Source organism: Phaenicophaeus curvirostris, chromosome 18 (assembly GCF_032191515.1).
Source record: "Phaenicophaeus curvirostris isolate KB17595 chromosome 18, BPBGC_Pcur_1.0, whole genome shotgun sequence".
NCBI lineage: Eukaryota > Metazoa > Chordata > Aves > Cuculiformes > Cuculidae > Phaenicophaeus > Phaenicophaeus curvirostris.
The window spans coordinates 6332816-6404904 of NC_091409.1; the positions used below are offsets into that span (position 1 = coordinate 6332816).

The 72089-nt window shown below is 44.0% G+C and overlaps 1 protein-coding gene across 1 annotated transcript; it reads left to right on the plus strand.

Moving 5' to 3' along the window:
* Positions 1–890: 890 nt before the first annotated feature.
* NTSR1 (neurotensin receptor 1) lies at positions 891–49286 on the plus strand. The gene is made up of 4 exons (XM_069871685.1): positions 891–1595; positions 35797–35998; positions 45723–45813; positions 48238–49286. The coding sequence occupies exons 1-4, from the start codon at positions 945–947 to the stop codon at positions 48485–48487; spliced, it is 1194 nt and encodes a 397-aa protein (XP_069727786.1). The 5' UTR covers positions 891–944; the 3' UTR covers positions 48488–49286.
* Positions 49287–72089: the final 22803 nt, after the last annotated feature.

The following is a 72089-nucleotide window of genomic DNA, read 5'->3' on the forward strand; positions in this document are numbered from 1 at the left end:
AGATTGGTGCGTATTTGGAGACTAGCGGGATGTGCAAGGGTGATGGACCCTCGGTGCCTCTCCCCTCCCCTGGAACGGGGGTCGGAGAGGGGGAAGGCAGGGCTCACCACCCCCTCACCCCCCAGCCCTCAGCCAAGCCTGTGTGTCTGACTTTGAGAGGGATGGAGAACTGGGGGGGTCCTAATGGGGAGAGGCTCTGCAACCCAACCCCAGGGGGCACCGATGGGGATGGGGAAGGGGTCGAGTCGGGAGGGGGGGGGGCGAAGGAAGGCGCGTGTGTGTGTGTGTGTGTGCAGGGAGGCTCCTGCCCTGCTCGGGAATCTGCAGGGAGGAGAGACTGGGAGCTGCGGGCTGCTCCCAGCAGAGGCTGCTCCGGTGGCGGGGGGTGGGTGTGCATGCGTGTGCATGGGTGTGCATGCGTGTACATGGGTGTGAGCCTGCAGAGAGGCTCCTGCCCTGCCCGGGACGCCGAGAAGCTGCGGAGAACAGAGAGTGGGAGCTGCGGGCTGCTCCAGTGGGGGCGGGGGGGGGGTGTGAGTGTGCATGGGTGTGCATGCGTGTGCAAGGGTGTGCAAGGGTGTGCACGGGTGTGAGGCTGCAGAGAAGCTCTCCAGCCCTGCCCGGGACGCCGAGAAGCAGCAGGGAGGAGAGAGTTGGCTCCAGGGGCTGCTCCCAGCTGAAGCTGCTGGTGATGGGAGGGTGTGTGCGAGCGCGTGTCCGTCTGTCTGTCTGTCTGAGCGCAGGGAGGCTCCTGCCCTGCCCGAGCACATCGGGACGCCGGGAATGAGCCGGGAGGGGAGGGCTGGGGCTGCCGGGGCGGTGGGAGGGGGTGTGGGGGTGGGTGTGTGTGTGTCTCACACGCTCTCGCACGGCAGCGCCTCCTCCCCGCCGCATTAAAACGAGCCGAGCCGGGCGGAGGGGCCAGCGGAGCCGCAGCCCCCGGGATGCACCCGAACAGCAGCGCCCCGGCCGGGCCGGGCAGCCCCTTCCACCCCAACGCCTCCAACCGCTCCGACCTCCTCCCCAAAGGGCCCGACGAGGAGGACCTGGACGTCAACACCGACATCTACTCCAAGGTGATGGTGACCGTCGTCTACCTGGCTCTGTTCGTGGTGGGCACGGTGGGTAATTCCATCACGGCGTACACGCTGGTGAGGAAGAAGTCGCTGCAGAACCTGCAGAGCACCGTGCACTACCACCTGGCCAGCCTCGCCTTCTCCGACCTGCTCATCTTCCTCCTCTGCATGCCCATCGAGCTCTACAACTTCATCTGGATCCACCACCCCTGGGCGTTCGGGGGCACCGTCTGCAAGGGCTACTACTTTCTCCGGGACGCCTGCACTTACGCCACGGCGCTCAACATCGCCAGCCTCAGCGTGGAGCGCTACATGGCCATCTGCCACCCCTTCAAAGCCAAGAGCATCATGTCCCGCAGCCGCACCAAGAAGTTCATCAGCTGCATCTGGGTCGCCTCCTTCCTCCTCGCCATCCCCATGATCTTCACCATGGGGGAGATCTACGCCAAGGACCAAGATCCCGACTCCCTCATCTGCACCGCCATCGTGGACACCTCCACGCTGAAGACGGTCATCCAGGTGAGGGTGGACGAGCTTGGTGGGGCCAGAGGGGGAAGGAGGGTATCCCAGGGGGATAAGATGCCCCTCTTTGGGGGTTGGGTCTCTGCTGTGCTTGCTGAGCCCCACAGAGCCAGGTTGAGACCCTGCACAGCTCCTGGAGCCCACGCTGTCCCGCAGACCCTGAGGGATGCTCGGGTCCTTCCCCAAACCTGCAGGTTCATCGCCAGAAAAACCTGCAAACCTGCACACCCTTTCTGTGCTTCTCCTTTCCCTCTGCTGGAAATTTCCTAGGGCAAATAAAACCATCTCTCCCCCTCTCCTGGTTTCTTGGGTTGATCCTGAGACCATTTCTTCTGTGCAGTGACAGATCCTCATTCCAGAAAGTTTGGGGAACGAGGCGTGGCACGGGTGTCTGATAAAGAACTGCATCTTCTAAGCCAGGGGCTGGGATTTTTTTGCTGTTCTGGGGAAATCCATAGCTGGTTTAACTAGCAGAACCCCTCCTGATTTCAGAAAGTCTTTGCTGGTCTCCACACGCTGCTTCATCTAACATGCCCATGCGTGGAAAGGGTTTCAGCATCAACACTTGCTGCGCTCCAGTGCTCTGAGGGGTTGAGCCATTTGTTTACTGGAGCATTAGGCTTGAAAAATGTAAGAGACACGAAAGGAGAGACAGAAAGAGCAAGACACCAATCTACACAGTCCCTTTGCTGCCAGGTTTTCATGCGGTAGCTTGTCAGTCTTTTACTTTGACCATGAATTTCAGGTGGGTTTAATCACCGTCTGATTAGAACTTAAAACTGCCTGTGTGCTAAAGCCTTTGAGATCTGCCCACAGTTAAGGGAGGGAACTTCAGTGGAAACAAATCAGAATCATTTCTCCCAGTAAAAGTGAGTGAGGGTATGTGCAGTTAGAAGCCCAGAACCTGTAGATGTTTAGACCTGTGTCTCCCAGTTTCCCCCTGAACCACTTGAGTAAAGGAAAATCCACCCTGCAGAGAAGCACTGGATGCTCTCTGCATTTTGTCTCGCTCTCTAACTTCCCTGCTGAGCTGTATTCCTGCTGTAGGTGCCTGTAGATTTTCTCAGTGGCAGCCCAGTGTACTTAACTCAAATCCTCTGCTCTCTAAGGAGACGTGAGCCATCTGATTTGAAAACAATGTGGCTGAAATTCATTCTTTCCAATTGTCTTCCTTCTAGGATTAAACCAATGCTCATTATTACCGTGGTAGGGCTAAAAAGAGGGGATTATTTCCCAACCATGTCTTTGGGGGTCACAGTTCAAACAGTTCTCAACATGTTTTACAGTCTTACTTTTATTCAGGCTGTACCTTACGCTGTTAACCAAGTAAGAAGTAGGCAGACTCGAATGCCCAGCATGGGAAGTTCACCTGGGAGCTGTTCCTCGTGGATTGTTTGTTTGGCTTTCTGGGTTGTTTTTTGTTTGTGTGTGTGTGTTTGTTTGTTTTTTAAATTCCACATGTGGATTAATTTAAAAGTAGCTGTTGGGGGAAAAGGAGCCAAGACTAAAACCCACTATGCTGTTCCTTCTCAGGGAATCTGGTCCCAAAAGTAGATTTGCTGAGGCAGGAAGGTTATTTGATGGCTTTGCTCCTTTCCTCTGAGCACGGGGAAGCGGCATGCGACTGTGATGCGGAGCCCTGGGCTGGGAAGGCTCCAGAGTGCAGGAGCAAAGCAGCTGCAAGTCAGGTTTGAAGTGCATTAATGGAAACGGTTGCACAGCGTGTGAGCAGGCGTTCTCACGTCTTAAACTGTGCAGAGGTTTAATAAAAAGGCAAATAATGGCAGAACTGTGAAAGAAAGGGAGAGGTAACGTGGAGAGTGATGCGCAAAAAAGGTCTTGCTGGTTGGAAAACTGGAGCCCTGGTCTTTTGCAGTGGATTCAGGCTGCTTTAGAGCAGGTCTTTGCATCTCTTGGCATTCATTTTCTGTCTTTAAATTAAGCAGGGCAATGATGCACTTGCTCGAGCTGGCAAATCACTTGTAATAAATCACTCAACATATTTCACTCTGCTTCCTGTTTGGCAAACGGTCTAAAGCAAATTGGGATTTTTTTTTGGAAGCTATTAGTTCTCGAAGAGGTTTTATTTGTTGACTGATTGAAAGCCAGTCCCAGAACAGAGCAATTGTAACCATTTATAGACTGACAGCCCAGTGTGAGCTACGATTCTACTTGGATCATTGCAGGAAAACATTCGTGCCTGAACTGGAACGAGCTCCCCAGGAGGAATATTTGAACATATTACTTTAAAATCTCTTTTTGCTAAAATCCCTCACTATATGCTTTGAATATTTACATTTTAATGGATATTCCCGAGTGAAAGTAGGCTGAAAAGTCAGGTTTCCTTATAAAATGGGAAAAAATCGACTATTCAAACAACACTTGGCATATGTGATTCTTGCTCATATTGCTTAACTTGTACCACCTAAGCACCACAACAACTGTAAGAAGTAATTACTGATCTTTTGGTAATTAGCTCAGCGCAGCACATAATGATAAGCCAGAAGAGCAGTAAGTGAGGTGTTCTGCAGGGTGTCACCATGTGCCACCACGATTGGTACGGCTGGGCTCTGCACATTGAGATGTAAGCTTTCAATTCTTTAGAACTGTACTATTTGTTTATCACGATCCTTGCAGCTGCATAAATCAGCCTCTGAATCGGTTTTATCATGTATTCTTCATTGCCAAGCTTGCCTGCTACTTCTGTCAGTCAGGGATGTCTGGTTTGAATATTGGCATCAAAGTGGGATCTGGTAGCAGGATAAGTCCATCATAATCACAGCTCTTAGGTCTAGTTAGCACTTTATCTGGCAGACACCCTATAAAACACACTGCAGCCAATTTTAGAGGTTTTTTCCACGTAAATTAAACTCCTCTTAAAGCCCTCCCTGTACAAGTAAATTCCTGTTTTCATGCCACTTCAGCTGGAGGAGGTTTTAAAAGCTACTCACTGTGGCAGCAATGGATAAGAGAGCTCAGAGGCAGAATGTTTCCTCTGTTCACTTGTGGGTTGGTACCAGTGGCTTTAGCTACTTAACAGCATTGCTGTTGGCTCTCAGTCCAATTCCCCCAAAACAGGATCCTGCCCAGTGTCCTGTCCCAGCAGGCACTGCCCTGCTTGTCTTTGGCTCCACACGCTCCTGTCTTTCAAAAAGATCTTGATTTTAATAGCCAGATGGCTGTACAAATAATTTTTCCTTCTTTTTCTTCTTACTTTCTAACCTTTATCTCTTTATTTTGGAGAGGTCCTTAGTGGACGTGGGGAAAGAGGGAAAGTTGAAAGAAATACTTATAGTCCTGGTGCAGCACATAAAGCCAAGCAACTCCTCACCCTAAACTCTCAGGATTATAATAAGGATTATATAAGCCTGGACTGGGCACACATGTGAGAGGATCCTGTGTGTGGGCAGCTCTCCCACCCCATAATTCACAGGAGAGAGAAGAATGTTTTGTCCCACTGTCATGGCACAGTCAGCTGCAAAATGTCCCCTAAGTTATGGCAAGCGCCTGGGTAGATCGTGTCTGACACATGCTAATGTTTTATTTGCACGGACAGCTGGTGTGAACCCATTTATTAAAACACATGGCAGCCGGCCCTGAGCCTCAGTAAACTGTCACAGCTCCATCAGCTCCAAGTTGCTCATTTGACAGGGCAGCTTCTTGGGAAGCACACTGGGAGCTTCACTGGACCTCCTCGCAGTTTTAGGTGGCCAATGGTTCTGCTGCACTTCTGCTCTGCATCAGGTTTCACTGACTCTCTACACACTCTTCCAGGGACATCTCTTCAATTTCCATTTGTCTGAAGAGCCTAGGAAGTTATTAATTCCATGCATGTAAGATTGCCCACCAGAGAAGTCAGTGTCTGGGTGCCACCAACCCCTCTGGCTGCACAACAAATCTTTGTGGCAGGACTGTGTCCCACAGAAGGTGTCCAGTCTGGTCGCAGCAGAGAAGGAGATGATGTTGAATTGTGTCTGGATCCATCCCTACAATGGCAGAGAGACACCCTCCCCAGTGGGGATGCTCAGCTCTGGTGGTATGAGCATCCCTGAAAAGCTTCTTTCTTTTTTCCATGGACTATGCAGAGAACACAGGGCTTTAATTCAGTGTATTCATGATGACAGCCCAGCCTGCCTAATCCCAGCTCGTTTACACTGTGGTTCATCTTGCAGCTAGATCTAAATTAAATAAGCTCTTGTGTTCGTTGCTTTATATAACTGCTTGGCCTGCTGTGTTTTGCCAGTTCTTACATAATTTCTTTTTTTTTATTCCCCCAATTGATTTTAATTCACTTGATTTCTTTTCCTCCCCCCCACTCCTGAAATGTCAGCTGGGAGGATAATAAAAGAACGTGGAAATGTGGCTGATCAATTTAGCTCTTGGGTTTTCCTCTCAATAGCAGTTTGTCAAGGGAGGAGAGACAAAGGTAATGTGGTGGTTCCTCTTACCAGAGAGAAAAAAAACCCCCAAACCTGCAGCTGCCTTCAATCTTCTTCCAGATCATTTAAAACAGCTATTTAATTGTTTTCTCCCTGCCTCCCCCCTCCTTCCCCTTAAAGGCTTTTACTATCGTCTCTGTGCAGCATCTGCTCAAGACTCGCAGATGGCACTTTTGCTTTCTGACGTTTCGAAACGCTTCTGTGTCCTGCCCGAGGCTCCCATGATGGGCAGCATCCCACCACGGGGTGCACAGGGGACAGAACGGGCTTTGGTGGGGGTCACTGTCACGTTTTCCCTACTATGAAATCACCCCTTGCCAAGGGGTGCAGGAGGTTGGGTGAGCAAAGGTATATGGAGAGGCTGGGGGGGGTCCAGAGCTGAAAAGGTGGGAAAGTGAAGGTTGTGGCCATCTAGCTCTAAAGCAGGTAACGTTAGACGCCCAACCCAACAGAAAGCTTTGATGCAGGATGGCATGTAGCTCAGCAGACCCCTATTTTTTTGTCAGGACACCAAGGAGCTAATTAATACAGTCATTGCAATGTCATATCCTATTAATTATAACAGAATCAAGAACTGTGCAGGTCTGCAGTGTTGAATTGAATAAATGTGGTCTCAGTACTTGGTAGGACTGTCATATCACCTTGTTCCCTTGGAGAACTTGTTTAATAACTGTCCGTAACTGTTTGAGTGTGTTCAATACCAAATTAATGTGCTTTTCCTTTCTACTCTATGATTTTGTCAAAACCAACTTATAAAAATGCAACTCACGCAGCCACTGGGAAAGTTTAGCTCATTTCTCGCATCGCTATTGATTCCTGCTGCAAAGGCCTTACATTTTATCCTCATGGGAACAATTTATACATTTTAATATACTCATTTCATTCAAAAGAGTAATTCACGGGAATGAGTTTCCCTCCTCAAAGCCCATGTTTCATTTTATTTCACTGTCAGTCATGGGCTTCTGACTTTGTCATGCTTACTTGTTTCTTGACTCCGAGTGTGTGAAGTGTGATAAAGCACTGTAGAAGAAAGGGAAAATACGATTTCAGACTAATAAGTAGGTGTTTGCCCTGAAGATAGAATGGTGGGGTGATGTGTATGCCCCAAACACTTAATAGACTGCAGTCACTAACCCAAGGGATAAGCTCTGTCCTTTGCTCAGTCTCCTTTGCACCGCTTTGGCAGCTTGCAGGTGCTTCCCAGCCAGCACAGGAGAGCTGCAGGATAGAAAATATTTTGAAAGGGCAAAAAAATACGCAGCGATTTGGTCAGAAAGTGTATCACAGTGCAGCAGCACAGAGGAGCACGGCATACAGCCAGGCTGGCAATCCTGCTCCAGCCTGGGGACCAAACTGTGCTGGGAAACAAATCCTGTAATACCTGCAGGACTGAGAGGGGAGCTGTGGCGGAGAGAGATGCAAGGGAAAAGCAGCAATAAAATAACCGATAGGTTCACTGCCCCTTTGGGATATGCTTTTCTTTCTCGACTGGAAGTTTGATTGAGTTTTCTTTGCTCCTGCCCTCAGCAGTCCAAGAGGAGGTACAGGTACAGCCTCGCGCCTGCACAGTCTTTGTGAAGAAAACCCATAAGTAGAGTGGGGAGAGGAAGAGCAAAGCAAAGGGATGGGGGGGGCGGCTGTTTTTGTAGCAGGTTGATTATAGAGTTTCTTGGGGCAGCAATGATGGAAGTTGCCACTACTATTTCCTCTAGCAAGTCAGGCAGATGACCAGATCTGCACAGTCCACTGTTAACAGCTCTCACGCTGGAGTCTACAGTCAACAGTGGGACAGGGTTTGACTTAAATATGGCCTATAATTTATTTATAACTGTGTATCCAGCACTCTCTGTCATATTTAATGCAAATAACATTCAAGTGAAATCCCCACTGAGAGGCACATTATGAAGATTAACAGCCTGGCTTTTCTATTACTCTGGTTTATACGGTGCTGATGTGTGCTTGGTGCTTTATAGACAAATGTTAAGAATATTTGAATTAAGAACTCTACCTCTAAGCCTGCCATTTTTCAAAAATCAGTGCTTGAAAGCCTGCTTGTGGCTCCATGGCCAAAGGAAGGGGCTGGAGACATAAAAACCTCTGGGAAATGCTGACATCCAGGTAGGCGAGAACCTTGAATGGTAACATCCGTTGGTTATGTGATAGGCTATCTGAGGGGTTTAGTTCTTCAGATTATATAGCCCACTTTACTTTTAAACAAGCTGTCAGTAAAATTAATCTCACCGACTTTAAGACGAACCAAACACATTGTCATGCCCTGCAATTGTCTGGACCTATTTTATTCCTTTGTATCTTCGTGTGATGAATTTGTCAGGTGTGATGCTGTGGGCTCACCACCTTATGGACTTTATTAATAGGTTTGTGTCCAATCTTCTGTCTGGGTCCTTCTTTGTCCCTCCCATCCTCTGGGAACTGGATGCCCTGCCCAGGTCATTGCTCAAGTTCACTTTTCATGGAGGAGAAAAGTGACCAACGTCACATTGTGAAATGTGGTCAAGCCCATTAGTGGTTGCCTGGACAGAAATCAGTCGTGTTTTGCGTTTCACCATGGATCAGGCTCACACTCCACTTCTGCAGAGAAGCTACTTCAGGCTTCACCACGCTGAATAATGCAAAAGGGCTTTTGAATGACGTTGGCTCTATGACTTGTATTGAGACTTACTTTGGTACCTGCTCTGCAGGTTGCCATTGAGGTACAGTTCCGAGATGCATAAAGGAAAGACACAAAACTCGGGATTTAACCTTCTCCTTGCCAATTGAAGGCAGGGGTGTTAGAGAAGAGCAGACTATTATGATTCTATGATTCAGACTGCCGTGCATCTTAACAGCCCTGGCCGTGTGTATTGGGACCCCAGGGCTCCAGCCACAGACACTCAGTCTTGCACAAGCAACATTAAAATGTGGTGCATTTCCCAGAGAGCTCGCAGTCTAAATAATCACCCCCTGTGGCTTTGTTCAGAGACCAGCTCTGCCTCTGGTGTACTTGTTGCTCACCAAAAGGTTTCCTCTTGTTGCAGAAGGGAAAAAAAAACCCTTTCCCTCTTCTTTTCTCTAAGAGGAGTCAGGTCTCTTGCTGGGCAGCTATTGCTTGAGGGCAGTGTTAGAGTATGAGGAGGGAATAACCAGCCCAGTTTAACTGGAGACAGGTCAGTGCAATGGAAGCATGGCCAGAAGCGCTGCCTGATCTGCTGTTGCTTTCCCAGAGCATCCTGGAGCCAAGCAAATATCATTTATGCTTTAGTGAGAAAAGGGATTCGTTTGAAGATAGAGCATCAGCAGCTACAACAGACATTTTTTCTGAGAGTCAAAGAAAATGGCAGAAATCCATTAGACCTTGTAGCTCACAACTAAACACGCTGTGCTCAGGAGCAGCAAAAAGCTCGGAGAATTTTCAGCACGAGCTCCGTTATAGATGCATTTTCCTTCATCACCAAGCCAGAGTACGAGAGTCTCACTGACAACAGGTCTCAGGACACTGCCTCCAGGAAAACAAAACTACTGTTAATCCAAAGAAATGGCAGTTTTTAAAGGGGCCAGGGCAGGGAGGTGGTAATAATAAAGCACTAAAAACCACAGCTCCCAGCCCCTAGCTGTCCACGCTCAGCTCCCAACCACAAACCCACCCCATCTGCCTGCACCCTCCCACTCCTTCCAAATCCCATCAGGTCCATCTCTGTTTCCCGCAGTCTTGCCCTGTTTCACCAAGGTTTCAGCTTGGTGCAATTCCTTAGCAACCTGCTCTTGAAATTCACCCTCTCTAGGGTGGCTCCCCACTGTGTTAGGGGAGGCTGGGGGCTAAAGCTGATGCTGGACGCAAGAAGAGTATTTCAGGTTGCAAGCATTGATAGGGTTTTAGGATAGAGTAGCTGAGCAGAGCCAGAGGGAGCTGCTCTGCTGCTTGATGAGGAGGCACAGTCATCTCCTTTACTAGTGATATTAATGCTAGGGGTCCTCTAGGAAAAGAGAAGAAAGATGAAGCATGGCAGGAGCCGTTTATTTCAAGAATGAGATGCCAGGTGCATCACTGCTTCCCAGCTCTCTCTCTTCCAGCAAATGAGGTCTCCCACCCCTGTCACTCCCTGCCTAGCCTGAGTTCCTCTAAGACAGGCTAGAGAGATGTGATCTGCAGGAAATGACTGTATCAGGGGGAGATCAACGGAGATGTTTCAGGAAAGGCTATTACATATATAGTGATGGTACAGCCAGAAATAAAGCTGCCTTGTGTCTTCATTCCTTTTAAACAAGTATGTCTGAGAAAGGGAAAATTGCAGGGCACTCTAGAGTTTCTCTTGTGTCGTGAGGCACTGTGCTAAATTTCATCCCTTAAATATTGCCCAGGCAAAAGTTGCTTTTAAGGGCCCTCAGGGACTGCCCTGCTCATTGCAAGGCTAAGTCTCCTTGCTTTTGCACGAAGGCAAGTTCAGATTATGATTCTGTTTCTGGTCTGAAGGTTTCTGGTTTCTTCCCCATGAAATAATGGAAAACTTTATTAAACTCATCAGCTCTTTAGGAAAAAAAATATAATTTACTCAGTTGCAATTAAAACAAAAAACTTAAAGCAATAAAAAGCCCACTGGCAGGCTATAAAAAGTAGAAACAAAGACAAGGGCAGAAACAGGGCAAGAAATGACAGTTTTATGTACCTCCTGCTGGGTGGTGATAGAAGAGGCCTTTGTGCCTGCAGAACAAAACTGATTTTCTGTTAAAGCAACTATTGATTCAAACTCTGCAAGTGCAGCTGTAGCTTTGCACAGAAGCCGTACGCCAGCAAACAGACCGACTTCCTCGCATCTGCTCGCCCCGCTCAGCCGCCGCCCCTGCCTCCCAGCTGAATTCGGCTCTTTTCGGAAGGGACAGGGACCGCTCTCCCTTGGTGCCGTAAATCAGAGCCGTGCCTTCCAATTCAGAACAAAACCCAACCCATTTCAGGTGATTTTTCAGGAGAAGGAGCTGGTTTGGATGATGTGCATGAGTTTTCCTGTTTCCCAGCTTTATGGGGCTGGATTGGCGTGGCCCTGATGGGTGGCGTTTGCTGGGGCTAAGTGGCAGGGTGCAATCCCTGATTTTCCACGTGGATTTGCAGTAACGCCTGTTCTGATCCACCCCCGTGACAGTGGAGAGCAGCTTGTTCTAAGGCCACGCGTATCCATCCAGCTGGAAAGATTATTTTGCCTTGTGGCCCGTGGGTGCTGTTGATACAAAATTGAAGCTGAAAATCTTCTGGGACTTAATTCCTTTTCAGCAATGGGCTTCTTTCCTCTCTGGGAGGCTGGCCCACACCCCAGTGCCTACTACACTAAAGGAAAAACTTCATAGTTAGCAGATTCCCCTCTATTTCTCTCCTCCCATCTCACGCAGCCGGTTCGCATGGAGCCGTTGCATCCACTGACCTTAGGAGCAGTGATGCTCTCCTGCCAAGAGCCAGCCAGTGTCTGGGGCATCTCAGGTCAGCTTCTCAGCAGCGGGGAAACCACTCAGGTGGAGAATGGGTCTTTCTGCCTGGCTGCTTTCACTTATAAACAGACACTGGTCCCAAACACGGGCTGGTGTTGCAGCAGGATGAAGCTGGTTTCCTTCCTCAGAGCTGATGTTTCCATCACTGACCCTCTATTGGCTTGCCAAGGCTGCTTTTATTGTGCATCTGTGTTACACCAATGTATTTATTGGCATAAATCATGGACCCGCGGTGTATCGACAGGGAGATTCCTGGGAATCCTCCAGGAACGGGATTGGCAATCAAAGTCCTCATCGCTGGTGGTGGAGGGCTGTGCCAAGTATCCTGGGAGGCTGATGGGGAGAAAATCCCCCACCTTTCCTGGGAATGAACCTGATGAAAATTATTACCAGCAAACGTCAAGGAAGAACCTATAAAAAATTACTTCCCAGCCTGGGACAGTGGTTCTTTTCAGAGAATTTTCATACCTTCATCCACTATTCCATTGAAGCTTTGCTGGAGATAAGTGATCTGATAGATAACAGGGCTTTTGTGTCCAGTTACAAAGAATGAATTACAAAGACTGCTGAGGAAAGCTGAGTTATTATCCAGGGAGACAAAAAAACCAGCTGAAAATAAGCACGTTTTCTTCATTTATAGTTCTAGCTGCAACTTGTCAGATATCTGGCTCCAGCCAAGCCGATTGGGCTGGAAATGGGGCAGATTAGCAATGAAATGTGCATTGGTCACCCCTAAAAACCCAGCTTGTTCCAAGACTTTACCCACAAAATGCTTCCTGCTTTGCTTTCTGCTCACAAAGTAGCACTCAACAAAAATGGGATGGGTTTTAGGAGCATGTGGTTAAGGCAGTAGCCCAGATACAAACGAAGTGAGGCTGCTGTGCTGCCAGCCTCTCGCAGCTGTGGGTGAAGTTTTGTGGTTGAATTACTTTAAGGTGAATGAGACAAGCTTGCCTGGAGCACCAGCATCAATCCCATAGCAAAACCGGAGCGATTAAATAAACAGAGATTTCCCTGCTATTAGTGCTGTTTAGATAACTCTGAAATGCTTATTATTCAAAATAAAGGAATTGCATAACCTTTTCCATTATTTTTGGCTCAAAGGAGTCAGTGAATTTCTTTTTGCAGAGAAGAACATTTGTGCTTTTTACCATGATTCAGGGAACTGTTTTGTACTTTCAAACCGGTGCACGGATGATTCACGGTGACACATTCTGTGTTGGCACCAGGCCCTGTCTCAGAAGTCTTGCTACGCCGCGTGGTCCTCTCCAAATCTGGAGCTTGCAGCTGCAGCAGTGCTGGGGGAACCAGCTACAAAGGGGTTGATTCCTGTACCTCACCAGAGTGCAAGTGAGCAGCAGAGCTGAAAAGAGCAGTATTTCCTTACCTTCTTTAGTTAAAGTATATCCTTATGTTTGTGAAAAGTTTCCTACGTCACTTTACTTCTATTTTATCCTTTCTTTTTTCTCCGTTTTTCTGTTCCCCATCATCATATGAGCAGTAACTTCATTGCTAAGCACCAGGCAATGATGAGGGTGACAATCTCTGAGCTGTGGGTAACCATTTCTGCTCTCTTTGCTCCTCCTCATGCCCTGGCCAGGGACATGAGCCACGTTGGCAATGTGACCCTACTCTTCATTTCATCACCACGGCTCTGTGTCAGGCTGTGGTCGTGCACATCCAGATTTGCAGCATGGTTGATGTCCTGCAACTCTTCATGGACATCATCTGGTTTGGAGCTTTGGGGTTTATTTTTCTTCTTTTTTAATGCAAGACAGGTAACATGGCAGGAAGGATTGGAGTGTGGACTGGGTTGGCTCCCCAGAAGCCTGACCTTGCTGCAGTGGAAGGGAAGTAATTTCTCAACCTTGTCCCTAGTTTCTAACGCTGCAAGTGAGAAGAGACACAGAGTGGTGCAAAAAGCATTGTGGAAACTCTGCTGTTTAACTCTCCTTTTAGCGTGTTATCTGTCAAAGTAATTACATGTGGCTTGGGAACCTCAGACTGCTGCAACAATATCATTCTCCTGTAGCTTTTGTGTTTCCATCTAATTAAAATGTTATTGTTTCATTCATGTTAGTTTGCATTTTAAATAAGGAGATGGGGACAGAGTGGGTGATTGGTAACTTATTCTCTGCGTGGGAAAAGATAAGCATTAATCACCCTGTCAGACTCATGCTTTCTCTTTCCTCATGCATCTCAGACAACAAATTGCAAAGAGAGGGGAGAAAAAGCCTGGGTGTGATGATGCTTGATTTGTTTCCTCCGCTGGGTCTCAGGAAGGGATGGTGACAGCCCTTGCTGGCTGCTGGGGTAGGTTTTGCTTGCACATGAGCTCCATTTTGAGGAACAAGGGAACTTTCATCCCCAAACGAAGCACTGCTATGGAATTTAATGTGCTTCCATCTCCTGTTCCCTTTAATTTTCGTTACATGTTTTATCAGTGCCTTGCGCCTGCCTCTTCGGTGTCTCAAGGCAGGAGAGGGAGGAGAGTGAGACTGGGTGTGTATGCAAGCAAACAACTCTATTAGAAACACAATCTGAGATAATCTTCTCCCTAAATAATGCAAATTGCAATGTAATTTTTAAATTTTTTGCAGCCCAGCAGCCTCTCTCTCCCCACGTATGCCATGATTTGCTCTCAAACCAGCCAGCATGCAGCAGGCACACACCCAGAGCACCCTTGGGAGGCTCAGCAGGCTCAGGCTCCATCACCCTCCCTGCTCCCTGGACACAAATCACATCAGGCTTGGCTGAGATGGAGAACTGTGAGTGCTAAATGGGGACAGAGGTGCAATACTCAACACAACTGGTTTTTGAGGTGGGGAGCTGGAATCTGATCATTTACCATTTCCCCTGCTCCAGGTGTACTTGTAGCTCTGAAGCACATGTGGCTTTGTAAAGTATTTTTAGCAAATTTAGGTTTACTGAAGGTCACAGAGAAGTAGAGCATCAGCATCTGGAAGAGCTGTCATTCCACTTCCAGTCTAGCAGGAGTAACACATTGACTTATTTATGAGACCAGTCAGCTCCTTTCTCTCTGTGTGTAACAATCTGCTTTACCTCTCCCAGCGAAGAGAAATAATTTTATTGCCGACAATTCTGTGCCCTTAATAAAACCTTAAAGCAAGTTAAGCAAGATTTGAGGGAAATGGAAATGTTCCCGAATATTATTATGATTATTTTCAGTCTTTCTAAAATACCACACTCTTTCACTGTCTAAACCAACAAACAGTGGTCACTGCTCTGGCCAAAAAGAAGGGGAGGGAATTACTTTTCAAAGCACGAAGACTGCTGGATAATCCCTTGGCCTCATCAGTTCCCAGTGGCTGCGTGAGCCTTTGGGTGTTAATGCCATGCTCCCATTTGATAGTTTTCTCCTATTTTGGATCTAGCTCCATCTTCCACCTTGGGAGAGGGACCGCCGGGAGGATAGCATCTCACCAACTCTAGAAATTCCCAGTTAGCTTTTCTTCCATCTCTTCTGAGCTGCACTACAGCTTACAGGAGTAAAGGAACCTGAGTCTATAGAAAATTTCAAGCAATTCATTAAATCTCACAAGACAAATATTTTGTTCCCAGTAGGAGAAGTTTAATCTATTAGGTGGAAAATGCCTGTGTCAAGAATGACTAATCTTAGCCCAGATGATACTTGGAAAATAAAATCATTTGATGCTCCCTGTAGGGAAGGATCCATCAAAATGGCAAGAGTTGCTCAGCAAGCATGAAGAGGGAGAGTGCAAGCTGTGACAGCGCTATCTGGCTTCTTGGTGTCATCGTGTTAGGTCATTGTGTGTCGTTGCTATTAGGACACATCTAGGAGAGGATATGGGGAGAATTGTCCCTGGCCAGGCTGCTGGGCACATCACAGAACTTTTCCTGGAGCTATGATCACAGCAGCTCTAAATATTTTAAGCTCCTCAGCTCAGAAATAGTGAATTCTCGAGGGACACGTCACATCCTTCCCTGCCTTACAGACAAGGGAGCTGGTCTGGATGGTTGGAAGCCTTTGCTTGAGGCTGTGACTTGCTCATGGGAGAGGAAGGCCAAGCCAGACCATTCTTTCCGTGTACCACAGGCTTGAGACTTGGCTTGTGGTTTTCCTCGTGACTGCTTTTCACGTTCATCAGCTGTGTTTTAACTACAGAGACTATTTCCTAAATTTTGGGAGGCAGGCAGTCGTCTGCCAGGGGCAACTGGTGCTTTCCCAGCAGCTGGCTAGAAAGAAACCCCATTTACACACCAGTCTTCCAGTGGCCTTTATGGTTTTTTTGGTCATCTGGAACTCAGAAAAGGAAAAAAAATACTTGGTTGAAGCCCCATTGTTGCTTTGTAAATAAAGATGAGACAGAATCACCTCCGGTTTGATGAACTTGCTGCTTTTGTGATCCAATGTACTTGCTTAATTTTAAAATCAGGGTGTGTCTCTGCTTCTGTCATTCATGGATTGGCGGAGTCTGCAAACAAAGCAGCATGGTTTTGCCATTAATTACAATTTATGAACATTTTGCCTTAGATGAAGGGACGGAGTGGGAAGGGCAGTGAATGAGTGTGTTCAGAGCCCATCGCACTACAGCACAGACCAGTCCCAAAAGCTGGTGTGAGCCAGGTTGGATACAGGTGTCACATTCTGACCCACTAATTTCTCATGTGTACCAAATGAGATGGATTTCCCTAATAAATTATAACATAGAAAAGGTTTTCTAATGAGCTGTAAAATGTTAATAAATCAACAGGAAATGCTAACATAACACAGCATGAGATTTTTTAAAGTAGCAGTATCGTAGTGATCCTCAGTTTCATTCTGTATAAAACACGGGTCCTAGCAACGCACAGGCTGTTCAGGTGTCCTCACCAAGACAGACTATTTCCTTCTTCTTTGTTTAGTCCTGATGAACTTTCTTCCTTCCAATTATAGATTTTTATTCTTTGTGTTTGTGTGTGGCCAACATACTCTGAAGGCACTGGTGGTTCAGCTTTGAAATCAAGGTTGTCTTCTTGTCACGACCTCTGCACCATGTGCTGAGCCTCACAAAACCACTGATGTTGTGGGAGAAATCTTGACCTTCTGTATGATATTAGGAGCCTGGAAAGGTGTTGGATAAGCAGGCTCCAGAATGAGATCAGAGCAGGTAGATGACCTCAGTGGCACTATGCATAGAAAGAAGGCTTGAAAAGCTGACTGGGAGTGAACATACGGGGCCATGAAGATGTGTGACTTCCAGTGTCCAATGAGGTTCTGAAGTCTGGTGGTGGATTTTCTGCCTGAAGTGGGCACTGTGATTTTGTTTATGGGAATGCCAAAATGATTTTGATTAGATTTTGATGGTATATCAAAAAATGCTTGCCAGGAGTATGAACTGTCCGGAGCTGGTGAATCAGGGTAAGGTAAATTGTCAATCATCAAGACAGGCTTAGCTGAACAGTCAGAGACTCTGCACTAAAATATCCTTGTGCTTCATCAATATAATTATTTTCATGAAAAATGCCAGTTATTACTAAACAATTGCCTGTCACAATTGTCTCTAAAGTTGTCATTACCAAGGAGTCAGCTGTCACTTGCATAGATGTGCTTCTGGAGATGTTTCTGCTTAATTCCAATGAAATTACCCAGCAGAGCATCGCTACAGAATACAGAGCAAGCCCTGGGGCAGAGAGGAGGGTGATAGATCCCTGCCCTGCCTTTCCCTAGACACTTGGGTGGTCTCTCCGGGCTGCAGCAGCAGGAAAGGCTGATCCTCCCTACTGTTCTGATTCATTTTTTAGTGCTTTTCACAGGAAAACTGGATTTGAAGACTGTGGAGATGCATCTGCCCACGGCAGGAGCTGCATTCCTGCTGCCAGCGCTTATGGGTGATGCTATTTCTCCTTCATCCTCCCTTTCCACTGGAGACATTCCTCCTGAACTTGGGAGAACAATGGGGTTTGCGCTTTCAGAGTGAAATAACTCATTTTCAAAGGGGAAAAAAATACGTGTTTGGGTCAAATTGAGAAGAAAGAACCAAGGAATTTATTAGAGATGAGATAAACAAAGCAATTAATTTGGGGTTGACCTACAGCAGTTTGTTTGCAAATAAAACATCTCCTTTGAGCTGAATCACCTTGCTTGATTTTTGTGTTATAATTCATCTTCTTTCTTTTTTTAGCCTAGGACAATTCTGAAATAAAACAGAAAAGCACAGCATGTTTTTTTATTTGCTATTTTGAAATTAAATGTTTTAGTGTTAGCAGAGAAGATTTGTTTTAAAAAGATGACTTGTTTTAGCTTGTTTAAAAAGAATGAAATGGTTCAACATTTCCCCCCTATTTTTTTATCAATATTATTTATTGAATAGTAGCTTTAGGTTTTCTTCCAAAAATTCATTTTTTCACTAAATTCACCCTTCTCAGAAGAAGATTAGCTGTCTATATCTGATCTATACTCAAGCAAGGGCAGAATCCTGTACCTCCAGGTTTGAAAATCCCCATCCTTCTGTGTCAGCCTTCACCTGGGTGACTTCTGTGAGTTGCTGGAGATTGAACCAAGGATCTCCAGAAGTAAAAGCCCAGCATGTTACCATTTGCTTTAGATGCTTGACTCTGTAGGAGGGGGATTTTTGCAGCAAGGGTGTGTATAGCACCTACTCGCAGGTAACAACACAGGTATAGCAGTCTTCAAGGGCAACAAGATTTGCTCTTTCACTTAATCATGGCAATTAGGACTGCTTCAAGTATTAGAAACTTCCTACAGGACAAAGACATTTTTCAGTTGTTTCCATAAATCGTATTCCTGTATCTGCTCAGTCCCTGTACTTTTCATTACTGTGCGACAGCGTGTAATATACCCTTAAATGCACACAGCTTTTAAATTCTGCTGCAGATCTTTCTGCTTATACTTTTCATTTGGTTTTATCAGCACTGAGCCAGGTTCCACTTGTTTTAGCCATTTAATTAATGCATAATAAATAAGTAAACATAGTCATAAATTGTCCCCTAAAAATGCTTCTTGGCATTCTCTCTTGATTCATTTTGTTTAAAGTATCTGTCTTCTAGTGCATCTTTTTTTTAGTCTGCTCTTGTTCCTTCACTGCTAAAGATCAAATATTTTACTTTCTCTGGGCCAGGTATATGCCAGGGAGATCCTGGAGGAAGAGGATTTAGTAAGGTCTCTAATAGGCTCTAAATATAATAATCCAAATAGTGCTGAAATGACTAGTGCCTCTCCCTCTTTATGTTCAGTTCAGGCTCTTTGTTTTTGTTCTCAGGTTATGAGACTGACTGTATTATTAAGATCAGACAAATCTCTCTTTTTTCATCTCTGTGATCCCTACTTTACTGATGGCTGTGCAGCAGAGCAAAACTTCTCAATGGCTTTTTGACAAGCTCCAGACAGGTTCGCACTGGTGAAACATTTTGATGCTCTTGAATTAGATCTGAACTGTACCTTTAGAATTAAAGCCGATCCCACTATCACATGCACATATTTGTACAAAAAGCCTTTTCTTCATGCAAAAGGAGAAAAGATCAAAGGAGGTGTTGTCACAGTTACACTGAAAGAGCTTTTGCAGAGCCAACAGCCTTGGCTGCTTGTAGCGATTGCAGCTGCAGAGACCTGGATGTACCTGGTTGCACACGAATTTGGGGTGAGTGAGGAGTGACCTACACTTCTCAGCTCCCTCATATGCACTGTGAACCTGATTAAGTGGTCAAAGTTGGCATAACCCTGTCATTGCAGCTCTGCTTTTCCAAATTGAGCAGTGCAGGAGGCAGGAGGTGAAGTGAATAAGAGCTGTAAGTAATGGAGAGGAGAGGTTTTTTTCGAAAGCAGTTCACATACCCTTAGAGGGGGATTGCAGTGTGATCGAGGCTGGGGATGGAAAGTTGATGTAAAAACAAATAAAAAGGACAATATAAAATAGTTCTGTTGAGAGAGAAATTAAGGTAACTAGCAGCAAACCCTGTAAGATTCAGATGGTCAAGAAGACAATGAGAGAAGGCAGGAGAAATGTGCCTTGATGTGGAGCTGCCTGGATCTGAATGACCCAGCCGCAGCGCCTTGTCTGTGTAAGCAAGGAGAAGCAGCACGCCTAAAACATCCCCTAAGGAAAACATTCACAGCAGTGATAAAGTGATGTACAGCAAATCCGTGAGCTTGGCTGAGATCTGGCTTTGTTGATTGTCCTCTATCACTCACATGTTGATTGTAAACAACAGCCCAGCATTTAATTTCCATCTTAAACAAAATGAAGTGATGCCTCTCTGAGCTGGTAATTCAATACAAGCTAAGTGGAGGGAATGTCTCACATCAGTGCTTCTTCCCCTTTCCCACCAGCTATACCTGCAGTGTTTACAGTTTAACTGCATCAGACACGAAGGATGCATTTACATCCTTGCTTACATTTCTTTTAAGACACATAAAAATAGATGAGAAACAATCAAAAGGTAAAATGTGCTACCCCTCTTGCCTGAGCCATTGTGACCCATGGCTTCACGAGAGAAATCAGAGCTCAGTGTGAAACGAGTGCTCGCGTTTGTTCTTGCACACCCAGCTTTAACATCTTTCTGCCTCCTCCTGCACTTTCAGTGCCAGTGGAATAATTGAGGACATAGGTATTTTAATTTCCATTACTCCATTTCAGAGTTGGCAGCAGAAGGCAATTAGAGGAGTCGCTTCTCCAAGGCGCCACGTATTCCTTTAAACAATCGTGAACATCGCTAACAGGCCAAGTTCTCTCTGCATTGGTGAAGTGACACGCTTTTCTTCCTGAAATCTAAGTTTTGCTTTATTCTTTTATAATATCTGTGTACTCAGTCTGCCAGCCTGGCAGTTCAGCTCCCCTGTGGATGTTTTCATTGCCTTTAGTCAAAGCAGAATTACCTGGGAGTTAGATTGAGGTGTGCAAAGTTAGACTTCCCAGGGTCACTTCAAGGCTTCATTTAAAAATAAACCTTGCTAGAAAACAGAGAAAGTAATTATGCAAATGCTCATAAAGAACAGGTTTAGATCAGATCTAGCTATATTTTTGCCTCCATTTATTTACCGGAAAAAAGGGTTTAATATAAACTTTCTTGTATCCAGAGGGGAATGGACAGTTTTGCTTAATTAATCACCTAATGTCTTTGTCCATAAAATGCTGAATACATTGAATGTACTTCCACAATCTCAGTGCTATGTATGCTATTCTCTTCCCATGAAAATTCGTTGCAGTACCTGAACACTTGAGTACTAATGAGAATTCTCTGCACTTAAAGGGCTGAAATTAAAATATCGCAATTACCAAAGTAACTTCCATTAGATGGAATTATTTATGAGAACTTGTCACTTAAAAGACTCTCAGTTTTTACTGAATCAGAAATCGAGAAGTTTCAGGTTGTTGTCATCTCTTCCTACGTTGCAATGAGTTATTTGGGAGAATAGAGTCCAGGATTTCATAGCTGTCTTCTCTAAGCAGGTCCTTCTTTGATTTCAAGTAGGTTAGACACTCAGGTATATATCAGAAAATCAATCTGAGCGTAACTTGCCTGTTAACAGGTTAGCAAGTGTGAATCAGTTTGGTGTGTGTGATGCGAAGATGCTGACACTAGAAGGTAAGGCCACTGGCACTGCCTGGCAGCAGGAGAGGTACCTATGGTCCTTGGGGTGGGGATGAGCTGGGAGTATCCTAGTGTGCCATAAAAGCACTACTTGTCGTATTCCATCTTGTCTTAGATAAAGAACTGACAGTGATTTGTCTCCAAAGTAGCTGCTTATGCTTAAAATATAATAGATGCCTTCATTTAAGGGTAGAAGGGATCACTGTGAATCTTAGGGTTTATTAGCCTTCTGCAAAAAAAGTGCTTTTGAGAAGTGAGTAATAATACAGCTGGTTCTCTGTCCCTGCCTTATTGTTGGAGGAATAAAAAAAAAGACTGGAGAAAATAATTGCATTTGAAAGGTATCAGCTATAAAAAAATTGGAAAAGTCATCAGTCAGTGAAACGAGGAGGATGTTTCATTCAAAAGCCAATTTGTCCATTATTGAGATCGACGTGTGCAGGATCCACCAGCTTTCAGCTGTGAGGCTGCGAGTACAGCCAGCCCCCTCCTCAACGTCTGGGTTTATCCTGTCCCTCTTCCCATCCCACACTGACCCGTGTTCTCAGGAAAACCTGCAGCGAAATGGAGTATCTTTAAAATATTTTAAGACAGAAATCAGCCACCAGAGAGACCCCCACTAGCAAGGGCAGGGACTGGAGCATCTCACCTCTCCTGCTTCTCTCCTGGGTTTCTGCCAGTAGCTGAACCTCTGCACGGGGAAGATAGATGGAATTTGGCACATCACCCCAGCGAGGCTGCCAGTCCCCACATGAAGCAACTTGGTCACTGAAATGATGCCAAATAGACTGAGTGAATGGGGTAGCTGGAGAAAAGCAGCAAGAGCGCATCTTGCCTTTACTGCTGGAAAACATGGGGATCCTTCCTTATCCCAGAGCCTGCTCGGTTTAACTGGGTTGTTTGTGGACAATGAGGCTACCACCAAAAAGACACTTATTCACAAATCCCTGGGCATCTCTCTCAGCAGGCATCTCACCTAGGCCAAGGTCAAATTTTTGGTGTGTGTGATGTTCAGCAGCATCATCACAGAAAAGTAATGGGAAAAGTAATGGGAAAAGTAATGTGTCGGTTTGTTGTTGGTGTAGTAAAGACAGATGCTCCTGGTGCTCCAAATAAAAGGTGTTTAATTTCTCTGTGGTTGTTCCGAAACCAGTTTTTAGTGGTGAATTGAAAATTAAAAAAATTAAAGACTAAATAGTCAGTTCTTGGCTATGAATATTTATGACAATATTGGACTTGCAAATCTAAGGTAATTTAAATGTCAAAACTGGTGTAAAGTCTTTCCTTTGGAGGATAAGTCTGAGAAAATTAATCTTGATTACAAGTCATAACATTGGGAAATTAGCATCTTCGGGCATCAGTGATAAACACTTCTGTATGATCCCCTTTTTAAGCCATATATTTGACAAAGATGAGATTAATTTTAATTAAAAAAATAGCCCCTTAATTAACCAGTTAGATAATTAACAGGGAAATCCTGACTGCATCCATGACACTGATTATTTCTGATATAAATCACCTCTTCTGCAAGGACTCTGCCTTCATAACCAGCAAGGAACAATTTCTACCTGAGACTGAGTCTTGTTTCTGGGAAGCCATAGGGATAAACACAGCAATTTTTGCACTGAAATTCTTGTGCTTTAAAAGGGAAATTATTTTAGTTAATGCATTGCGACGGCCAGCATAAGAAAGCATCAGCAACATCAGCTGCCATGTCTCTGTGAGCAGAGAACGTTACCAGCAGCCACACTCAGATCCTTGAACAGGACCATGGGTTACTGGGTACCTGCAGAGATTTGCCTCCTGATTCTTGCATTGCAGAAGTCAGGTCCAGCTTCTAGGTCAATGTTTTCAGCCGTTCCTCCCCAGACCTTTGTGGTTTTGAGAAAGGCAAATCTGAAAAACAACCCTACTGTTAACGGGTTGCAAATTGCTATACAGGAGTTTGGACTGCCACGGGGAAATGGAGATTTTTTCTAAACCTGCAATCAAAATCCTTATTTAAGGAACAACAATTTATATCTTTGCAGGCAGCTGCAGCTTCATACAGAATCCAAGGAGTTAATTAACCCAGCACCTAAGATGTGCTTCATCCATCACAGTTATAGCCAATCTCAAATGCCAGCTACATCCAGATGCTTTGGAGTAAGGTCCAAAGGCATTTACAGCAGGAAAGAAGCCAACCCACAGACAAAACATCTTCCTCGTGCCAGTCATCTGGTGGCTGGATTATGCCTTAAAACAAAGTAGGTTATGTAAAGACTCTGCTCAGTAATGAGTCCTCAGCAGCTAAAGCAGAAACAAATCTGACATTTGGCCTATTGGTCTCATTTGCAGTCTGATCCCATAGCATTTAGTCCCACATGTTCATTTTGTACTTTACTGTAAAAAAAAAAAAAAGGAAAAAGAAAATCAATTTTGAGAAATGGAAATGCAGTCGGGACTTGTCTTTGCTGTGGTTTGCAGTGGAGAGCTGTGACCTTCTTGATTTGTTTTGCCTTGGGGTCATTTGCTGAAAGACCATGTGGGTTTGGGGTTGTGGTGGCCTTCCAGCTGTCCAATTAGGCTTTGGACCTGCAGCTTATTGGGACATGACTTGTTCAGTGCAGTGGGTTTTAATTGGCCAGCAGAGACACTGTCACCAGGGAAAGGTGGCTGTCACATCTACTTTTGTTCTACCTATTCTGGGCTTAGGATTTTTCCCTCTGCTATCACCTTTCCTTCCTCATTACTTGAGCCACAGCGTAATTCCATACTCTTCCTACCACACGTGTATTTACCTGCTGATTTACCTTCATGGCTTTGTGTGGCAGCTGGGCAGCACCCGGAAACCCGTTGATCCTCTGAGCTCCTTGGAGATGTCAGGTCTTTCTGCAGCCCCTCTGTTTGTCTCATCTGCCTGGAAAAATGGCTTTTCTCCAAAGACAGGCTTCCCCACACACACCTCCTCACGTTGACACCTGTAATTCTACAATGAGAGCAGCAGAGTGCATAGTATTACTGTAAAAAATATTAAATAGTCCCTTTTAAGCAGTCTGTGCAGGAATAATCACCCTGATTTCTCTTAAGGAGGATAGTTTCCCATGCAATAATGTTTCAAGACCCAAGATGATGCCTCCACAGCAGCCCTGAGCACCTGTTGTGGCACAGGTGACCCATCTCAGCCAGCTTTAATGCCCCTACTCATGAGAGGTGGTGTTGCTTGTGCATGGAGATGTCTGGCATGACTCTGTCCACCAGGAAACCTCTTGTATCAGATGCTCTTTTTCCTGAAAGCTCCACTATTACAGCACCAAGTTGGTCGAGTCAGTGCTCACCAAGGGTCTCTCATGCCTCACTGCAGCTCCAGGTCCCAGCTGGTCCGACCTTTGCATCTATCTTGCACGGAGAGCGACCTGTCTTAAAGCTTTAGGCATGGAAATTGCTCACTCAAATGTAAATGCACAATTGCACCCAATTCTTAAGCTTCCTTTGAAAAAAATAGCTCCAAGCACCTCCAGCTCTCATGCTTTCATTTTTTGTCCCTTTCTGCATTTATCTGAACCATTTATATTTCATCCTTACAACACAGAAAGGGAAAAAAATGTGATACCCACACTGACTGAGTGAATGGACATTTTTTCACACCTTCTGGACAGATTTCTTCCCTTTTTTACTCCAGCACTTCACATCCTCAGCTCTTCATCTCTCTTTTGCTGTAAATACTCCCAGGGATGGATGGACTCAGCAGATGTACTGAGGAACATTCAGTGCTGTGGTGAAACCAGCGGTCACACTCAGATCTCACAGTCTGGGCTGAGAAAGCACCTAAAAATTATGCAGTTTGTGAAAGGACCTTCCCAGAACCAAGGGAGGTTTAAATTAGGTATTAGGAAACATTACTGAAAGAGTGTTGAAGCACTGGCAGAGGCTGACCAGGGCAGCGGTGGAGTCTCCATCCCTGGAGGCGTTCAAAAAATGTGTAGATGTGGCACTTCAGGACATGGTTTAGAAGGCATGGTGGTGTTGTGTTGATGGTTAGACTTGATGATCTTAGAGGTCTTTTCCAACCTTAATGATTCCATGAAAAAGACCTTATTTCATCTGCTTCCAAAATCAGACCTAAAAAATTGGACTCTAATATAACGATATAATGACACATCTGGCAATTAAAGCCACCTGACAGAGGCAGAGGTATGGATGCATCCCATTCATGTTGGGTACACAAGAGGATCAAGTCACTCCCAGTTCACAATGTGTTCCTATTTTGTCCTACTGGCATTCAGCTTAACGAACTGAGGGATGAGATGTAATTAACAGAGGGGACACAGCTAGCGTGTGATAAAGGAAGAAAGACAAATCTAGTTTTGTGTTAGAGTTATGCCTTGTCCACAGCAAGAGTGAAAAAACCAAAAGGATTAGGCCAGCATAAAAGAGGAGCTCTGTGAAATACAAACGCGCTTTCCTCAAAAATAGAAAGCTGCAGGGAAGTGACTGAAGTTTTCTTGGGTTTGGCAGGATGATAAAGAACCTTAGACCTTCACAGATAGTCCCATGATGATGAATCAGTAAAACAATTCCATAAACAAAATGTGCTTCTGGATTTGCTTTGGCCTTACTGCTCAAGCGCAGCCGAGGGAGATAACTTTAGTCTTCCTCAAGACACTACCTAGTCAACACTTCTGCTTGGTGGCTCATCCAGTCATCCTGATTAAGAGATGCACAGTCGGGTCTCTCAGAGCAGCAGGAGATGGATTCAGGAGAGAGGAGCACACGCTCAGTGCTACTTGACCTTGCTTGTTTTCGAGAGGTCAGCTACATTTCCAAAGCAGCAAAACATCTTGAAAGAGAGGTGGAAATCTCTCCAGCCTACTTCACAGCCTGATAAAAGAGGGACAGGTACTGCCTCCTGGGAAGGACTGCCGTGGAAATAGGGACTTCAAGAGGGTCTTACAGCATTTACTTACTTGAGGGGACACTAAAAGCTCACACTGCTAAATGCTACACCATACCAAGGCTTTTATTTCCATCAGATGTAGATGAGGAGCAGTGCTGGTTGCTGCCCCTGGCTGTGGGTCACTAATTTAGGCTGCAATTAATTTGTGTAAGCTGAAAAAACAAAGGAAAGACAAAAGGTACACACTGCCACAGTGTGTACCTCCCCAATGCAACTTGGGGAGGGACTGTAGCATTTTCTGTGTAAAGTGAGGAATGCTCCAAACTTCAGCTTTAAAGTTCAGACCCCCAGAGAGATTGTTAGATTTTAATTGCTACCTTAATCAACATTTATTAGTGCTAACCAAAGCTCCTCATAGATTTAAAATTCAGCCCATTTGTCAACTACTAATTATTTTAAGCAGACAAGCTGTTATTTTACCAGCTGTATTAATGTGACTTTTTGGCGTATGTGAAATAGTACAAATAGCTGCAGAAAATTTGATCCTGAAACATACTTCAAGAGATAAACCATTCTTTGCCATGATCTCAGTTGTCTCTCAGACACCTGTGGCACCTCTTACCCTCATCTACCTTCACGTCACCCGGCAGAACAGTGGTTCTTTGAATCCTTCTGTAGAGTGTGTGCTTTATGCATCAGGCTGAGGGCTTGGTTTATAGTAAAGTCTTTATCCTAAATCTTCAGAGTTATCCTGGGGGATGGAGCTGATTTATTAATTACGCTGCACTCGTGCTCTAATGAGTGTGTGCTCGCCTGTCATCCAGCTGCTGGTTCCATCCCTGTTTTTCCCTGATGAAGGAGAAGGAGGTCACTGCAGCTTTGCACGCCCACGCTCTGGCTCCAGCATGGGAGTCCCTGCCAGGACCCAGCTGGGACACCAGTGGCGGAGGGGAGCCCAGCACCCTGCTCGGCCGCGCTTGGCTGCGATGCTGCCACGTGCCGAGCGTGAAACTCAACTCTGATAGTCACCACGTGAGCAGAGCCACATTTTTCTCTGTCATGATCCATCTACCATGTGTTGCCAAGAGAATGTGGGAAGAAAGCAAGCAAGCACCACTTGATTTAACTGTTCACTGCTCTTCTAGAAATCTTTGCTTATTATACTTGTATGCTTATACCTTTGGTTTTATTTTACTCCTAAAACAAAAACAAAAATCCTCATAATGGCCTGACTTCATACCCACATAGGCAAAAGCTGTTCATTTCGATTATCAGGGGTGTAATGACTATTACCAGAAAAAGAAAAGCTGGGGGATAACTGACTGTCACCATGGTTTGATTCTTTTTCTGACATGTTCTATGAAAGAATATCATAGAATCATAGAACTATAGAATCATAGAGTGGGTCGGGTTGGAAGGGACCTCAAAGCCCATCCAGTCCCACCCCTGCCATGGACAGGGACACCTCCCATTGTATCAGGTTGCTGCAAGCCCCATCCAGCCTGGCCTTGAACCCCTCCAGGGATGGGGCAGCCACCACTGCTCTGGGCAGCCTGCGCCAGGGCCTCCCCACCCTCACAGGAGAACATTTCTTCCTAATGTTTAATCTAAATCTCCCCTCTTTCCACTTAAAGCGGTTCTCCTAGTCCTATCCCTGCACTCCCTGATCAAGAGCCCCTCCCCAGCTTTCCTGGAGCCCCTTTCAGTGCTGGAAGCTGCAGTAAGGTCTCTGCAGAGCCTTCTCTTCTCTAGGCAAAACAGAATAATAGTCTTATTAATTACAACAGCTATGCCAAGCATGAACTGAAGAAGTACGGAATATCAAGCAGATTTAGAGAAGCAAGGATCGCTTCATGAAATCAGCTCCTGTGATTTATTAGCATGGTGGTACACCCCTAAGCCATACGTGTTATCTGCCCTCAGGTTAAGGCTGAGGTGACTGCCACTCCTCCACCCATTGCAGGCTGCAAAACCCACACGGTGGGAGCAGGAGCTGAGTGCTTGAAGTTGTGGCTAATAGCATAGGAGAGAGGATGATTTTTTTGGTTTTGACAAGGACATCATTAGGTACCTTAAACAGAGAGCATCAGCCTGCACAGGGGAAGCACCAAGCCATGGAGGCACTTTCTTTGGATGAATGTCCACCATGTGAGCCCTCACAGCTTGTGCAATGCAGCGTGAAAAAGAAAAGAGGCAAGAGGATAGACACAAAATAACTGCAAAATCTGGATTAGGATTACTAATTACGTCAGGAGCATTAGGCACTGTATGAACATTTATTAAATTATTTAGAGGGATGACAAGCAGCAGAACTGGAGAAAAGGAAATATATTGTGATAGGCGCTGGGCAATATCCCTTTGGCAGAAACAAGTAGGAACCAAAATACCAGCAGATAGAAATGAAATCTGTACCAGTAAATTATTTAATGCATATTTCCAACCTGTCATTTGAAGCTGAAGTATTATTTCCCCTTCAGTAGAATACTGCTGCTGGGGAGGGTGGGGGTGGGGGAAAGAGTAAGAAAGACTTGCCTGTTCAAGGTGAAAATCAAGAGCATTATTCACTGAGTTTTTCGTCAAGAATATTGCCCTAACTACTGCTATGCAAAACTAGATCTGAGGAGCAAAGCCGAGGCCAGTAAATTGACAACATACAAAGTGACTTCATTCTTCTCTGCATGCAAAACTGGGTAAATTTAATTAATTTACCTTGTAGCTCGGTGTACCGAATCATGGGAAAATGAGAAAGAAGATTTCCTGAAGGGGGAAGAAGTAAATATTTTAAGCTCCTGGGTTAATGATGATGTGAAGGAGGATTGTCACTGCTGCTCTGTCACTTCTTTCTTTCTTCCTCCCTCCTTCACCAGGTCCAGGAAGGCAGCAGCAATCCTAGGCATTCTGCAACATGCAACTGCAAATCCAAAATGCCCATTAACAAGTCCTTCATTTACAGAATCTCCTGAATTTCACAGCTTTTCTGTCTCTCTGGGAACTGAAATCAGGAGAACCATTCAGGTTTGAGACCAGTGTCTCAAAGATCAGGAGAAGAGGATGTTTTCTTTCACCAGTAGTTATAATCAAGGTGGCTTTCTGGCACTTAGCATGGTAATGAAGAGTTCTGAGATCCCTGTGGAGTTTGATACTTCAGTATTACCCTTGTGTACAATTAGGAGTAATAAGCTTTATATCAAACACTTATGTATGAATCATACCTTTTTGCTATTACTTATGATAAATATGAAAATACTTTAGGCCACAGGGTTGTAACTGTGCGTAGCAATGAGCTTAAATGATCTCTTCAGGTGTCCTGTCAAGCTCAGGAATGCCACCATTATTCAATGCTCTGACATCTTTGCCAACCCATCATGAGCAAGAAAACCATTTAAGTTGTTCTGCATCAGATGATGTTTTTTATGAAGAAATGATTTCTCCGTGGAGGGAGATTTATGAATGGGGAAGCTGGTGGAATGTTTTTGCCATAGAGATATGATGGATTTTTTTTGTCAGTATGCAATTTATTTCCATCTGCTTGGTGTCTGATTATCTCCTGCAGAGTATGTGATTAACTTAACTTCTCTGGATCATTAGCCGCTCTGCATTCCCATTTTAGTTCATCAGTGTGGGACCACACACAGGCTGGAAAACTTTGGTTATTCCCAGTATCTTAATCTGCACTGACTGGTCATTCTTCATGGATCTAAAGAGAGAAGGCATGTTACTTGGAAAACGTCACTACTCTGAAGCAGACACAAAATGCTAAAGAATACAGAGTTTAAGCTGATCCTGCTTCAGATCTCAATGATAGAGCTAAATTAAGCCCTTTGGAAGAGTTCATGGCTGATGTTAGCCAATTGGAGACAATATCAGAGGTGTCCAGCCAGACAAAGAGAGGAGAACACCACTAACCTGTGAATACCATGGTGTACTGAATAAGTTCTGTTTGCAGCAGGTTGCATGTACTTGCACCTTGTGGATCTTGAAGTGCAGCACAGACTGCAACTAATGCATGATGTCACCATGCACCTTGTAGTAGCATGTGTTTTCTTCTGATATAAATATCTGCCAATACAAAACCTGAAACATCTTAATAGAAGCAAGCAGTCAGAGCTCGTGTCCAAGTCTTTTGTGTTATCCTCTGAGATGTCTTTTGAGTAGTTTTCCCTTAGTGAATAAGGCCAGGAAATGAATGTGTCAGTAATAGAGGCTCACATGTCCTTGCCATGCAATTAATTATCAGTCTCATTGACATTAATGGGTGCAGGGCAGTAGCATCATAGGGACAGGACCTAGTCTGATTACTTGGAGCATCCATCAGATCCATCCGATAGCTTATCTTCAGGTTTGTATGTTCTCTTTCTTCACCTAAGCGACCATACCTGCAGTCCTCTATTCCCTAAGTCTTATCCAAAATAAGAAGAAAACAGGGAGTTCTGCTGAGGTCTAAAATACACAGGTCTGTCCAATTCAAGCTTCTATGGCTGGTGCCACCTCAAGTCAGCAAAACCCGGTGAGTCATCAGAGATGGATTAGGCAGGATGCACCTGCATTTGAGGCTCTTCTTTTTTTACTTTTTCCCCTGAAGGTAACACGTTTGATGTCCTGGTTGTCTCTGTGTTTAGATCAGGCTCACGCCCCCGTCACTGCCCTGACTCCCAGGGACTGAGCTGCTCATGACTGGCATCCATCCCCTGTCTCTGCACAGCGGTGTCCTAGCTTCATGGTTTGCCTCTGTAATTTGTGGCTGACCGTAACATTTTGACATCAGATACCTGTGGCTGTGAGCAATGTTTTACATCGTCGTGACCTTTATTTGAAATGTCTGGGTTTGATATTTAACACTTTTGAAAAGGTCTTGCTGGGGCAGAGTGAAGGTGCTCCTCAGCCTCCCTGGTCCATGTTTACAGCTCCCAGTGATGAACAGGGGAGCTGATTGGGATGGGATTAGAGCAATTCACACCATCACTCTATGTTACCTCAGATAATATGTATGGAACCCATAGATGGATTGAAAAGGTACAGGGTTTATGGTGTGGTAACAATAGAGGCTGTTGTGGACATTTCTTGGGATGTTGTAAAGAGAAAATGTTTGTTGGATTTTGGTATCTTGTCTTTGGTTATCAGTTAAGTTAATGATTGGTCCTGTTCCTCTTTATCCAGGATTTGGGTTCTCATACCAGGATTGGTGCCTGTATCCTGCTGTACAGGTCCCCACTAGTGTGGAATATGCACTCAAGAAGATTCCTTGGTTATTCCCTCACTTCCATACTCTTTTAAGCTTCCTCTGCAGATTTAATTTAGATATTTAGATATGTATTAAATGACTGAGGAGAAAGAGGAACTGTTTGAAAGATTTTCTGCTAAAACCTAGTGCTAATACACTATGAAATTAATAAAATTCCTCAAAAAATTCCAGAAGAGCTGAATTTCCTTCCTAGGCTACAGTTTTTTGGCTTCCACATTCCTTCCTGTACCAGGTACTGGCTCCAAAAAGAGTTGTTATTTTCTTCCATCACTCATAAACTCAGACCTCTCCTGCCCTATTGTATCTAAGGAACGGCATTTAGCTGATAGCTGCTAGATACTTGGCATGAGAGTGTGGAAAGCTGTGCAAAGATGGGGTTTAATTAGATGGTAATTTATTTACTGGAGGGAAAAAAAAACCCACCTTTGGATTTTTCAGCAGATACATCCTGTGAACATCAGACACAAGTGCCCGTTGCCAAATGCTCCTTTTGGCATGCCAACACCATGTGCCTTTCCCCTTCTTGCTTTGTCTTCTACAGGTTGCTGTAGCCAGGAATGCAGCACAGTGCTCATTAAAGGCTGAAATTATCCACTGGGTGGTTAAAAAAAATGCTAATTCCGTCCACTAACGAGCTAACTGGTAATTTTGTAAAGTATATTTAGTCAAAAAACATTTTTGGCAGCCGAATGTTGATGTAGTAGAATGTGCTTTTCTGATTGACATATGCTAACAATGCTGCCTCCCCAGTCAGGGAGAGGATAATTTACTTTTCATTTCCATTGGAAATGAGGTGAACCAGAATGTGGTAGATTGTTAAATCCCAGCTATGCAGTTTGATTGATTTGCTCAAAACCACAAATCAAAAGATACCCTGCATCCTCAGTCCTCTTCATCATCACTTCCAGGAAACCAGCAAAGACAAATCTTCTCCTGAGATACTTTTCAGCTCCTTTCAGGATTCTTAACCATTTCCCCAGGCATGGCTCAGCTGATTGAGTTTTGCTGGGAGTGAAGGTGACTGTAAATGCCTGTAACATAATTTTTCCTCCTCAGATATATGAGAGACTAATGTTTGTGCTTGTAGGAGGGATGGAAAAAACATCTTCCAAAGCAGCCTTTGAGTCCGTGTTCCTCCAGAAGTCACCTTAGAGCACAAAAGCATAAGCCTTTGCAAAATTTCTGGGTTTTTTTGGTTTTTGTTTTACGCTAGAGATCAGCCAGTGCTAAGCCTTTCCATGTACAGGTTTGTGCTTCTACACTGCGCTCATGCTGCACATCACGGTGCTGAGCAGAAAGCTCAGATCTGGTGGGGTTACACTGTTACAAGCACATCAGTGTTAATGGAGAAGAGAATCAGACTAAACCACTCTTGGAGAGATTGCCAGACCCCTGTGCTGGATGCTTGTGCATCCAAACAACCCTGAATACACAATGAGCTTAGATCCAGCATCACATAAGCTGTGCTTTCTATGATGAGCCAACATAAAGCCTGAGACTTTCAGGTGAAAAAATGAGCCTGGACACTGTCTAAAACCTCCTTCCTGGGTCTAGAGTGATCTTTAAAGGTAGAGAAGGACCCAAAGGCTCCCACAGGTGTTCACTGATGGCTGTAACCACTGTAGTCCCACTGATGTTAGGAGTTTCGGTGTTGTAAAAAAATCCCATTAAATGTCTCTACAAGTCTTCCTCCTCCTGAAGACCTTTGGACGTGTAGTCCTGGGATCCTAGGCCAGCTCCTCTTGGAAGAAAGTGGGAGACTTCCCACTGGCTTTGAAGAGGTGTTTGAGACAGCAGCTCCAGCAATGTGCAAAGTCACCTGGAAATGAAGTCTTCATGATGTGCAGTGGGGTCCAAACTCACACAACCCAGCAAGCAGCTCGCCATAAAAAACACCAAATACAGAGAACTTGCAGGAGTAGGATTAGCTTTTCTAGCCTTTATGGTCCTTGAGAGTTTGTGTTTGCAAATAATTCTTTCCACAAATTAAAAGCTTCTGCTTCTGGGGAAAATATTGATTTTCTTTTTTAGCTATATGAGAGTTTTGGTACAAATCAAGACACGGGAAAAAAAAATCTTTAAATATAGCCTTTCATCGAAAGCGTGCAATTTTGACACTTTTACTGTAACAATTCATAAAAGGAAAAGTCAATGCTATTCTAGACGATTTCCCAAGCTCTTTAAAGAATTCACAGTACCATTATGGAATAAATCAAGGCTTTACAAAGAGCTCAGAAAAGACTCCTTGAGTTCTGCATAATTATATTAGGCAAGACTAATTTATAGCTAGGCCAAGGGTTTTGAGTGAAAACCAGTAAACACTGAAGCTTGGGTGATGGAGTGAAGCATTTCCAGAGGCAAGCATTTCCTTTTGCTGGTGTACAAACATTGTTCAGCAGCAGGAAAGAGGAATTTCATCCACTAAAGCCATAGGAATAGGAGTGAGGGGCCCCAAGGCTCTTCTCGTAGCCTGTCCCAGGAATTCAGAGCAACTCAGTTCACCTGTGTGTGCCAGCTCAGCCCAGCTGCATCGTGGGGGTTAATGAATTGAAGCAGGTTCTTTATAAGCAGAAATTCCACTCAGTAAAACTTCATCATTCTGCACCAGCTGAGCACTTGATCCCTACTGCTTAAGGTCTTGCTTCAGTCTTGAGGTAACTCCAAAAGGAGGAACGCAGGAGGATGTGAGATGTGTTGTCTCTTAGACACTTAGAAAATTGTTATATATTTAACAAAGGAGCCCATAAGCAGCATGTCGTGGTGCGGTATATCTAAAAATTTCTTCGGTCCACGGAGGAGCTCTATTATAATTACCAACATAAACGAGAGATGATGTGCACACCGTGTGGGTTGTGACAGACGAAACCTCGCTGGTACGCATTGGGCTCTGGAACACAAAGCTGTATAGGGGTTGATCCATCTAAAGGAGATTTTGGCAACAACACTGCCTGTCTCCACCAAAAGAGGGGTTGAATTTTCTCAAATCTATGAACAAAGAAACTTAAGTGCTTCTGATTGCCAGTGCACCTGCTCCCTGTAAGCGTATCTGTTTCTTGTTTCTTTCTTTTATGGATCCCTTGTAGTGTCCTGGGGATGTGGTTGGATATTTTCCTCATCTTTCTGCTTGTCTCTGTTATTTCTGAATCCCTGCTAAGCAAAGAGACTGCACATCTGCAGTGTAGTGGGTGTACAGCAAATACTTGTGCACTGAGGTGATGGTGCTGCATGGGTGGGTGGAGAGGGGAGGTCTCCAGCTGAGCAGACAGAGTGCCCATTCGTAGATGAGGCTTCCTTGGTTTTGTGGTCTGCAGAGGGACATAGGGTTGGCTTGGGATGGAGGGTTGCTTCTGTGCTTCAGAGTGCCAGGAGAATTATAGCAGCCTTGCAGTACTGAAAGGGGGGCTAGAGGAAGGTAGGGGAGGGGCTTTTTATCAGGGAGTGCAGGGATAGGATGAGGGGGAATGGTTTCAAGCTGAAAGAAGTGAAATTAGGTGAGATATTAGGAAGCCTTTTTGCTGTGAGGGTGATGAGGCCCTGGCCCAGGTTGCCTGGAGCAGTGGTGGCTGCCCCATCCCTGGAGGTGTTCAAGGCCAGGTTGGATGGGGCTTGGAGCAACCTGGTCCAGTGGGAAGTGTCCCTGCCCATGGCAAGGGGTGGAACTGGATGGGCTTTAAAGTCCCTTTCAAGCCAAACCATTCTATGATTCTCTGATGTCCTGAGCTGTACAGAGGAGAGGACAAGCCCTGTAGGCACAAGCCTCTCCGTGCTGCAGGGAGGGTTGGCACAGCAGCTCAGCATCCCACCACGGCAGCCTTGCCACAAATGCGCAGGCAAATCCTGCACACACCTCTGTTTCTCTGGGCTGCCATTTGTTAAGCTCAGCTCCAGCGGGGTTTCTAGACAGCGCAGAGGGCTTCGCAAAGCCTTCCTGCTTTTATTTGACACAAACAGTGACTTCCACTTGATTCAATCACTGCTTAATTTGATCCTCCATTTAATTTTATCAAAACTGCAGTAATCAAATAATTTGCACTAAAAACATTACAACTTCCACTTGTTTATTCCGATCAATTTTAATCCTTTAAGGCACAAGGTTTGTTGGGTAATTGGATTTTGAGATAATAAACTGCTGTCATTAACTCTACAAGGAAAAGACGTAGCACAAAAAAGAAAGTTAAAAAGATCCCAGGGAGTGCTCATAATGAAAAAATGCAATAACATACTGTTATTTAGAAGTCATGCTACACACAATGAAAGCTAAGAAGCATCCTGCTGTTTGCAAGATAAGAGGATCAATGGCATGTTTCAGTTGAGACATTTCTGGCAATGAACTGTACTGAAATGGGGAAGACAACATAATAAGTTGTGAATTAATTTGCCTTTTTGGGGCGTTGGCCCACGTGAATGAATGTTTGTCAGTGCAGTTTGAGTTTTCCCTCTGTGCAGTGAGCCTTCAAAAGCCAAAGCCGGCAGAGTAAGAGGAGGGAAAATACATGCACTGCAGGGTGTTTCTCTATTTCTGTGAGAAATAAAATACAATCTCATGCTCTACTGATCCTTCTCATCCTTTGACCGTTCCACATCTCTGCCCTGCAGGTCAACACTTTTATCTCCTTCATCTTCCCCATGGTCGTCATTTCGGTACTCAACACCATCATCGCCAACCAGCTCATGGTCATGTTCAAGCAGGCTGCCCAGGAAAACCAAGTCTGCACCATCGGCGGGCAGCAGACGATGCTCAGCATGTCCATGGAGCCCAGCCGTGTGCAAGCCTTGAAGCATGGCGTGAGGGTCCTGCGTGAGTATGCACATATTTTGGGATGGAAATGGCTAGAGGTGTCTATGTAAATACGATTTGAAGAGTAATAGGTTGAAATTGGTAAATTATTTCACCAAAAACATATTTTAAATGAAAATCAGCTCTTTCTGGAAATCCAAGTTGCTCCCAAATGCTTTGATTTTGCCAAAGTTGTTCAACTCTTGTCTCACAGCCCCAAACTCTGAAAATAAACTTCCTTGTTCTCTTTCCTTCTTCATCTATTTCATGCTGAGTCACCAAGACTTTTCTAGGTGACTGTAAGGGCTGGCTATCTAAACATCTTTCTGTCAAATTCCCTAGCCATGTTCTGGAAAATACCTTCATCTGTATTTCACATGCAATAAAAGGTTCGTGTTGGCAGATGCAATGTCTCAGACAACACTGATAGCTGTGAGCACAAGTGGTCAATTATGAACAGCTCAGGTGGGTACTTGTATCTTCATGGAGAAGCTAGACAGAACTTTGATCTCCATGGATAAAGACAGAAGGAGATTTAATTTTTTTCTTTGTTCTTCCAAACAAAGACATTTAGGGTGATCACAAATAATCCTTTCCTTTTGCCTTTGTTTATTAATACGTAGAGCTAAAGAACAGACCTGCTCACACACAGAGACTCTGAAAAAGCAAAATTAGCCCAGTATTTTAATTATTTGGCCAACAGCAACTGAAGCCTGGCATATATCGCTTTATTCCTTTTCTTCTTGGGCAGAGCTTTGCTTCAGACAAAGGCTAAATAAAAGATCCTTCACCCAGGAACTGAGCTGTACAGCAAAATACTGATGGCTTAAATGAGCTGAGGAAAAGACCAAAGAATCTCTTAAGTTGAACTGACAGATGATAAAGCAAAAGCTCTTCAAAAATAGTACCCAAAAAAATCTAATGGAGTATGCCAATACTGGCTATAAACTGTGAGAGTCCTCGAGCGTGGTAGATAGTGGGAGTTTGCAGCAGAAAGCTTTCTGACTGGTGCTTTTCATGGTAAAGCTCTTGGTTGTGGCCAAGACCACATTTTCAGCAAGGAAAGAAATCCCTAGAGAAGGCACCCAGAAAACTCCCTGAGGTTTTTCCGGGTGTTTTTCCCAAGGTGGGGATGCATTCCCAAATGCCCAGCACTGAACACCATGCTGGGAAATGCCTACTGAGAAAAAGGAGAGAAAAACCCAGAAGACATTAAATTCCCTGTTCTAATCTTTTTGGGCTTTCGTTATTTATTCTCCCTTCATCCTGGTTAACCATCCTCCACCTGGGGATAAGAAGTGAGCTTGCTTCAGCCCCGTGTCTGCAGGTGTGGGCTCGTGCAAGTCCCTTGGTTCCCTGCTATCTTTTTCTGTTTCTTTACGCTTCTGCCTACTGCCATTAAGTGAGAAGCTGCCTTTTCTCACTCGCTTTACAACATCTCACACCTCTCTCTCTCCTTTTAGTATTGTATACTCTTCTAACCTCAGGAGGAGAGAGCTCTTAATGAATAATAAGAGAGAGGCCTAAATTTACACCTCCCATCCCCTGGGCATAGCTCGATGGTGGTGGGAAGAGCATCCTTCACCGACAGGCCCATGTTTCCTCCGAGGCACAGCCCTTCTTTCTCCAAACAAAAAGTTAATTTTCTTCTTCTCCAGGGAAATGTTTGCTTTTGTTATGTACTGCAAAAGCTGAGAAAACTGAGCAAAAGCGAGGGCTGGAAATGCTGTAGACGTGGGTCAGACATGGCACCGTGGGGCCCGTGGGCAGCAAGGCACAGATATTACACACATCTCCACGGTGCCACCACGGCAGCAGGACTGGGCTCCCTTTCTTTCTGAGGAGGCACTTGCTTCTTTTCTGAACTGCGAAAGATCCAACAGATTAGAACTCCACCCGCTCTTCTGTCTGTGATTCACCGTATCTCGCAGAAAGGCTTTTTTTATCCAGCAAGTGTGAGTGCAATCCTGCTTCATTTCATCTTTCAGATGCACTTGATTACTGGAAGTGCTTGATTCACATTTACTTCTGTCACCTGTTCCTCCAACTTTTTTCTTTAGCATACCAGGTCTCTGAGCTGTCTGAAAAGTAGGAAAAAAATAAACAGGGATGCACATGATTTATCCTGGAATGCACAGCAGCCAAAAACATATACACAGTCATGGCTAGTTTATGGAAGAGGACAGGAAAAGAAAAATGACACGTCCATACTAATAAAACTACTGGCACAAAATCACAGAGATTCATGGGTGACAAAGTATTTTCCATTTCTAAAAGTGAGCTTTGACCTGAAGTACAGAGAGCTTGATTTGTTTTAAGGGTGAAATGTTTCAGAACACATAAAACTAGTGCTCAACAAAGAAATTTTTGCAGTACTTGGTGTGTAGAGCTGTTGCACAAGATGAGAGCAGCAAACACCTTTCTTCCTTCCTCCAGATCTTCTGAGATTATGCAGTTATTTACACTGAAATAGGAGCTAAAAGTGATCAGGCTGTCAGCTTCATTCAAAACATCCACAACATCATTTTCCTCCTCTTTGATAGCATTTATGTATTTTCTTGGCTCTGTCTGACTTTGGTCACGTACAAAATAATTAGGGAAATTGGGATCAAGGAAGGCGTCAGCCCCGTTGCCTGGGTGCCACCTCATTACTTCATTCGGCATGTGATTTCTGATTGTCATTCCCTCACTGCTGTCAGCATTCACCAGGTGTGAGGATCCAAATTCAGTCAGTTTGAGGCGCTGGCAGCTTCCCAGCTCTTTTATGAGGATAACAGGGTAACGTCTGCACTGGTGCTGCCACTAAAAATACCTCCAGAAAGAGATATTTTACCTTCTTTCATCCATCCAATATTCCTCCCATTTCTGCAATTCTAAAAAACAATTGATGGACACAAAGGGAAGGCTTTGCGCGTCCCTGGGTGGACGTTGGCTAAGCCTATTAAAATGTGATCAGTTCCAGGTAGCATTTGCGCCATTGCTGAAGCTGCTTAGTGAAAGCAATTATAAAGCACTTAGAGAGGTTTAACCAATTAAAAGAATATCCTTCAGTCTCCCAGAGCTGGCTGGGTGGTGCCTCAGTAAGATGCTTTTCAGGGGCTGAAGTCAAACCATATTTTTTAACTGAATTTCTAAGGATTTTTAAATTATTATTTGCATTTCTTCAAGCAAAGCCAAGTATTAATGAAGTATCTGTGTTGCCTGAATTTAATTAATCTTTGCATTAATCATTCCCCTTCTCAACAAATGTTTCAAAGTGTTCGTTCATTTCTCCTCACCAATGTTCCAAGTTGGAGCTTTCCCTTTTCAGGAGGAGAATGTTGCTCTGAGATTTAGTGTAACCATCCCACAAACAGGAATAACAAATAGCAGATACTTGCCAGCGACGAAATGTGGAAGAGCACCAGTCTGAAAATCTTCTCCTTAAACAGTTCTGTTCCATAATTCTCATATTATAAGGAAATCAGGTTTGCCAATGAATTATTTGGTTTGCTAGAAAGAAGCTGAATTCATGGCTGTCTGCATCCCAAATAGAAAGTCTGAGCAACTCCAAGTGGAGTTCAGCAAAACCCTTGTGACATTAAGCATGAGTAGAAATGGAGTTTAACATCTGAAGTGTCACATTGAAGTCTGGAAGGATAAATTAGCTATATAGCAGTTGTATATATTTCCCAGAGATGTTTGTATGCAGAGATTTACTTTACAGCCTGCCAAGTGACATAAAGAGAGCAGTATCAGAGTGCTCTATAAACACCCTCTGAGGAGCAGAAAGGGACCTTGGCTGCACATCTCGGGACAGGGAGGCTCTTTTTTCTCCTCTCCCAAGTTGTGTCCCTTCGCTGGCACTGCAGCTCAGGCTGGCGAGGCATTTCTCCTGGGATTCAGGCTCTTGTGGCTGCATCTCTGAAGACAACTCTAGGGCTGGTCAAGCCCAGCATGCAGATTTTCCAGGTGTTAAACCCTGTCCATATGTGTGTTTAAGAAAGTAACTGATGTGTTTTTAAACATAAAGTCTGGCCAGGGCCTTAGTCACTGCAGAAGTATGCGGTAAATTCAGCCCCAGGGTCCGCCTGGAGGAACAAAGGACATGTGAAACTCAAAACTGGAGGGGAAAAAAGAAAAAGGCTGCAGAGGATGCCAGTTCAGATTATACCTTATCCTACAGAATAGGAAGAGCCTTGAACGTGGTTAGGAGAAGACGGGAGCCCTCATCTGCCCTTCAAAGGAGAAATTTTCTTTCCTCCTTCTTCCTTACCTTCCACACTCTCAGGCATCCCTGGGGGGAATGGCCCAACTGAAGTTTAAATGGAATCAAGGAACTACTTCTTTCATTTCCAAAAAAATAGTTACCTTCAAAGGAAACTGGAGAAGAGACCCCAGTTTGCAGTGGGTCAGCAGTTATGTGCTGCTTGTTGGAGCTTGTTCTTGGGCAAGCTTTGATCTTCATTTTCTGCCTTGCTCCTTATGGACCAAACTGGTGCCAGTGGATGATGTGATCACCAGCATGAATAGGGACAGGAATTCACATCCGTTTACAAATCTGTCAGCTGAAGCCATTGAAAATCAGGACTGGAGAACATAGTCTGTGTAAAATATGTTGGTTTTGCATGCCAAAACGTTTTTCTATTCACTCTGCTGTCTCGCCATCAGTAACAAAGAATAATTTGGGGGAGCATGGATCCTTTCAAGCAAAGATAGCATCTTCTACCCCATAGTCCAAAAATTATGCACAAAAAGAAATTATCCTCCCCAAGCAGGGAAAAAAGAAGGAAAATTATACAGAAAGATAAAAAGCAGATCTCTGACTGCTGGGAATGGAAATTAAGGAGTCAAATCTAATGTTTACACTGCTCAGTAACATGTGCAAGAGCACAGGGGGATTGTATCCAGCAAATGCAGTATGTTTTCAGTAGTGTCTAAAGAAACTGAGGGCTCCTCAGGCTCATTGCTATTCCCAATTTCTCCTTCTTTGCTCTCCTATCACTGGTACGTTGATGGTCCCCAGTCTCCGCTGGCTGATATCGACTTTTATGGAAATCTTTCTTCTGCAGCCTTGTGACCCAAATACCAGCATAAGCAGTTTTAATTTTACTAGGCTCATATCCACCCTTGCAGCTGCCATAATCCCTGGTTTGGGGCCCGCTGGTATAAATATTGCCTTCGACCTGTCAGGTAGTGCATCGTGATAATATAAATAGCACCTCGAGGTTTAACTAGGCAGTGCCAGCTACATCAGTACTTGGCCCCGCTTTGACCATCTCTCATATCAAACACGACAGTGACACTTTCTCCCCTTTGTGAGAGGTTTTCTTGCAAAGGCATTGACTAAGTAAGTGTATAAAACCCAGGAGTTTTGAATACACAAGGGCTCTTTCTCCAGAAATTAGCATTAATGCAAATCCTTGACATGAGTCCCATAACACTGTCATCCACATTAGTCTGTACCAGCTGGAGCCTGCGTTTCTTGGGCAGCACTGGAAACACACGACAGCTGATGAGCTGAAATGCAGAAAAGGCTGAGAGATGGAGTTCAGATGGGTCAGCACAGACACAAACACCTCCTGCCTTTGCTCAAAAATTACAGCCCCAGGTGTATGCATTTCAGCTCCCCTTGAAATGCAGAGAAAACAAATAAATAGGCCAAAATAATTGGAACAAAACTATGAAAGAAAAATGGATCTAAGCTCCTCTAGAGGCTTTAGCAACAGTGGAGGCAGTTGAAAGAGGGAGCAGCATCCCTTTTCTTCCTCTCCTGGAGAGAAAGGAGGAGAAGACAGAGGGATACCCTCGCTGAGGGCCACCCCGAAGTCACAGGGCTGTGACTCAGCACAAACCCGGAGGGGATGGAAGAGCTAAAGCTAGGAGGAAAACACCATCCAACTGCTTTGCACTGCAGCAGATCCCTGGGGTCCTGTGTGAGTCAGCAGTGGCAGCACATTACCCATCACCGTCCCAGTGCTCTGAGTCACGCTGAGCCTCAGATAGCTCCAGAGGAGGGACTGAGACTGAAAATCCATCCTGAGCGTGGCCAACAAGCACCCACTAGAGCCTTTTTTTAGGCTGATGCTAACTCACTGTGGGTTTTTTGAGATACTGGCCCCAGAGAAGGGCTGTCTGCCAGCCTCAGCCACAGGATACACGCAAGCTAAAATAAAAAAATCAGTGCGATCTAATATAATTTAACTTCCAGGGTTTCTTCCACATCTCGTTTAGTCTGAAAATCAAGACTGGCACAGTTTAAATCTTTTGCACAATGGAAAAGATGCCACTCAAAATTTATGTTTTCCTCTGCTAGACTTCCTGCACCATAAACAAACGAGGGCTCATCTCTTCGCTGCTTCTCCTTCCTCTCTCCCTTTCTTCCTTGGTATGCAGTTCAAACAGAGAATAGAGCCATTATAAGACAAAACAGAAAGCCGCAGGATGCAATAATTCAGGGTTTAACACACTTTTAAAGTGGAAGTTTGATTTAGAAGGGAAATGAAGATGCAGCTTAGTGGAAGGATCAGTCCTCAGCATCCCTAGCACACCAGGGTCAGCTTGCTCAGGTCCCTTCTCCTTGGCTCTGGGCTTGCAGATTTGGCACCTCATTCATGGGAAATATCAGAAGTTCATGGAGCAGCCCAACTCATATTAAAACTGCTTTGAATTAATTAGAAGTAAGGGATGGGTCTGATTTATTTTTGTTCAGAAAACAGGCAGTCTCCAGCCTCACAAACAGCATTCAACACAGTCACCTCCAGCACTCATAGAGTTGAATCCTTCCTAGGCTGTGCTCAGCCTCCCCAGGCTGACCTGCTCCATCTTAATCCACAAGAGAAACCCCAGTGTGAAGCCTCAGGATGATGGAGAACAGGCCCTAGGAGCCAGTAACAATAATAAAAAATCATTTTGTTATCCACTTTGCCTGTGATTTGTTTTACATTTCATCTGTTCCAATAACCCTGAGTCTGGGAAGGCACAAGTCAGCAGCAAAAGGCACCAGGTATGAGGCAGGAAAGGGCACTTTCACACTGTGTTAGATGAAAGTTATCGTGTTCCCATGTTTCAAATTCACCCCTCTGGAGGAGACTCAATAGGGCAGGATTGCCACCCTAAATCTGCTTGATCCCTTGTATGATAAAATTGAAACATATGGATTAAGGGTGACAAATACAGGTCAGGGTCTCCTAATCTGCCCAGAACTGCACATGATGCTACCCAGCTGGGATTTCATAATCAGACCATAAGTGTCACCAATGCACTTACCTATGTGTTTAATAGAGTTTTAATTGCAGAGTGATTGCATGTGATATTACGGAATTACCACAGATTACTTAATTGACTACTCTTTTGCTGAGGTTAAGCAGGTATTTCTCTCAATATGTGGTTTTGCTCCTATAGATCCCTGATTATGTGGCACAGCATTGTCTGTGCGACAGAAGCAGAGATCCTTTACCAGGAGAAAGCCACTTTTGTTTAATATGTTGGTAAATTTAACAGGCAGATGTGTGAGACACTTACAATTGGCTGTAGAACGAATCCAGATCCTGACATCCATAAAGAGTTGCACACAGGGGAAAGCAGCTGGGAAGTGGCATTGCATGGAGGGCTCTGCAAAAATTATGATGTACACAAATGAACTTGTGTTGGGAGCCATTTGGGAAGCTGCTTCCACAGCCTGAAAATCCAGCTAATCCTGTACAGGCACTGGGAAAGCAGATGGACTTGGAACTGTGATGTTGTCTCATTCCTGTTGGCCCAAGGCTGATGGATGAAGGGGGACAGCCTGGAGAGTATCGCTTCTCCTGTGGCCCTGGGAGGGATCTGCTGGGAGTCAGGGGTGGACTGCTCCGTGCAGGACAAACCAAAGGTCCATCCAACAGAGAAGTTAATTTCCAGAGGTGAAAGCAGGCCCCCAGGAGTGTGAGAGAGCAAGGCAGGCATCCAACACTCCCGCTGAGTTCCTGGTGGACCTCCACAGTTCTCCTGTGCCACACGTCATTTCCCCATCAAAGTTCCAGGACAGCTTCTCAGGACAGGATCAGAAGCAGGTCACATTCCTTCACTTGATGGGGTCTGAAGAGCTGCAGGCCACCTAGTGATGAATTTCATCTGCAATCGCAATGACCAACAATACCAACAACATCAGATTGAAATAATGAATTCGCTTGGACAAGAGAATAAAAACAGAGCCTGTAGCCATCTTTCCAAAACATGTCCCTTCAGCTTCCTAAAAATTTATTGAATAAATGGTTTTGGCAGCGTTTGTGGAATATGCTCTCATACATCATGCAGACTGATGCTAAAAGAATATAACCGTCACCATTGTTAGTTATGTGTTTAATAAAAGAGATATCACAGGGGGTTGAAGTTAAGGCTGTCAGTATGGAGCTGCACACCAGGAATCATTTGATTTCTGTACAAATTACGCAGTGGTTCTGTTAATGTTTCCTCAAGTCAAGTCTGGTTTGCTCATGATGGTAATTGGTGAACGATCTCTCCCTGTCCTTATCTCAACCCACAAGTCTCTTGTTAGGGAGGAAGTGATAGAGTGGCTTTGGGGGGCACCTGGTGTCCAGCCAGGGTCAGCCCACCCCAGAACTATGGCATGGTCCCTGTGGGATGACAGTGTCTGGGTTTGGGACATATCCACATAAATGTTTTCAATCCCAAGGCAGAAGGAAAAGCAGCCTTTGTCCACATGTGCCAAATCCACCTTGCACTGGTGGTTCATAGTGCTGTAAGAGAGCTTTCTGCTTCCTAGCCCTTTATAGGTCATGCAAAGGACAAGAGCGATGCGGCCCTTATTCTCTGTAGAGCAAATTTGGGATAAAAAATTAACATAATTATTTTATTTAGCCTTGATTTTCTTCTTGTCTTTTATTGTGTTATGTTTTAACCAAGGTTTCTTTATTTCCTGCTAGGATTCTGCCAGAAACCTGTCCTTTCATACAAAGGTTGAAATGCATGTTATAAAAGGAAACAAATCTTTTCCCTCGATTGCCTGATCTAGATTGACAAACGCGCTCTACCAACAGCACTTTTATCCCTCAGAGTTGTTGCATTTCGTTTTCCACTGTTTGATGTCCCTCAGCAGGAATCCGGGAAGGATAAAAACATATTGTGTTTCTCTGCTTGCCCTTTAATTACTCATTTTTATTATGGCAATGTCCAGACCCAAACATCTTGTAATCACTGTCTCAGGTATTGCTCAAATGTAGAGCAAAATGACGAGCCCTGCCAGCAGAAAGCAGCTCCTGTGGCTGTTTAATGATCCCCAGCACCGTGGGGACTGCGGCCAGTGGCTCCGCATAACAAACTAATGGGATTATAGTGTCCCTGGCTCCCTGTCTACCTGGATGAAAAACATACACTAACTGCCTCTGTGAGTACTTTAGACAAAATACCCAGTGCCACAAGGGCATGAAACACAAGGACAGATGTAAACACGGTTTCGTTTATGCCAGCATCTGAACTAGGCATCAGCGGTCTTTTATCTGTGTCGTACCTTCTTTTGTTTGTAATGTCACTGCCACCGTGCTTATTGCTTTTTTCTGTTATTTCTGTTATGCTTGTTTTTATAGACATTTGCAGGCTGGTTGTCCCTCAGGGTTATTAATTCCTTACACGATGGCAATAGAAGAACAAAGCAGGGCTTTAGGAAAACAGTTTACAGCGAGAAACGCTGCAGAGACAGGTCTCTCTTTCACTCCTGACAAAGAATTGCTCATGAAAAGTAATGAGCTTTTTTCTTCCCTTGCAGGTGCTGTGGTGATTGCCTTCGTGGTCTGTTGGCTCCCTTACCACATACGACGTCTCATGTTTTGCTATGTCCCCTCCAGTCACTGGACAGAGTGAGTCACGACTCAGGGGACAAGGTCCCCCCAAGCCAGGACGGGCTGCGGGGTCAGCTGGGGCTCATGGGGGACCAGCAGACTTGGGGGTGGAGGTGGGTGTCTGGGAGCAAAGGGATTCTCCACACAAGGGGTTAAAGACTCAACCTGCCATTTGTTGTTCCGTTCCTTTCTTTCAGAGTTCTTTCCCTGATTACTAGACAAATTATGAGTCCTAATTACATCATCTAAATCCCCCCAGATGCAGGTGAAGAACTTGAACTGGAATGCGTTATCAGCCCTTCTTTCTTCTGTGGCTGCGACCACAGACTAACCCCTGTTAGCAGTAATGGATATTCACCTCTGACAGTTCTTGGTGAAATGATGTTGGGACAGGAGGGTTTATGTATTTGAAGTGGATTGCTGTTCCCATGGTGGAGATATCCATCACTAGCCTTAAGATGGAGCAGCTCTTGTCCACACACAATTTAGCTCCACAAAGCCACATTTTCTTAGTGACAGGAGAGATTATCCAGGTGGGAAAATAACTCTGCTGCTTACCAAGTCTGGGGCAGGTTATTTACTGGGTTTTGCAGGGAGTGGATCAAAATAAAATACCAATAGTTGCCCCCGATTAGAAAATGTCCAGATTCTCAGAGAATTTAGGGGTAACGGCACACCTGCGCTGAGCATGTGCACAGTTTGCAGGTGTGCAAGGACACACAAACAGCTCTGAGCAACCTTTCTGCCACATCAGGACAGGTTCCTTGGCAAAGCAGCTACAGAACTGATGATTCGTTTTAAATTGACAATTAAATGCTAATGCTGTCTGGGATATGCACTCAGGCAGCCTGTGATACCACCAGACACACTCAGTGAAAAAATGTGTCTTTCCTGCCCTCATGTTCCATCCCTCTTCTCTCTGAGACCAGTTCTGTTTCCTGCAATGAACAGGGAAAGGAAAAAAAAATCTGCAATGCCAAAAAGCAGAGTAACTATGAGACATTAAAATTTCACAAATACCAAGCACAAAAAATAGTAATTTACAATCTAGCAGCCTACTGAATGGAATAGCACAGCCATCTGTAGTAAAAAACAAAATCTGAAATCGTGAAAACAGAGCTCTAGGCACACATTGGGACAAACTGTTGTTTCTCGTTTGCTTTCCTATATGAAAAGCTCTTAAAGCAGCAATCAATTATGTAACAACTGCATTTACTTTGAGCAAGGAGGGCATAGAAGTCTGTCTGCAGTTAGTGGCAATTTATGTGTTGTGGTTGCATTCATATATATAGTTTTTCCTTCTTTTAAAAGCCATGAGCGTTTTTAGTAAAATATTGGATTTACAAGCTGAGCTGTCATCAGGATGGTAGCTAATCAAGAGCTTGCAGCAGCTTAACGTGTTCATTTATAAACGCATGTGCCTGGCCCTGAAGAAGAGAAAATTTTGCTATATTAATTCTGCACAACTACATGGAGAAGCTGTACTTGTAAGAGCTGGATGGGCCATGCAGTACTTGGCAGTGCTGGGTGTGTGTGGAGGGATTGGTGATGTACTCCAGCGCACATCTATTTATCTTTCGCCAGACAGTGCTCAAAATAACAAAAAGGTCTGTAATTTCCACTGCAATGAATGATCCTGGGGAACATCTTCCTGAAAATGAGACCCATGTTGTTTATAAATGCTTTACCAGGTCAGAACTGTTGATCTCAGTTGTCCCAAAGAAAAATATTTCCAAGAGAGAAAAAAAAAAAAAAAGGATTTTCAACCAATTGTAGTTGAAAACATTATGTTGTGATGGTCATGATGCATTTCAAATGCATTCTGTCATCAGCTTGACTCCAGAATGGAGAATGCTATCCCAGATTACAGACAAATCCCAACCCAGTAACTCACTGAATGAGCTGATGCCACTCTCACTGCTAAGGGAAGGAAAGAGCTGCATCTGTTACTAGATCTTGGCTTTTCCACAGGCTATGTAGACCAGAACTGCAGCCAGAAAAGTCAAGCTAGTGCATTTGCATGACACAGAAACAAATTTCCATCTGGCTTCTCAGTTTCCAGAATGGTATTTTAGAAGACAATGAATGCGTGAGATAAATATCATGTCCAGACCCAAAGCACCAGTAAGTTTCTACCTGCTAGTCATTGGGGTAGGACCTTTGTGGAGGCATTTGACCTATGTTTGGGTGGTCCCAGTTGAAAACGTAGGTATTTTCCTGGTGTCTCATGCACCATTGGTAAGCTCATGTCCCCTGCTGAGAAAGGTTAGCTTATGTTTTTCTCACCCTTGTGACTTTGAATCATTTGATAGGAATGGTTGGACTCGATGATCCGGTGGGTCTCTTCCAACCTGGTTATTCTATGATTCTATGATTCTATGATTCTATGATTTCAGTTGTCCACGCTCTCCTTAGATTTTTATCTTTCATCTATCCTTGCAGTTTCCTTTTCAACTTCTACCACTACTTCTACATGCTGACAAATGTCCTCTTCTACGTCAGTTCGGCAATCAACCCTGTCCTCTACAACCTGGTGTCTGCAAACTTCCGACAGATCTTCCTCTCTACACTCACAATCCTGTGCCTGCCATGGAGGAAGAAGAAGAAACGACTAGCTTTCACCAGGAAATCCAACAGCATCTCCAGCAACCACACATTTTCCAGCCAGGTCACAAGGGAAACTACATACTGAAGCCAGAGGATGGGAAATGTATTTCATCGTGGAGTCAAAACTCAAGAGAGGCCTCTGTGACTTTCATGCATGGTCTCTAAATTCACGTAACACAAATGTGTTTAGCAAGGTCATTTTTGTTGGAAAAATAGGCTTTGTGCTGCCAGTAACTTTGAGGTTATTTTAAAGCATTGGCCTTGCCGCTTGTGAGTGATGTCTACACGTTTTGTAACTTCAGTCTGGCGTAAGTCCAGGTGCGGTGTTAACTGGGAAGCCAAAATATGTTAAACTTAGGCAAAACCATACCGCATTTCATCCTTTTCTCAGTGCAGAGACGCCGTGTTCACATGCAAGGGTTTGAGATCACATCTCTTGGTGACGCCAAGCAGAGTCTGATGAGGAGAAAGCAGTTTTGAACAGAAAGGGATGTTTTTGAAGAGTGGACATGCTCATCTATGAGATGTTCAATCAACAAGGAGTGAAAACTCACGGAGGCAGGTGGTTATATTAGAAATACATCTAAATGATGATTAATATGACCAAGGTGCTCGAGAGCCACTCTGGCTCCTTGAAATTAAATAACAACAGATGATGCCTTACCTAGATTGGGGTGGGTGTGGCCTGGGGAAGTGGGGGGTCATCTTTTCCTTTAGGGCACTTATAGTGCCTGGCACAGTGAACCCCTGTCTTGCTGGTATTGGTGCTGCAACGCCAACAAGTAACAAAGTCTCTGGCAAAGTCAAAAAATGCAGAAACTGTGCCCAGCTGGAGGGCTGAAAATGAGCAGAAATGGAAAATCTTACTGTTGCCATATAGCCAAATCCTACTTTTTACCAGGGAGAACAGTTGGCTGGCCTGTATTAAGAGGTGAGAAAATACCAAGCTCATGAGGGCTCCGGACTGAGATAAGAGCAACCTGCCCTAATTCTGTGGGACCTTCAGATTTTTCCCTTTCTTTTTCCAGTTTTAGTTGTTTCCTCACTGTTTTCACAAGGCTGATATCTCATAGGTATTATCAGTTGTAGACAGCAGGGCCTCTTTTCTTTTACTTCTTTTTGGTGCCAGACCTGTTGGCACATGGATTCACACAAGCAAATGTTCAGAGAGTGCAAATGAGGAACACAAGAAGGTCTAAACTGGGGAAGCTTAGCTCTAAAACAACCTTCTTTGAACAAGCCAGAAACAGAAACAAGACCTGAAAATTCTCTTTGACGTTTCTCAGCTGGCCAGGATAGGTAGCATGAGCTTTTCTCCCGTGTGGTTCCAGATCTAACAGCCCACTATGTAAGGCAGCAAATTGCTACAGAGCCTTTAGCACTAGAAATCACGGGCCTCTGTGACAAAATAAATATGCTGTCATATCACCAGATGGTGACCTGCATGAACCTGGATCCAAGCAATCATCCTGTGCAAGCTCTGCTTTGATTTTGCTGGTGGTGACCTTGTATCCCCTTTCACACCACATTTCACATCATTAGGAGAGCAGGGCTTGCCTCTTTATGATGCTAAACTAGAAGAGTGGCTTGGCTCAATTCAGCTTTCTGGGCTTCCCTGTCAGTTTTCAACTAATGAGCACCCTTGGTGTGTAAACAGAAGTCTCAGAGCTGGAGATGTGGATCTGGCCACAGTGAACTGTCATGAAATGATGGAGACCAGTTACTAGTCCACTGAGTACTGATGACTTCTGCTATAGATGTGGTATGTTGTGGCTTAATTCCTTTTGGGCTCAGGGCATAAAGCAAACACCTATGAGGCATTTGCTGTGAGTTGTGAGTGACAGCTGTCTACTTCTAAGGCATTTATAACCTGGTAGTTGTACAGAGCTAGCTACCATGGTAGACCTGGTTACCATTGACCATGACCTCCAACCACACCTACCAGAGATGAGAGATTATTTTAATGCCTAGTACAGAACCCTCCAAAAGAAAGGGCTCAAAATAGAAATCAGGGGGACCTTAGTGTCTTCTGATTCTGCCAAACTGCAAGCTCTGTCCTGTCATGCCTTCTTTTAATTCCTTGCCCTGGCTGTATTGGACAGAGGGCAGAGGTTATATTTGAGAAAGCACTTTCATTGCTCATGCACAGTTGACTCCTCTTTGGTAAGAAAAACAGGTAATAGCACACATAACAAAAAGGCAAAAAGGAGACTGGTCTCTTTGGAAAGAAATTTGTGAGGAACCAGCAAATGTTATCTGTGTGTGTGCTAGAAATGACTTGGGCAGGTTGGAAGAAGCAGGTCTAGAAGATCTCTTGAAGGCCTTGTGGGAAAATCCAGGTAGCATGGGCAAAGGAAGAGGAGTCTTAATGTCACACATTTAACATTAGCCTTACAGGCAAAACACTTTAAATGTTTCTGGAGGGGTCCCAAACTTTTTAACTACACTTCTAAATAGAGTCAACAGCTGGGAGGTGGTTTCTGCCTCCCCCCACACCGGACACTGTAACTGTGTGTTGCTTTGTCTCTTATTGGGATTTAACATCCTGAGTGTCTCAGATGCTTTTGAAATGTTAAACATTATTAATATACTTGTTCAACACCAACCTGCTAAAATGTGCTTGATTATCCTAGAAAACACTGTACAAAAATTGTTGTTTCACATAAAATGCTTCGCTTAGATTTTCATTACTGAGATGCACTGGCAGCTTACAGAATATTTGATCGCAGCTCAGAGAAACTGATATGTTTATTTTTGTCGTGACATGAAAATGGGAACAAGCTGGAGTAAAGATTAATTTATCATAAACTTTTCTGCAGTGTTTGTTGGATCACTTGAGTCCTGAAGAGCTGACATTTGAGGGATTTATCCAAGTGGTTTACTGGCTGCTACAGCTCTGTTCCTGCAGTTTAACATGGGAGCAGATCTGAGCCTATGGCCTTAATGTGAGATTGCAGATCAAAGCTACCTCTTCCACTGGCCAAATCTGACTATCTTGAGCTGAGAACTGTACGTGACAGTTGATTTCATCCTCTCTTCCCTCCTCACCTAGTTTTGCTATATTCAACCTAAAGGTTTAGTTCTCTGGAGCTCAAAGAAGTGAGGATAACTCACTGCAAGAGCCTATGGTTTTGTAAAGGAAAACATGATATTGTAGAGAAGAAAAAGGTACAGACTGCCCAGAATATACCAGAAAAACAGTTCTTCCTATGCCTTTTCACAATGATTGAAATACGAATCAAGTAGAAGTGGCTTTTGCCATTGGACAAACACATGCTCCCATCCTTTGCATTCCCGTCTTGTCTGAACTCTCCGCTGAGGCAGAGGGTGAGTGTTGGTGCAGCACGCTCTTAATCTACGCAGATTCCCTAGAAGTGTTTTGATCTGTTTGTTTCAACTGAAAATAAAATCTGTTGAGTCCACAGATGTGAAGTGCTGCCAGATGGATTCTGAGAAACTCCCATCTGAAGAGAGTCTATCAAGTGACCTCTTCAACTATTAGTTTGAAGTTTTTGTTTCCCTTCACAGTGTTTCTGTCAGAGCCATCCATTTGGCAGCGTGTGAAATCAGATTTCCAAAGTCATTATGCTGTTAGGAAATTTCCCCCAGACCGGACTTTCTCACTGAAGGCTCAGTCCAGTACACATCAGGGTTTGAACGCTCTGCTGAGCTTGTCTGTCTTGTAAAGTGCATGAGACCTCACTTCAGCGACTGAGCCTGTAACAGAGAAAGCTAAAAGTTGATAAGGAGGGGCAGCAAGATGCATGCTCTAAACATGACAACAGCAGGATATTTGCATTTATAGCACCAAACATTTCATGAAATAAACCCCGAGGTGTGCTGTGGCTGCAGAGAGCTCGTGCTGCAGGTTGGAACCCATCAGTTGTGCAGCTGCCATCGCTACCCACCCTCCAGGAGGGACAGACAGGCAAGCAGCATGAGAGCGCTGGAGCTTTCCTGTGCAACGCCTTGAGTTTTAGTCTTCCTGACTGTGTTGTTTGGTAGCTGTTTAAGCAAAGCTATATCTGCTAGAGCTCTGTCTGGTTCTTAACATTACAGCCCAGCAAGTTCTTCTCTTCTCGGTCTGGATTCGTTTAAGACCAAAACGGAAATTCCTGATCCAAAATGTCGTGATGCTGTGTCTTGGCTTTGTGATCAAGGGTCGTTCCCCAGCCGTGCCACCTGATGGTCCTGCACATATTGTATTTATGGCACGTATTTTTTTTAAGTGCACCTTTTTTATTTTCTGAAGTAAAAATGTCGATGTGCTTTATTTTCTGTGGCCTGTTGCGCAATGGGAAAATAAAATGAATGTTAAAAGTGTGTCAGAATCTCCTTTGTAATATTTTCTGTGACAAATGGAAGGGAGAGGGTGTGGAATCCTTTTGTGTAGCAATGGAAAACACTCTTTCAATGTAACATGCTGTTATTGATACTGTATTTACTGATCGAACTGCAATGAAGTGGTTTCTTCCTGATATAGCCTTTGTACTGTATGGTATTTTATTTTATTTTGTCATTTATTGATCCTAAGAAATAAATATACAAATTTAAGGCTTGGGATGGCTGTGCTTGAAATGGCAGCTGTGCCTTTATCATGCAGTCTGTGAAGCAGCAAACAAATGAAGGAAAAGAATAGCCAGGTTTGAGGAAGATTCCCATCAGCAAAGTTTGCCCTGAGAAATCCCTCCTGAGACCTGGAAAAAACAAAAGGTGTGCCTGCTGGCTTACAGTCCCGCTGTGCTGTTAGGAGCAGGGATGGAGAGCATCCAGCTCCCTTTGGTTGAACCTCTGGCCTTTGAGTGTGTGACACACACAAGCCTGAAGTATGTGAGTGGAGGTCTTCGGGGCTTCAGGAAGGATCCGTCCCGCACAGAGAGCAGCGACTGTGCTGAGATCCAGATGGCACTGCAGGAGTCCGTCTGTTTGCTGAACTCCTGTCCTGCTCATATTGCCTGTTTGTTTTCCCCTGTTGTAGGATGAATCAGGATCCAGTATAGTGTAGGACAAATGTAGGATCTAGTGGGTCTTTTCCAACCTAGTGATTCTGTGATTCTGTGGAAGATGCTGTATCTTGGTCATTATTTCTGCAGCAGCTCTGCCCAGAAAACTGAGCAAATCAGGGCTTTATTGCACTAGGAGCTGTAGGTCCACAAAGAAGGAAATGTATCTTCTCACCCTGGAGAATTTGTTGCTGAAAACCAAAACACGCTTACTGTACTTTAGCAGTGAGATTTCCCTTCCTACCTTACTCTCTTTTGTGTGACCCACTATCTCCCTGGCATCCATTGCTCTAACACAGATGTGATTTTGTGGGAACAGAATATTTGGGTATCGCCCACTGTGTTAAAGTGTCTTTTCACTTAATAAGCAAAAATCAGACACCTCCAGCCTCCCTGCAGCTCACAGTTAATGTTTTGTTGTGAAGTACTCAGCTGAGCACCAGGAGAATGCGCACAATCTTCATCATTTTTAGCCATTCTACCCTATTGTTTTGATTTCTGGTAGAGGGAACGGTTGCTTGGAAAGCAGCAACAGAATAAAATTGAAATATTTGGGATCATTCATGCCTTGAAAATTCATCTTCTAAAACCTAGCTGAAATGCATCACCTCTCTGAAAGCATTTTGGTGCTGCTTCCAGATGAGAAGAGCAGGAGCCTCCATTGTCCCTACACCATCAATTATTAAAGAATCTAATAATTTATTTTATGAATCCTTTTATTTGGTATTCAACCCTTCTCTGTTAAAAGGTGTCTTTTCAGTCCACTGCCTAAGGAGTTTGTGTCTTCAGCACTGAAAATCCACAACACGTGGCAATGTCCTTGTTTTCTGGCTGCAGGAGGTTTTCAGGATGCTCCCAGTGGAGCCCCCATTGCTTACGCAGAAACCCAGACCATGTTCAAGTTGGAATAAGAAATGTTGTCCTGTGCTTGTGACTTCTCTAGCTCAGAGCTGACTCCTTGAAAAAGAAAAACTCCCAGGAACCAGAGCTTCTTGCTTCTTTCCTGCAGACTTCCCACCCCATGTCACACAATCACATCACGCTGCACCAATGCAAAGAAAACAAAAGGCTGTGGAGAGTCAATGAGTTGTTGTTTTTTTTTCTTTTATAAAGGCATAAGGATTGTGCTTCAAGCAATGAGGAATGCTATCAATTTGACCCTTATTTCTCATTTCAATTATAGAAGTAATTTCTATAGTTCACAAGAGAAAAATTTCAGGCGCCTTTTGAAACAAATGTTACATTTTAGTAAATGGCTTCATAAAACTTAATAAACATCCATCTAGAAGTTAATTTATTTTAAATGTCTTTAAATCCTCCTCTGCCTTATTAAATTTGTTTGAACTGTAGATCACGTTGGAGTACATTCATGAGGGTATTTAAGCAATAAGGCAGCGCATCCTGGTTATTATTACAGGTCTCTTGTGGGCTGTGAAGTATGAAGCAGAGCATGAAGGGACTTCAGGCACTCAAGTGCAAAACCCCTCTAGAAACACACAAGCATAGACGTGGCCAGGAGCGCTGTGGGGTGGCCAAGCCAAAGTGCAGGTGTTGGTTTTGGGAGGGGAAAATCCATGCAGGGTGAGCACACAGCAGCCAGCCCAACCTCTGCTGGCTGCCAGCCCAGCTCTGGGCTCACTCAGCCAAATGCCACGGGGAAGGGATGGTGGTAAAAGGTTTAGGACAGGTCAACTGGATCCACCAAGGACAATAGCTACTAAAGAGAAAGCAAACACTATTATTTCACTCTTGAAGACAGACCTGCTGACAGCAAAATAAGTGAGAAGAGTCAAAAAAACTTAAATGAAACTTAAATATCTCAGTGATGGCCAGAATATCATCCCAGGTGTGAATACAACAGCCACACATTTACCCATACATACACTCACTATACATTTTTGGTCTTTCAAGTGGGAAGTTCTTCCTCTTTCTTGAAAGTGCTGGCTGGCTTGGCTGGTTTATATCACCAGTGACATGATATTTCATTATACTTGGCTGCTTGTCTGTGACATCCTGAGAAATGGGAAGCAAATTCCTTCACTCTTTATAACACAAAAATGTAAAACTATCTTTTAAAGCAGGAGGATCCCACCGTCCACTTTCCCACCACTGCTTCTCCACTGAGCATTGTGGAGTTGCTTCAGCTTTGTCATAAAACGAAGTTACATGAGAGAATGATTGTGAACACATAGCCTGGAAGATCTGCTTTAGGATCTGCAGAGGTGTAGAGGCAATCAAGAGCTCCTCTCTTGTGAGTATATTATCTTGGATGGACCACTTCATCCTCCCTCATCTTGATGAAATACAGCCTGAAGATGAAAGGAAAGACATAGCATATTTTGCCACTGCATTAGCTTCAGTTACATTAAGGGCTGAACCAGTTAGCCTGGGGTTTCTTTGTTCCCTTCTTCTGCGTCTCCTGTCTTTGGCAGTTGCTCAGTAGACACATCCAACTCTTCTGCAGTGCAGCTTTCAGCCTCAGGCACTACTATAACACATTATAATTAATTAGGCCATCTGACTGATCTGTATCTCATCACTGCTCCTTAACTATGTAACCTCCAATGAAGATATTCACCTAATATCTTTAATTTATAATTAAATTTATAATCTCAGGGCTGAGCAGGTGGCAACACTGAGTCACACTTGTCTGTGGTTCACCTCCCTGCTGAAGACAAACCCATCAGGGAAGAGGACCAGAGCTACAAGGAAGGTTTGTAAAACTCTTTTTTATTTCCAGAAATGCATGAAAGGAAAGCTGCTGCACAGCCAGGCCGGTGTTAATAAAGTAGGTACTCAGTAACTGAAGTGTGGGTTGCACAACATGGTACTTGCTCCTCTGAAATCGCATTTGCTGTGGAATAGCTGGAGAGCAAACACTCAGCCACTTCTGCCACCCCCTCACCTGTACGCTGTCACTTGTGGACTCACCAGCACCCCAGAATTTCATGATCGTAATCAGGATGTTAATAGCTAATAGTTAAAGTTAGTAGATTAGATAGTTAATAGATGCTAATCTTGATGTTATCAAGATGGAACAGTGTTAGCACACTGCTAACAGCCCAGCACATGCCATACCTTCATCACTGCAAGGGTGCTCTTGTTTTATTGTGTGGATTTCAGGCACGGGATACTTAAGGGATTCACTCAAGAAACGTAATGAAGTCTTTGTGTGGGCCAGAGATTCAAACCCCAATGTTTCCAGCAGGCTCCACACTCATCTTTCCCCTCATTCAGCATAAGCAGGTAGTCTGTTAGCTATTTTAAGCCACCATTCCAAGACGTATATTAGCAAAACATGCCAACATTGAATCATTTAAAACCAGCTCTTGCTGGCTGTCAGCAACAGCAACAACCTTGGCATAGCACTTGGCAGCTTTCAGAGTGTTCTTGACGGTGCTGCTACCCTTGGTGCCTGCTTCATGCAGATTGCAGGAGAGGGTGAAGCGTTGTTTTCTGAATTTTAAAAAACACCAAACAGGGACAAACTGCATTAAATGGGAATGACCTTAGTGGTGTCGTGGAGAACTATAACGAAATCTGTGACACTTGACGTTTGCAATGTTCTAGTTCTTCTGTCCGCTTGAAAAGCAGCTATGACTATCAACAGCATTTTTAGTACAGCTCCCACACAGAACGTGCACTCTTACAAAGATGCATATTACTGCAATAAATCATTTTTGTCTTCTTTCAGACTGGCAATTGGAATAAGATTAATTTCTCTTTACCATCCTCACAAGCATGAAATCAGATTTTTCATAACCGTCTCAGAAAAATGCATTATTTACCCAACAGAATTGCCTGACTCAGAATTTAAGACTTGCTCCTCTCCTTCCTCTGGGCTTGATCTGGATTAGCCCAAGCAAAAGGTACAGGGATGTTAAACTTGGTCGCTGAGGACACCCCAGCAAGGCAGCCAGACTGCTTCATTTTCTTGCCCAGAGAAGTGAGCATCCTTCCCAGGGAGGGATGGCCAAGCAATATGTGTAAACACAAGCCTGTAGGCCTTCAAATCAAAAAGAAATATAGATTTGTGGAGAGAGTTGTGGTCGTTCAGCCTGGAGAAGAGAAGGCTCCGAGGAGACCTTATAGTGACCTTCCAGTACCTGAAGGGGCAACAAAAAAGTTGTGCAGGGACAGTTTACAAAGGCTTGTGGTGATAGGATGGGGGGCAATAGGTATAAACTGGAGAGGGGAAGATTTAGACAAGCTATAAGGAGGAATTTCTTCACTCTCAGAGTGATGAGGCCCTGGTCCAGGTTGCCCAGAGCCGTGGTGGCTGCCCCATCCCTGAGGTGTTCAAGACCAGGCTGGAGGGGCTTTGGGGCAGCCTGATCCACTGGGAGGTGACCCTGCCCATGGCAGGGGTGGAACTGGGTAATCTTTAAGGTCTCTTCCAACCCAAACTATTCTATGTGAGCCTAGACGAAGGCCCATATGCACAATTGATATAAATCAGTTTCCTTCAGCAAAGAAACTGAGTTGGTGCTTTAAAGTGACCCAGTCAGACTTTGTTTGTTTCTCTTCTCTGAGGTTTGTTGTTTTTTTTAAAATATCATTTAGCAGGGGAAAAATGAAGCAGTTCATTATGTTAGCAGCTCCACAGTCAATCTTAAATGCCAGAGGCGCTGATCAGATTAAAACAGAAATCACAGTTCATAGCTTGTGTCTGGAAGGAACAAAGACTCCGGTCTTGATTTTGATTGAATACAGGATGATATCTCTTGCTTATTGTATATATTACAAGGACAAGGAGGGAGAGTGTTTATCACAGCATGCCTCAGTGCATTTTAATACACTGTTTATCATATGGAGCTCACTGGCATTCACAAAACACCCTTGCAGGTTTCATTTTGTGTCTTAATAAGTTTTCATAGACTTCGGGAGACAGAGTAAAATAGGTGCTCGCAGGCTACCAGTCTCACTCCATTTATATGCCATTAAAACCAGCTCCTCATCAAAGAGCAATGGTTTTGGTTTAGTATAGCTAACTGGTAGAAAATTCTCTCCTTCTTGCCATGTTGTTATAATCTGAGTCCTGGAGGAAAAGTTCTGTCTTCTGATGGGAAAACATTTCCTCGGGAAGCTTGAGGAAGAATAGGTATAAGTGCAAGTAGCAGCTTTATACCTGTGGTGAACAGGCAGGCCAAAGCTACCCACAGACAAACACTAAAACAGAAATTGTGGAGGGCTATCTCTGCTCCACTCATCACTCCGGAAGGCAAATGCAAAATTAATGAACCTCTGTACAGGGAGATAGAGGCAGAAAAGGTTTCTGCAGGAGCAAGATCTTGCTTTGTTTGGCCCCCCGTTGAAATGCATGCGAACCCAAAAGTGACTGCCTTTTCAGTACTCAGCTCGGAGGAAGATTGTGCTGTATCAGCTTAAGATGCAGAATTAAAGGTACAAAGGACTCCAAATGTCTTCAGGAAGCGTGGGGGAAATAAGCGCACAATGGTAATTCTATTTGCTTTCTGTGTTTCTATCATGTCATCAAAAGGATTTGCAGACTTTTTCAAGAGAGAAGTAGGCTGTGTTAGCAACATCAGCGTGTAACAAAAAACATTGGAAAATGGAAAAGAAAAAAAACAAACAAAAGGAAACATTCTGCTCCTGTGTAATTTTCACATCTTCACAAATCATTCAAAAGCTTTCCTCTTCAACCAAAATATCACTTGCACTTGTTTACGACAATTCATCCCCCTGTGCTATTCATTTCCCTGCAGATCCCCTCCAGGGCTCAGGGTCTTACTGGTTTTTATATCCTTCTCTCCAGGAGGCACTATAGGGTTTGAAGATTGGTTGTCTTGATCAACACAAACAGGCTGTTTCATGTAAGAAGGGGCTGTGAGTCACAGCGAGACTTTGATGAGCCCAATAGACTTCCTTGGAGGCTGGCGCCAGAGTTCTGGAGAATTAGGAGCTCTAGGACTGAAATGAAATACTGAATCAGAAGATAGAATGGGAAAGATGTTTTTTTGAGGTAACAATTGATAAAGCTGAGGATTGAGTGCTCCCTCAGTAAGTTTGCAGGTGGCATCAAAGTGGACAGGAGTGTCAATCTGCTGGAAGACTCTGCAGAGGGATCTGGACAGGCTAGATCCATGGGCCGAGGCAAACTCTATGAGGTTCATGATCAAAACAAACTAGAGGGGAAAGAAGGCAGGTCAGACAACGCACCTGGTGCAGAGGGAGGAAGGAAGGCCATGGGTACAACCCTGTTAACCTGTTCAGTAAAGCATCCCCTCACCAAGCATCAGAGTAAAGCAAAGAAGCAAAGAGTTAAGCTTACTCATGTCTCCCAGCAAATGCCTCTTCCCACAGTTGCTGTTTCTTTTTGGCCAGAGTTCCGTATTTTTCAACTGTTCTCAACTCTCTCTTACAGCAATTATTCCAAAGTGCAACTGAGGACATTTTCCCTTCTGCTTAGATGAAATTCACTTATATTCAGTTTGGTAGTAGCTCCTTGGACAACCTATAAGCATCTCCTTTCCTTAGTTTCTAATCTGTACATACCCTACTACAAGGAGTGCTGCTAAGACACTTAGCAACTCCAGGAGCAGAAGGAGAAGAGGAGGATTTGAGCTGCTGCTGCAAAGGCTGAGGAATAGGACACTCACCTGCCTTACAGGAGAAAGAGAGAAGTGGGAGAGCAAAGAAGGCACCAAACATTCAGATGTGGGGAGTTTTACAGAATTATCTGCTGCCAAATACAGATCCAGAGCATGTCAAGATGCATTTTCACCAGGACCTCCCTTCCCACATCCATCTTTTAAATCACAGATGTTTTCACACCCATGCCTATTCTCCAAATGTTAAATTTGGGAAAATGGTCAGGCTCAGACCCTTAAAACAAGTGTGTGTGGTTTGATGTACCTCAGCTCCATGGCAAAGATTCACATCTTTTCAATCAGCTCCTTTTACTTACAATTAACAAGCAGAAGTTTCACTCAAGCAGCTGAGTGTTTAAATTGAGGATAACTTGTGTTTCTGTTCATATCAAATTATCTGCTCTACAAAATGGCTTGAGTCAACTCTATATTTTTACTGTTTGTGAGCAGAATTATTTCTGGCTTATTGACATTGTGTACATATTTATTCCTAGATTTGTTTTCCTTTAAAAAGACTTCAGTAAGACTTAAATACTGAGAATTACAGCAGACAGATTTCAGGTGAATTTGTTCAGTGGTCAAGAGACAAAAAGAAAATATTCCAATTAAATTGAATGTGAGCTTCTATCTACTGTTTTACCAACAACAAGGAATTGTAATCTAAAATACAATTCAACTCTAATCATAAATATTCATAGCTGAAAGGCATTATTTTCCCTTAAACTATTTTGTTCTACTAGAAAATCTAACCTTTCAAAAGTTAAACACTGAGACCTCATCATAACCAAATGTACCCAGAAAAACTGTGATGCTGAAAAGTGGAATTCATCTGAAATAAATCATGAACTGTAGTGGGAGCAAAGCTATTTACTGAGAATGAATGCATGAAATCTGCATAGATACATAGACAGCAAATCATAGGCAGGCAAAACCAGGATTGCACAACCAGGGTTAGGTGAAAATACTGAGACATCAGAGAGTGCAGCAATAAGATGAAGGGGGAGAGTTTAAGCTGAAAGAGGGGAGATCTAGATGAGATCTTGTGAGGAAATGTTTTGCTGTGAGGGTGGGGAGGCCCTGGCCCAGGTTGCCCAAAGCAGGGGTGGCTGCCCCATCCCTGGAGGGGTTCAAGGCCAGGTTGGATGGGGCTTGGAGCAACCGGATCCAGTGGAAGGTGGCCCTGCCCATGGCAGGGGGTAGAACTGGATAGGCTTTACGGTCCCTTTCAACTCAAACCATTCCATGAATCTATCATTCTATGATACCACAGATGGATATTCTAGCCCCATCACGGGGCTTCAAGAAGTGGTCTAGGATCGAGGTGCATGAACCTTATATTTTCCCCTCTCTGCTCCCATCCCCTTGGCTGGCAGCTCACCACCCTTTTTAAACCACTCCAAGAGTTTGTAGTTTGTCTTCTCCAGGAAGCAGGCAGCTGGGCACCAAGACATCTTGAACTTTAGATGCAGAAGCACATCAGATTATTTGCGAAGAGTCTCCATGCACAAAATTGCATGGGGAGGGTGGAAAGGAAGAAAGGGTGTCTTATAAACCCTATGACAAATGGGAAGACAAAGGTAATTAAATTACTCTGCACAATGATGTTACCAAAAAGGATGAAGAACTTAAGTAGATAATTGTTTATCCTTTGTTTCCATTGTTGATTCAAAACTAATGCAATTATTTGTGCAGGTGATGTCTTAGTTCTGATTCACATGGGGGAACAGTACTTCTTGTGCCTCATGAACAGTTAATTCAACATGACAGGTTTGACCTGAGAACACTAATAACGTTGTCATCTCAGTTGTCTATTGGCACAAAGCTGGACTGATACGTTCTGTCTCAGTAGTTCAGGCAATTTTGTGGAAGCAGAGATCCCTCAAGTGACAACTGTGTACAAGGGGAATTTGTTTCCATTTTTTCTTTTTACTTACAGTTGCTCTCCTTTTCCATTTTGGTTCTACCACCTAAATCTCTCCTATATTGTAGCTCCAGTAAAGGAAGAGATATGAGTGAGGAAGTCATCAGCAGGGTGGACTTCAGAGGACAGTCACAATGTGTCTGGGCTGTTTACTCCCCCGCCTCAGTCTTCTACTGTCAGCGGAAGAGAATTAATTCCTTTCTTCCCCGATTATCCTTGACACTCAAATGGGAAAATCCCCACTCGCACATGTTTTCCATTTGTGCCTTCCCATGAGAAGAAGCAGGGTTTGTGCTGGGGACCCTCCTCTTCGAGTAGTCCCAGGTTAAGCCACCCAATACTCCCACATAGCCCCTGCCTGGTGTTCCCCTTGCGCATAAGCTGCAGTCCAACCACAGCCACTTCTGCCTCATGCTTTTGTGGTCCAGAGAGCATAACAAGAACTTTCCAGGAGCCTGAGCAAGCGTCCAAGTCTGCGTTACCTTTAAGATACGATAGATATGTTCTCTCAGGAAGAGGAAGGCTCTGCTTCTTTCCTGTGTCCTCCTGTGATTTTATTAGATTTTACCATGCCATAAAAAGTTTCCCACTTATCTGCTAGATTCTTCCACCAGAGAGAGGCCTGCAGGGAAGAGAGATGACTGCTAACACAGCTGCCGCAGGAGATTCACCTAGTGTCATCTTCAACCTCTTCCAGAGACACAGCATCGCTGTAGGGACCACATTCAAACACTTGGAGCTGTCAAGGTAGGTCTCGAGGGAAGGTTGGAGGTAACAAATACTGAGTGTTACCAGTTTCTGGGTATTTTCAGAAAACAACTCCTTTGCCTTATATATCTCTGTGGATCCATGTCTGTATCTGCTTTTCCTTCTTGTGCTGAATCTCTCTGTTCAGCATTAGGAGCCTTGATTTAAACACATATTCCTTTAAATGAAGGAAAAGAGAGAGAATCTTCCTTACTGTCAGACCTTGGTCTTGAAATCTTTTCTTGGTAATCCTGCTAGAGATGAGCCTACACTTTCTTATGGAGTACCAAGGGGAGGACAAAAGCTCTATGTGCCACATCTGTTGCCCCATGATCTTCTTTGCTGGGAACAACTTCAGTTGTTACCTCAGATTTTCCATTTCCCCTTGTTGCCCCTAGCTGAAGTCATTATTGTGTCATTGGATGAAAAGGATAAAAAGCAAAAAATACAAACACACGCAGTGGACATTCATTATTGTGATAAGCATCTTGGCTGGTTCTCTTATCTAGCTGATGACTCTCCCTCATGGACCAATACGGTGGTACCTGGGACATTCTGAAGATGGACAGATCGTCCCGATCATCTCACCCTCTCTCTGCAGACCTGCAAGGCTGTTGTTAAAGCACTAGCACATCTCAGAAGCCACTTGAGCCTAAAGGCTATGGCATAGATCACAACAGATTCTCAACAGCATCCGAAGGAAATGATTTCCAAACACAGATCAGACACAAAATATCCGCTAGGAACCAGAGCTGTGGGTTACCTCTTCTCACAAACTCCTCCACTCCTGCTGACAGCGGATGCTGAAATAAACTTGCTGAGATGTCACATTGGAGCCTGGAGACAGGCCAGTGGGAAGGGAGGGGGTGTGGGGGTGGATGAGAGGGATGGATTTTTTTCTCTTTGCAAACATCGAATTTCACCACTGACAAGTCTGGCAGGTGGAAACCAATTAAAAAAATCCCACTCATAAGTGCCCAGCTCATTTGGAGAATTTGCTCACTTCTCCCCACTCCTTTGTAGTAACTTTTGAGTGCTGACACAGGGCAAGTGAGCTAAACAGCCTGACATTAGGAAAAGGTTCTTCACCCAGAGGGTGGTGGAGGACTAGACCAGCTCCCCAGGGGAGCAGTCACAGCATCAAGCCTGACGATATTTAAGAAGCATTTGACCAATGCCCTTAGACACATGGTGTGAATGCTGGGGTTGTCCTGTTCAGGGGCAGGAGTTGGACTCAATAATGCATGTGGGTCCCTTCCAGCACAGGACATTCTATGATTCTATGAAAAATGCAAGTATTCTTGCAAATGCACGCAGTAGATCGGCTGTGTGACTTGTTGCCTGTGGCAGAGCTCCAGTCTCTTTTGTTGCCCACTTTACCATTCTTTGCTTGAGATGGCTGAATTTCAGGTTGATCCCAGAAAGGACTGGTGAGCTATGATGTACTCTTCTCACGACAGCTCTCTGCATCAGGGTGACAACAATAAAGCAGAGTAAAAGAGATGTAACAAGTCCCTGAAAGCAGCTGGTACTAGGTGCACTCATTCAGCAAAACATTTTATGATGCAGCGTGAGAAGGACATTGTGTGAAATTAATTGTACTACATTTAATTAGCTCTCTATCTCTTTTGCAGGTCTGCTACACGCATATTTCCTTTCTTCCTGTTCAATTATTCTACAGTACTGTACTCTCTTTCAACTCCCTTTTTTCATTTAGCACCAGAGCTAATTCTGTAGCTGGTTGTTTACTTAGGAAAGTGGAAATGAGACAATTTGTACAGGAAAAAAAGAAAACCTTTCATACTACAACATGAGTGGCATTCACCAGATAGAGAGACACTCTTTCTGGCTCCCCAGTAGACCCCAAACAGCTGAACTTACCCCTGGCTGCACTAGAGGAAACAGGGCAGCAGTCTAGCTTAGATCTGTGCAAATCCTACCTTCCTGGCACCATTTTAAAATGAGGAGGAGCCAACGTTGTTTACCTTCTCTCAAAGTAAAAGAATTAACATCAGAGTCTACACCTTTGGATAGGGAATATGGCTGATTAATTTTCAGTTAAATATCATACACAGCAGAGATCTGTTAATCCAACTGTTTGGGCACCATATCCTTGTTTGGATTAGCAGAAATTTATATTCCTGGGCTGGAGTGATTAGTATTCTCAACACCCATTTTTCAGCTGTAACGTGGTGTCTTTCACCAGGCAGAAAGATCCCTTGGCAGAAGCAGAAGCACAAACAGAAGAAGCGATAGCATTAACAGAAATACATCACATCGACAAACTGATGCAAAAACTATTGGCAGCAGAAGGACCAGAGGTGGAATAATTCAATGAGCATTTGCTAATTGCAGAGTTTGGATGAGCAAGTTCAAGGAAGGCGGATGAGAGGATGGTGTGCGATGCTGTTAAGAACAATAATACATTAACTTCAAGAACCGTGGTCAAGTACTGGTTAGAAAGCATCTCCCAGTGCCTATTATTATGTCCCTAGAAGCAGCCCAGCCTGCAACCATCATCATTGGATGATAGTGACACTGGAGATAGATAATGATATACTGTCTAATGAATCAATGGCAAAAAAACCCTGTGCAGATTTGTTTTGCATCCACAGTGAAACAGACATCTGCTTCCTCCCCAACTCTCACTCTTAGAAAAATGAACTTTGATGGCACCTTCTTCCAGATCTGCTAGAATTTCTGAGACATGGATACTGCCGTAACAAGCAGGAGAAACAACCCTTAGTGAGCTCAGATGTAAAGCCAGGCTTCCAAATCTGGAATTTGAGCAGAAGGCAAACAGGTATTGTGAGTTACTTTTGCCAGCATCTTAACTTCAATGTGCACAATTGCACAAGTGTATTTGTTAGTGAAGAAGAGAAGTGAGTCCAGGTAGTAGTACATGAAATTGCATTACTGCTCTCTCTTTTCTTTGCCAGTGAGAATTACAGCTTCAGGGCAAAGGTCTGTTCTTCACCTGATTTTATTATGTGGCCTGGATTTAATTGTTAGCATCCTTTATCAGCTCTGTTCATTCTCTCCATCAGACTCCAGATGCACACATAAAAACACCCGTTAGTCTTCCCCGGCTATTTCAGCTTTCCCTGAAATACTGAACCACCAGTTTTCAGAGCAGCATCAGTGGCTCCCAAGATGCCAGAGGGCAGCTTAAATGAAGCTGGACAAAAATGTCTAGCCACTTAAAAACCTGCCATGTTACAGCCACAACAAATAAATGGTGATGTGGCTGGAAGAGGAGCATGTTCTAACAGCAATGTATAGCACAGTGAGGATTTAAAAAACATGAGGAAAATATCTGTTACTGAAAAGTCAGCCCAGGGATGTGATCACCTCTTCTGCTTATCCAGTTTTGCCCACGGATCTGTTTTTCCTCTGCTTATTTATTACTCAGCTCCAGTATATATCTCCTTAGCCTGGATACCCATACACTATCCAATTGCTCTGGGGTTTTTCTCTCTCTGAGTTCTTACAATCCACTGTCTGGATTTCCCATCACAGGCTGGGACCAAAGGACAATTTTCTAACACAAAATTTCATAATGGGCTCCTTTTCCTGAACCATTCCAAGAATATTAATTCAAAGCCTCAAAATAGCACTACTGCCACAAGTTTGTACTGAAAATTGAGGCCAAATACACAAGGAGTCTTTATTTATGAGTCCCAGTAAGTGTCGGTAAGCTCAGCCTAAACCTCAAATCCAGAGAGTACTTGTAATACATAAATACTCTTGGTGAGTGACACCGAGTGTGGTACAGACATTACTGTAAGAGGCCAGCTTGCCATTCTGGGTCAGAGCCAACTGAATTCAAAGGATGATTTCCTATCATCTCTGATAGGCTTTGGGATCAGGCCCAATTTGTCTTAAATCAGGCATCTGGCACTTAAATAAACTAAAAGATTTCTTAGTTTATGAGTTTCCAGTCAGGCTAGCAGCAATACATTGCTCAAAGAGAAATCTCATGCGTTATTCCTTCCTTGCTATAGCTTTTTCCCAAAATGACAAATTGTTTTCAAATAAATTCACATGATATAATTCTATTAACATGCTCTGTGCATGTTTCATGATGGGTCTTTCTACTTCTTTAAACTCCTTCAGGAAGGATATTTTCTATTACATGTATTGATATACATACAGCAAAAGCCATATGTTTAAATGAAAAGGACAAAATAAGTTCATTTTTTAACAAAAAAAAAAGAAAAAGAAGCAGGAAATAACAGAAACTATATAACTTGTAGTATGTTAGAATAATTAGCTTGTCAAGGAAGAAATAAAGCCTCTTCCAAAGCAAGTTCAGGCAGGTGGGAACAGATCACCTCAGCATGAAGTTAGCCCTGGTTTCATTTACAGAAGTGTCCTAACAGTTATTTGTTTGCTCAGTTGAAAGCTGGTTTCTGCTCAGCCCTTGGAACACTGACCAAGCATTTGCATGATCTGATTGACATGGATGAGCTGTTTGTCTTGGCCATGCAAGAGACGGTTGTCAACTGTGCTACAATATACATGGGCTTGGCTGACTTGATAACCCAAGACGTCTACATGCTGAGGGGTGTTGACAAGCCCCTCCTGACACTGCTCTTCCATCATGCTCTGCCAGCTCCAGGGGTTGGTTATTTCAGTTCTGCTACATGTTGGACATTCAAACAGCTCCTCAACTGCTGTTATTTCATTAGGAAAAGAACAGCCCAGCTTTAGTACAGGAGGGATCAAATCCTCTACTGCCAAGAGGCTCTCATGTTAGCTGGTGTATCACTAATCTCCACTTACCCTTTTTCATGCTGGGATAATAGTGTGTAGAGGTGAATACATGCATAAAATCCTTGGCACTTGGTACCTAGAGGATCTAGTTTTGGCAAAGAATAGCGTGCAAGGAATTTAATGTGTTAAACATTCTGAATCCTATTTAGAAAAGGCAGTCCCTAATATTTACTGTTTCATGTACATTTTTGGCTTTTGCAGCCTCTTCATTCTCAATGACCCGAGTAGTTTCTGTCATGTCTTGTTGATAGTCAGACTGTGATAAAACCTCTCTTAGCGTTATTAATCTCTCATGCAGAACCATGGGAGCAGAGCCCTCAGACTTACCAAAGCCTGTTTCAAGAGCCTTTGAAAGCAATTCTCCTGCTGCATCTGTCCCATGGATTGGGCTTCAACTGTGAGAGCAAAATGTCAAGTTTACTTTAATATGCATAGAGCCTTACTGCAAATTCTATACGTCAGTGTTGGATGCAGCTATTATTGTATCAAAGGCAGCCATGCATATTTCAGCTTTAATTATATTGATTAAACACAAAGCTAAACGGATTCATCTGTTGCTGAGCACAGTAAAAGGCTCTTCCTTCATCTCAGGAAGATCCCTAGATGTAATTTTAAAGATGCAGGCTGGTCCATAGTGCCCAGACTGTGTTAGGGCAATGGGCTGCCCCCTGTGATTTCTATCATCAATCAGGCTTTTCTCCTTGTGTTCTTACCTCTCCCAGATTTGTGGAGCTGCTGAACCTCTGAGCTTTCTGTCATTCATTTGCTCCTTCTGATGTGAATTGGACGCATTGGTCAATCCTGAGGGAGGATGGAGAGCAGGGATGCAATCAGCAATCCACCCACTGCAAGGATGAAACCATTTATTCTCAAGTAGCTTCAAGGATGCAGCTGGAAGGGTGATTTCTTGGATAAGGCTCCTTCTTATTGCTCCCTTTTGGAAGGGTGACTGGAGGACAAGGGTGAGTTGAGAGGTTTCTGGGGTATTTCTTTTATTCTTTATCTTCAGCCTCTCTTTTCAACAATGACAGGGTGTACATGTACAGTAAGGGCAGAAATGTGTGAAATTATATAAAAGGGAAAAGCAGTCAAGCTAAAGCGTTCTTTGGAAGAAATGAAATCTCTCTGAGTTGTTGTATCTGTTCTCAACATCTTCCTTTATTGAATCTTTTCATTAAATGACGAGGTCTGCTGTCACCCTTTCTCCTTCCCCGCTGCTAGAGAGGGTGTTTTCTGGGGGTTGTATTGGCTCTGTTCAGTGCAAAACTAGCATCACCTTCAGAGGTGGAAGCAATGCTGGGAAGCAGAGATATGAAATGCACGTGAGCCGTGGAAACCTGATGTCTCTATACTGGGACGCCTAATTAATAAGAAATTTGTTGATGCTGTGGATATCTACCTGCTTGTAGAAGGCATTCCTCACAAATATCTGTTTATTATAGCACCTAGAGATGGGCAAAGCTAGAGTGCCTCTGGGTTTGATGTTACTCTCCTTGGACAGTCCCTTGCTTACATTTGGATTTCATTGTCCCCAAGATCCAGAGACCCAGGAACATGAGATCAGAAGTTTCATTTTGGGCTCATCACTATGACAGGCAGGTGAGTTTCCATCGTCCGAAGAGAAGTCAATTATTTTTTTTTCTCAAGTGCCAGCATAAATTTTATTGGATCTTCACAATAAAGATTCTATTGTTTAGTCAGCGTTATTGTTTCTAGAAAAGGATTGATTGTCAGTGCTGCTGTGGATGGGTATTTTCTCTTGATTTGAATTGAATGAAAAGTCTAAATTAACAGGCTGCTATAAAAATGAAGAGACGGCAGCAGCTGTCATAAATCTGTCTGTCTGTGGAAAGAAAAGTGGAGTTTGCTGCTGATTTGCTGATGGTAGATCTGGGTCTTAGACTATAGTACAGTGTGCCAAAAGGACTTACACTAAAGTCAAATGAATTAAACAGCTGTAACTGCGTTGGTGAGAGGGCAATAATCTTCTGTTAGAATCAAAAAATAACCAGCCAAATTATTTCCACCTTCCTGTTTCTTCTGGCTCATGGTATGGCCTTATTCTTAGGAGAAAGAACAGGATGAAAGACAATAGTCTACATGTCTCTAGGAGAATGCCTGAAACAATTTCCCAGGTTTAATGCATCTCTTTTGCATTGGTTTCTCTGTCAGCAGATCCAAGGCAGATGGGGAAAATTCTCCCATCATAGAGGACTGTAATGATGCTGTAGTAGCAATGATTTGCAGTGCTCTGCAAGACAGGGAGCAGAAAGTTGTCAAAACCTAGGGATCTTCTACTGTGAGCACTCCAGGGAGACAGGGGTAATGCAGAGTCTGTCCCAGATAGGGATTCTGTGGGGTGTGTGCATTGATGAGCAATCCAGACTCTGTTAATTGTAAATTCAGTGGGGCACATGGAGGTCAAAGACAGAAGTGAGGCCAATGTAGCACCTGAATTTTCCATATAGAGTTGTGTCCCCAGTTAAACTTTATCCCTAGAGAAAAAGTGAATATGGGATTGAAAGGGCCATTGACAGAGCTTGGGATGCAGAAGGGCCATGTTATGTGTCAGTGTTTTTTACCATGACAGCAACATTAGAAGTTCGTCTTCCTCTCCTTGCCTGCAATGTAAGTTTGTCATTTCCTCTGCTTAGGAAAGAAAACAAAACAAAAAAGTCAGAAAAAATAGAAATGCTGTTCTGCTGTTGCAGCCCATTTCCTAAAACATCACATCTGATGTGATAACTGGGAGTGAAAGTGGGTCACTGCTACAGCAAGTGACTTTAATTAAACTTAATTGGCAGGATCCAGGAAGGACTGTGTTCACATCTCCAATTTCATCTTTTTTGGGTGGTTGCAAAGGGCCATGGGACCACCCTTTCCCCCCATCCTCTGTGCCCTCTGCTCTCGCTGACCCAGCCAGCCCATTTTCACAGGAAAGCTGTAAAGGGTAAAGATCACCGACAGGGCCTTGGATTGGTGGCATTTTGGGGATTCCCTTGCTGTTCTTCTCACAGCTGGTCAAGAGAGGACAGGCTGGCACAGAAACACCTAAACCCAGCAGGCTCCTGTATCAGACCTGCAGGCAGTAGACAGGCTCTCAACGTTGGCTTGGGAGAGTTGGGTGGAGGAGAGCTTTTAAATAAGCTCTCTGCAAAATTTGGGAAGATAAAAATAAAATAAAATACTGAGTTTTGTCGGGGTGCCTCCTACATCACGTTGTATTAGATGAAGCTCAGCAGCAGGACAGTGTATAACACAGCACCAAGGTGTATTAACTTGAATTTGTACTCAGCCTGTGTGCATCATATGATAATGGTTTGCTGTCAGCAAAGGTTGTTTCAAAAAGGAAGACTATTAATACAGACGTAATGAAAACAGAGAGGGTGGGAATAATTACATTTCCTTGTTCTTGTTAGAGGTCTGCTGGGGCTCAGGGAGAGGCACGCACAGCCTGAACACAGCAAGAAAGGAGCAATTAAGCGAATTCAGAAAGGCCGACGTGGGGAAAGATGTTTTACCACGGAAGTTGAGACCGGACAGGCAACTTTTCTTCTTTTTAATTATGAAGGAACCTGCATTCTATTTTCCAAAAGTATATTCCACCAAGTCCACAACTATTCCTGGAGACACTCTTTGGAAACAGCCTCATCAGAAACTCTGTCCCTGATAATCTGACCATCATTTAGTGGTTTATAGGAAGAACAAGATGCTTCTTGGGAAAGATCTGAAGTTTCAGCTATCTTATTTCCAGGCTTCCTTCAAAGGAATAAAACTTGATTTAGCACTGGATCACTGTGTATGAATCATTCATGTTTTAGCCATCACTGATTTAGAGAGACAGGAAGCATAAATGGACATGGAGTAAAAGCCAATGTACAATTGATATTTTTCTGTCAGATATAATAATTGATAGTATCCAAAACAAAATACAACTGATTTTGAAGTGTTCTCACTCTTGGAGAAGCAGTAATAAACTTGTTAATCTTCCGTGGATCTGTCTTCAACATGTATATATTCAGAAGACCCTGGAGGAATAGAGAAAATGGAACAAGTTTTTAGGATGCCTCCTGACGAGTGAGTCTTGTGGTCAAGGTATCAGATTGTGAGTTCAAAGAATATGCTTTCACTGCTGGCTCTGCAAGAAATGTCCTTTGTGACCTTTAACGTCTCATTTATTCTCCTCCTGTCTCCAAAAAAAAAGAAAAAATAAGAAAAATCTGAATATTGTTGCTCAGCCTTCGAAGATTACTACAGTGATAAATGCATTCATGCCTCTAAGTCAGCCAAGTAATGCCATGACCACAGCCTTATTAGAACCAAGACAGATGCTTCCTGCTCCTGCCCATCACTCACCGAGGGGTCACCAAGTCAGCCCATGCCCTATAAATGGAAGTGACAGTTGCACGACAAATTGCAGAGCTGTGGGAGAAACGGATCTGCTGTGTGTCCCTAACCTCCTCATCAGCCCTTTGCCCACAAATGCTTTTGTTCCATCTTCCCCCATCTTCACAAGCTCCAACCTGCCAGTATTTGACAACTGAATCTCAGCTTTGATTAGAAATATTTAGGGAACTGCTTTGTGATAGCTGCAAGATGAGCTCTGTTCCAGTTCAACAGCACTCAAAT

Coding starts and splice junctions, on each gene's coding strand:
- NTSR1 (XM_069871685.1), top strand. CDS start 945: ATGCACCCGAACAGCAGCGCCCCGGCCGGGCCGGGCAGCCCCTTCCAC. Junction 35,999..45,722: donor GCATGGCGTGAGGGTCCTGC/GTGAGTATGCAC, acceptor CTTCCCTTGCAG/GTGCTGTGGTGATTGCCTTC. Junction 45,814..48,237: donor CCCTCCAGTCACTGGACAGA/GTGAGTCACGAC, acceptor CTATCCTTGCAG/TTTCCTTTTCAACTTCTACC.